Consider the following 72,089-nt stretch of genomic DNA (forward strand, 5'->3'; position numbering starts at 1 on the left):
AAAAAGTCAACCCACAGATTCGATAAACTCTCAATCATATCCATGCATGATTTTTTGGGAGAAATTGAAAAACTTACTCTAACATTAACATGAAAACTCATAGAATCTAGAATCTAGAAACAATTTCAACAATATTAAATTTGGAGTACTGATTTACAAACTTACAATAATAAAGGTAAAATAATCAAGTTAAGGTGATGTTAGTATAAAGATTAGCATATAAATCATTGAAAAAGAGGAGAGAATCTGGATATAGCTTTTCAAAACAGGAGCCAAGGTAATTAAATAAAGAAATAATAGTAAATTCAAAGAAAAAGGTACCTCAATGGTGCATGGAAGAATTGAATATCTTTATGAGCAAAGAAAATAAACCTTGACACTTACCTTAAACCACATGAAATAATTACCTTAAAGTAGACCATGGCTCTGAACATAAATGCTAAATCTATATAACTTTTAGAAGAAAACAGAGAATGTCTTGTGATCTTGAAAAAACAAAACAAAACAAATTTAAAAAGACGTTAACCAAAAGGAAAAAAATAGCCAAATAGGGCTTTCACAAAACTAAGAAGTTTCTGCTCTTTGAAAAATATTGTTTAAAATTTGAGAATTCAAGAAAAAGACTGTGGGAAAATATTTGCAGAAAACATCCGATAAATGACTTCTGTCCAGAATATATATAAAAATTTTAAATTATGTTACAAAAAAGATAAAAAAACCAATAATAAAATACAGAAAAGATTTGAAGCCCATAGAGCAAAAGTATAAATTATACCTAAATATTGAACAGAAGCAGAATTTGCCATGATATTAATTTTAATGTGGTTATTGAGAAACACAAGACTTAGGCCAAACCTTTAATCTTTGCTCTAACTTTCGAAAACGAATTTAAATAAAGGACCCACTCTAGGAATGGAAATATCATCACAGGTAACTGTAGTTTAATATAAACTAGTGTGTGATAGAGAGGAACCCAGCAAGGCTCATTCGTTCAAAGTTCTCTCTGTGTTCTATCTTTAAAGGTGGCCCAGCAAACATTTATTTATCAAATATTTGCTTTTTCATCTCTCTCTGAATTGCCTTTCTGCCCTTTGAAATCCCAAACCACAATCTCCCATTCTCCTTGGATCCAGAGTAGCTTATAAACCTCAACTCACTAATAGCACTTTGGGTATCATTCTCATGGCATTCCCAAATTGCATCTGTAAAATAAACATAGAGAATTTTTCTCCCACTAACTTATCTGTTACATTTGATTATTAGCCCAGCTATAAGAACTTAGAAGATGGGAGGAAGTTTATATATTTTTTGTCCTCCCATAGCATAAAATATATGCTCAACATCATCAAAATCTCAATTAGATATCACCAGAAAACCACTTGAGTGGTTAAAATAAAAATACTACTAAAGCAATACTAACTACTGGCAAAAATTTGGAGGAACTGAAACACTCACACATTGTAGAAAGTTAATTGTATATTCACCACATTAGGTATTTACCCAAGAGAAATAAAAACATATGTCTACACACAAAAAAATAGTATGCAATTATTATAGCATCTTTACACACAATAGTCAAACATTTGAAATAACCAGTGTTTATCAACTAATGAATGGAAAAATGAATTGTAGCGTATTCATACAATAGAATATGAATGAACACTTTAAAAAATGAACTACAGATAAACACAGCATGGATGAACCTCAGAAGTATTATGTAAAGCAAAGCAAGTCAGACATGGAAAAATATATACTGAATTAACCCATGCATATGATATTCTAGATGTGGCAAAAGCAGAGAGATAGAAAATTGATCAAATCTTGCCAGGGTTGATGATGGAAGCAGAAGATTGTTGACAAAGGGGCTCAAGGGAACTTTTCATGGTGAAGGATAAATTCAACATCTTGACATAGTGATATATTGAATTTATTAATCAGAACTCAGCAAAGTGTAAACTTAAATTGGAAGGTTTTAATTATATGTAAATTATGCCTTCATAAAGCTGATTAAAAAGTAAACGTTATATAGGTTTTTGAGCACACATATTTATGGTAAAATTATAAAGGATACAGGGTCTTAACACAAATGCAGAACAGTCATAACTGAGGCTGAGGAAGGGGCATATAGTGTCCTTCTAAAGTTTAGGTCATTTTCTATTTATGACTCTGGGTACTAGGTACATAGACACCCATTTATATATTTTTTGTGTATTCATTTGTATGTTTATTATTAACATTTTGCTGCAGGTATATGCTATATACATTTTTATGCATATATATTTAACCATAAGAAATAAAAAAATAATTAAAAATAGGAAACACTGCCCCCTCCAAAAAAGATAAAATCTATACCTTTTAGGTATAGATCATATTACCAAATAGCATTATTTAAAGAAAAAAAAATAAATTGTCAAGAAGAGAATAGAGCCTTAAAACTTGTTTTAATTGGAAGCATGGTATGGCAAATGCAGTGCTATTCTTAGAAAGCTGAAAGTTCTTCCTTGAATTCCAGCAGGATTATGGAAAAAGGAAGAAGAAACACAAATCTCATAGAAGTTGCTGTTTGAAAAAAAGGAGAAGTAAGTTACCAAAGGAAAATATCTGCCTAATACTTTTTGCTCCTTGAGAAAATCATAGATCTTAAAGAGCAAATATCATAGATTTATAATTCAACTTGATTATGTATATGCATATGTGTTTCAAAAACATATTCAGGTTACTATAATTTTGAACTTTCTATAATTAGTATACAGTGGCCTGCATTAGAGTTCTATTAGAGTTTCTTAATAGAATGTAAAGGTAAATAGAATAAATGGTTGGGAGTATGCATGTGTCTGGAACACATTGTTATTCATTCAATATGTTTCTGAGTACACTTCACTTACATTATTTAATGATATTATTAAAAATATCCAGATGTAAAACATCCAGGTCTTTGTGTCTACATTGCAGTTGAACATCTCACTAAAAATGAACAAAAACAAAAACAAAAGAAAATTTAAAAAAACAATTTAGTGATATCAAGTAGACTAAAAATGGCAAATAGTTTTCACAGACCTATTGAGAATGACTGCCTAGATTCTGTCTTGACACAGACTCTGTTTCACGTTTGAGTTTAGGAACAAAATTTCTTGCTAATTGATTTGTGGGTCTGTCCTCGGTGGAGAAAGAGAAAGAGACATTGTATTTTCCAGGCATTGCCATCTCTAATGTAGGCAATTATATGATGGAAATTAACCAGTTTAAATAATCATTTTAATTATTTAACATTAGACACACCTACATTCCTAGGTAACCCCTGCTTCTCTGTAGAACTGTATCTATTTTATTCTCACCCCATAATTTAATGTAAAATGTATGATTATTTTATTTTCTCATTTCCTCCCTTCCTTCCTTCTTTCCTTCCTTCCTTCCTCCTTCCTTCCTTCCTTCCTTCCCTCCTTCTCTTTATCCATCTCCCTGTCCCTCCCTCCCGTCATCTAGTCCTCCTTCCTTCTTTTTATTTGTTCATTCCTTTATTTACTTATTTATTGTACTGTGAGGGAGTTTGGATATGGGTATATTAACTAAACACACACTAGCCTAGCTGACAGGAAGGTTAGAGTGAATGAGATGAGACAATAACAGCTAAACAAACAAATGCAACAGAAAAATAATCACAAAGGATAATGAGTATTATAAGGAAAACATATCAAGAAATGGGATGCAGAATAATGGGGCAGAGTCCTCCAGATAGGACTTGAGAGTGAGCTGCACCCAGGAGGAGTATTCCAGTCAGAAGGAGCAGTCTTTGTGAATGTTTCATTAAGGGAAGGAATTGGGAGGCTTGAACAATATAAACTAGGATAGTGTGATGAAGAGATTTGTTCAAATTGCATATTTTTTTATTAAACAGTTTTATGATCTTGATTAGAATATTGGCTGTTTTATGAGCCTCAAATTTATCATGTACACATACTAGGTAATCTCAGGTTCTCTGAGATTAAAAAAATAAAATGTCTTCTATAAAATAGTATGTCATCTCTAACCTGGTAAATTTATCCACTAAAAATATGGTTATAACAGATGTGATCAGAAGGATTCAGTAAAATAATGGGAATTTGGTATTGACTTTTTTCCTTAAGTTTAGCTAAAGGGAGCTCGGTACACTTTAAAGAAATTTAGAATATGTAGAAAGAAATACAGTTTTTGTCTCACAGTGAGAATAACAACAGAATTGGAAAACATTCTTACATGTCAACCAAGCAAAGGTTAACAAGTGAGAAACAATGAATGAATAATTAAAATTAAAATTTATTTCATAATATATTCTTTTATAATCACAGCAAAAAGTAATGTTGCATATGTATTTGAGCAGAATATAAAAAACAGTCTTCAGAATTTTCTCAAGTGATCTTTTCTGCAACAGTGTATCAGTCAAGCAAATGGGTATGTACAAATACATATATATATATATATATTTTTTAGAAAATCATTTTGCAACTTTTTTTTCTTTATGATTTAGAGATTGAAATCTCCACTGGAGTTCAGGATAGAAGGGGTGGGTCATTAGGTTTGTGCCTCAAGGAAATAGGTCTCAGCATGCTACTAGCAGAGCTCAAATAGTTAGTGGTAATAAGGTCATCAATTATCTTGGTCTGGATATAGTTTGAAACCCTGGGAGGTGAAACTTACACCCAGAAAAAGATAAATTATTGTTCTGTGGGATTAAGCGACATCATCATGGAAGACAGGTGGTTTGAGTGTCTGTCCAGTATCATCCAGGAAAATGTCTCAGAAGAATTAAATAATAAAATCAACACCCTATTCTCTGTGAAATGGGATTGTTCAAATTTCCTTAAGATTTATTTATGTTGATATATATTTTTTAAAAACTAAAAAAATAAATAAATTTGCTTATTTAGTTTGCAATGATTGCTAAATAGGTATAATTTGCATTATAAATACACATATAAGCACAAGCTTAAGGAAAAACAAAACAGATAAACAAGCAGAATAAGTTTCAGAGACACCAATAAGAAACACTAACTTTATTAAAAAAACAAATTAAAATACCATCTCCTCAAGATCTGCTACCCCAAAACATAACCTCTTAGAGACAGACCAATTTAAGTTAATGGGCTGAACATACCGCCATCAAACCCTTCCAGGGCAAGGTGGTCAGAGTATTCCATAAGGGTCTTTTTGAGAAGGCCGGTTCCCTGGGGATTCACCTTGGCCAGTGGGATCTATCCTCAATTAGTTGTGAGGTAGAGATTTCCCAGCGGGGTCATTGTATCTACACAAACTCTCAATACTTAGCACCATACCACTTAACATTAACTTGACTGCTTGCACATGTAAATGATTTACTCATCTTTTGCTTCAGTGCACTCTTTCCTTGGGGACTGCTTGGCTTCAATTCTGTCTCGTATTGCTAACTTCAAGGACCCGGGACTTGGCGGTAAACATGCAGAGCTACCATGAAGTCGGCTGGTACTGGCTTATGAGAATAGAGTGAAATTTTCAGGAACTTTGTAAGTCAATTGTTAAACACCACAATTACTATAACTAAATTATATACACATTTAGTTAAATAAACTATGTTACACACAAAGGTAATAAGTACAACTCATCAACTCCTAATTGTCTGTACTGCATTTCACTATCATCTATGTTCTTGAGGTTATTTACCTTTCATCTGTATGGTATAAATACTGTAAAATAATGGGCTACTGTGCATCTCTTACACAAGCTCTGTGTTCAGTGTCATCACATTAACAGCTTGAAATTGACCTAGGTGGGTATAGACGTGACAAAAATCAGCTAACATTGCAAAACAGCATCCCCATCCCATCATCCTCTCCCCCACAGCTGGTAATTGAAGATTTATCTGGACACCATGGCAAACCTCTTTTGCACAGTAACTTTCCCAGAGACAGAAAATGAGACCATAAGCATCACCTATGATAACAGCACTGGCATCAACACTACCAGTTCACCTGAACCCTCTGTCAAGTGGAAACGGATGAAAAGTTGATGAGTAGAAAGTTCTAGCACGTACAGAGAGCTCGCTATGTGAAAGGCACTCTACTTCACCATCTCCATCGAAATTTACAATCAGAGGAGGTATATTCCCATTTTGCAAACCCACGGGTTAAAGTTCGTACAGGCTTACAACATTCTGAAAGTTTTCCAGATGAGACATGGCAGAGTCTGATTCGTCAACCAGAGAAGACTTTTTGAATAGGAACTCTTTCCCACATGCCACACAGGAGGTTAGGATATTTTGACTCTAATCAAAGTCCCCAAAACTAAGAAATCAGGAACCTAAAAATCCTCATTATGCCTCAGACAATTTAAACACACATGTATATGTGAATCTGAAAAATCAGGAGGGGTAGACATTATGTGGCCTTCTCAAAAAAAAAAATCAAATTAAGTAATGAACAAATACTAAAAGCCCCTGGAGAATGCAGAACAGAAGGTAAGAGAAATGCTAAAGAATTCATTTTCAAATATATGTACTCTGCTACACAGAGAATAAAACAACAGCATACAAGGTACAGAACTATTGTCATGCCAAAAGGTTTGATAAAAGCTTTGCATACATTTGTAATTTTTCATTTTCCTCCTATGGTTATATTATACCTGCTATAAACAAAAGAAGGCTGTTCATATTGAAATAATGCTCAAAATACCATTCCCCAGGGAGTTGCTATTAATGCCTATTCTTTACTCTTTACAGAATAAGTATGTAGCAAGCATTCATGCTAAATGCCAATGTACTTGGAAACTGACATGTTGATTATCATGTTTGGATATTATTCATTTTATTTATCTTTGAAAATACAAACAAGCAGTCCCATTCTATAAATATTATCTCCATTGGAAAGCTACTGCTAATAAAATATCTACATCCTTTTGGCTACCTAATCCACTAAAACTCATTGTAAACATACAGTGCTCATTATAATAACATTTTTTTCAGTACTCACAAAAGAGTATTAGGAAGAAGGGAGGGGCAGTGTAGGGAGGAGGGGTGGGTAGGGTAAACCAGTGGAAAGATGCAATTAGAGTTATGTTGGCTTGCCAAAGCCCCACTGAACAGCAAGCTGGGGTTTTATTTTGCCAAACCACTCCAGGCTCTTTGGGAGGTCTCATATCTATAAAGAGGGCTTCCTTCCAATAAGTATCTTCTACAATAGGAGGAAAATAAAGATGTAAAATGAATTACCAAACTAAAACCAATGAGCAAGTATACACATAGGCATACAGACACACACTCTAGGTGGGAAATATGCTCAGTGAGGAATATTTGGCTTTGCAGAAAAGAATATTAACTTGATTGTTTGTATCCAATTTATGGTAGGTACAAATTAAGATATTGTCAAAATATAGTAACCTGTGATAATGTGCCCTGGGTTTCAAAGTTGGAAGCATTCAATGGATATGTTTGTATTATGTTGTTACAGCTAGGAGTTCAAAGAGAAAGTTTTCATAATTGGATGTATAACAGTTTGAGCATGCTCATGGAAACTCACTAAATTGAATTTTGAAGAAGACATACCCAAACTGTAGCAGAAAGGTAAATTTTTGTCTCTAGGATGGCAATATCATCATCATCACCATCATCAACAATAAACATCATCACCATCATCATCATCACGGTCATCATCACTAACAATTACTGTATGTCAGTAAGCTAGACAAAAATGTTTTGGTGTGACAATATGCCTGACTCTTGTTTGTGTGTTTTCTTTTTAGAGAACCTGGAAGTTTTATTCAAGCTGAGAGGTGGAGTTGAGATGAATTGGAACAGAGGTTGATCCCTTTTCTGTATGCATAGTACACTTATTTGAGGGAGGTTACATGCAATATCTCTTCTTAAATTACAAAGCTAGCCTGTTTTGTAATAGCCACACTGGGGAAATACCAGAATAGTGAAGAAGAAGAAAAGTATTGGATTTTGGATATATTAGAGTATGTTATTATAATTAAACGCAAACCTACTGAGGTATTTCCCCCAGCTTCCCAAGAGTGGTATCCAGAGCTCCTTTGACTCTCTTGTTCAGGTAGGTGGTAGGTCTGCCTTCTCACTCTTGTTCTGCAATTTAACTTGAGTCGCATAAAGTAAAAGGTAATCACTCTGCTATGGATACCAAGGTAAGTGAGTATCAAGAGTAGGAATTCTAGTAATAAGATGATAATGAGGCTTTTTAGGCATTTTTGGTTAAAACATAGTAGGTATGATGAAGAAAATAATGTACCTTATATTTGTTCAAGCTTTATAAATAATGAAATTGTATTAATAATTGTGATGAAAATTATGTATTAGTCTTAAGAAATAGGATCTAACAAAAACAATTTAAACAATGAAATGTAAACTATGCATACATAGGAATGACAGTGAGATGGAGATGGTACTATTCAGAACTTTTGCTTTTATTTATTTTTTATTTTTATTTTTATTTTTCCCAACAAGAAAAAAAACACTGGTGTCAGGTAGAATTTTTGTGAACAAAGCTTGGATTCATCAATGTCCTTAACTGGCCTGTGAATGCTGTACTTGGACATTCTTGACATCTTGCCAAAGTGATATATTTTAAATGTAAATCCAAAGAAGTTAATTCACTGATGAGAATTTCCTTTCTGAAAGATCCTTGTAAACTCTCTGCTTACTTCTTTCTTGTCCATTACTGCTTCCTACCACCTCACCCCCGACCTCCTCCATGCACACATATGAACTCCATGCATTGCAGTGCTGAATGCTGAACCTGCTTGCCATCAGCACCTCCAAACAGCCCTTTCCCCTGCCTACATTAGCCAGTCTTGGTGTCTATTGTCTACATGGTTAACTCTAAGAAAGCATCATATCTTCTGTTTGACATATGGTTAAGAGAAAGTTAATTAATACATTCCCTGTTTAATGTTCCCAAAATTTTATTCATATATATATATACACACATATATAGATAGACAAAGATATAGATAGATTAGATATAGATATATAGATATAGATATGTGTGTGTGTGTGTGCGTGTGTGTGTAGTGTTTGTTTACAATTAAGACTTACCTACTAGAATAGAAATCCTCAGAAGGTAAAAATTTTGTATTATTTATGCAGTTTTCTCCAATGCTTATCACTTAGGCCTTAATAAATATTCACTGGAAGACTTAATAAACGGATGTAAAAGATATTCACAAACAATATTTTTAGCATATAAATTTATTTAATGTTAGTTTTATGTGACATGGGAGCTCTCATAAAGAAATAAACACCCAAAGTGGCAAAACCTTAGTGCCTATATATTAGGTTTTGAGAGGCAATTGTGGAAAATTAACTAAAATATATGGAGAGACTGAAGGAAGATAAGAGTTATTTTATTTCATTTATTTATTTTGCTTTCCTAAAGCTTATTTTGCTATTCTTTTCAGATATCTTAGCTAAAAGCTTAATTATTTTATATTCATACTTTCCTGATAACAATACAAATATTTAAGAACATGAAATTATCCCTGAGTATAACTGTGGTAACATCACATAGTTTCCCATAGGCTGTCTTTTCATAAATATTTTCAAAGAAATTTGAAAATAGATTTTCCCCTATCAGCACAAAAACTATTTATATATAATCTTGTCTTAATTTTATGAGGTTGTGTTTATTTTCTTTAAACTGGCATTAGTAATGTATAGGGTTTGCTTTTTTTTTTTTTACATATTGTTATCCATACAAAGATTAATTTACTAAATAAGTATGTGATCAATTTGTATTAATGTGTGATGGACATTTCAAAATAAAGGAGATTATATTTTTAGGACTCATATTAGATATATTTCTATTATGTTATTCACTTTAATACTTAAATTTAGTATAATCTAATTATCTGTGACTTCCTACAACCATTAAAAACCAAGAATGGCATATCAAAGTATACTATTATGTTTCTGTTCATTTCTTCTTGTATTTTTAATTCGTGTTCTTTATGTACTTTGATGTAATGTTTTTAGTTGTATGTACGAATTGTATTTTTATGAGGGAGTATGCCCATTGAAATACATTATGACAATATGACTGCCTTTTTTTGTTGTTGTATAAAGTAATACTGTCTTTCATTTTACTTCAATATAAATATTTTCACTTATCTTTCTCTGAGTGTCTGTTCATGGGTAAGTCTTTATAAATTTTACTTTCAGGTTTTCTGAGTAATTTCAGTTAAGATGCATTGTCTTTAAAGAAAAAGATCAAATAATAGAGTAAGCACATTGGAAGTTACATATATTCTATGAAGTAATTCTTATTAACTTCTGTGAAAGACACACTTGAGGGTGAGGTTCTCAATTAAAGTCAGAAGAAGTCTAAGGCATTAAAATCTACCTGGAGAAACAATATATAATCAGTGATTTTTATATTAAGAAACCATGTTGGATAAGATATTAAAGAAAAAACAAATAGCCCTGGCTGGTGTTGCTCAGGGGATTGAGCACCGGCCTGCGAACTGAAAGGCCACTGGTTTGAATCCCAATCTGAGCACATGCGTAGGTTGCAGGCTGAGAGGCAACCCATCAATGTTTCTCTCACACATTGATGTTTCTCTACCTCTCTTTCTTTCTTTCTTACACTCTCTCTAAAAAATAAATAAATAAAATCTTTTAAAAATATATATTAAAGAAAAATGTAAAATTACATCTCTCTCTTTTCTATGCTATATCCTCTTCCATTTTATTCTCCATGCATGTGTTTAGTTTTGTTCAATATCAATGGCCTCAATGTCAACTGTATAAGTATCAAAATAGAAAACTACTGATGAAATTAACATTTGACCAGTTCTCCAAGTGGCACCATTTCTATCCTTTACTTTATCATATAACAAGATCATGATGATGGATGATAACTCTCATTTTGAAAATAGATATCTTACAAATTATAGGTCAACAAACGTACTACTTGTTTCATTTTTTGTTCATAAAATTGTCTGAACTAATTATTCTTTTTATTTGAAAGAATGATATGTCATAGAATCATAGATACAATAGAATAATAAGATCTAACATTCATATTTTACCTTTGAAGGAACTGAGAACCAGCAAAGTGACAGGACTTGTACAAGTTGACACAATGTGTTGGAACAAAGGTAAGAACCTAAAGTTCTCAATTTCCAAGTGAATGTTCTTTAAAAATATTTAGAACATATTTAATAATAATGAATCCAACATAATATACACATTGCAGCAACCTAATCATCTCAAGTTCTTTCCTATACTATTTTGCTTCTGTCATTAAAATAAAACACTAACTAGTGAGTCCTCATCCCTGTTTTAATATCTCAAGTCAAATCTCATGTGTGTATGTATAAATAAATTAATATATAGAGAGATCTGACAGAAAACCCGTGATGGTGGAAAGGAAATCTCTTTCTCACAACCTACTTCTCAGGTTATATGTCCCTGTCTACATGGTCAAACAAATTAGTTATTTTAGTTTCAACAGATTTGACCACAAGTGGACACTTAAGGAAAAATAAGTTCTATTGACTAGGCAGAGCAAATTATATTTTTTCAGTTGATAATTTAAACTAAGATGACACTTGTTCCTATTCTGAATTTTAAGGTACTGTTGAGTTAAACAGAAAGATGACATCATTTGCTCATTTTCCAGTAAATATTCTCTGAGAGCTTGCTAGGTGCTAGACACTCTTCTAAGCAATTCAGACATATCAGCATATGAGAGAGTAAAGATCCAACCTTTGGGGGCTTATGATCTACTAGGAGAGACAGATAATAAATCATAAACTTAATAAATAAGACTTGAGACAATATATATGAAAATGATAAATTATATGAAAAAAAGAAGATACAAACAGGATAAGGAGAGTTATGATTGCTAGAGTGGGGATGAGGTGAGTCACAACTTTAATTTGGGAAGATGACATTTGAGTAGAGACTGAAGGACATAGGAAAACTTTACCTAAGTAAAAAATAATGGAAAGAACTCCAGAGAAGGAAAGCAGAAGAAAATCAGAATGATGAAACAGGGAGAAAATGAAGGACTTGAGCATATAAGGCATTATATGCAAAATCACCACAAAATATTTGTCATTTAAATTGTGGTTATTGGATTGCAGAGAAAAATATTTGGAAGAGAGGAGAATAAAACATACTCAGGGAGAGGCTGAGACCTTATTACCTCAATGTGAAGAAGTTGCTGTGAGTCTTCCATATTCGTCCTCAATTTGTACTTTCAGATTACCTGTTATTCTTCTATTAAACCCATTTATTCACCAGAGTTAGCTAGAGAAGATTTGTAAAAAGACAACCTGGAGAAGGTGCCATTAGTTTTAAATAACCATGATAAAAACAGCTACTATAAAAGTAGGTTTTCTCCATTCAGAATACATATATCAAAGCAGCATTTTACACAGGACAAAGCTCTAGAATAACATTAATGTGACTAATCTTTGTTCAAAATAAAGGGGTCTAATGTCTTACATTTTAAAAATTAAAATTTGAATGGTATTTTTCAAATTTAAATTCAAATATGCTATTAAAATGAGAAATATAAACGATTAATGCAACAGAAATTATGGGAACTGAAATAACAGTTTCTGTAATATATAAGGAGGGTATTGAAGCAGCTCTGATCCAGGATGGACTAACCTTTTGAAGCTAATGATGAGGAAGACAGAGTAAGACAAATAGCTTAAAACCTGTATTCAGGCTGAAACAATAAAAATAAATACTAGGAAAAACTATAACACGACCCCCCCCCAAAAAATAGGAGATCTAGAAATAGTTGTCTTCTGAGAAAAGAACAAGTTGAGCCAAAAAAGAAAGAGTAAAATAACTAAATTAACAAGTTAACTGAGCCTTTATTTATCTTTCTGCAAAATAAGATATTAGGACCAGGTGATCTTTAAGGTCATATCCCACACAGGTATCTATGTGACATCCAAGCACAGTTACCAACTGACTCACCAAAACCTGATAGGAAGGTTCTTCCCTTGAGCAATCATTAAGGACCAAACAAGTGAATACCCAAAGAACAGAAAACACAGAATCTGGGGGTCAGCAGATGATGTTTGAGTGGAAGAGCATTTGAAATGCTTGAAGAGCCTAAGTACCTGGTGAGGTCAGAAAGCCAGCATCTTAAAGGGTTTCTTGATGTGCCACTGAGAAATCTCAGATTTTCATGTTAAAGAAAAATACCTGGAAAATATGAACTTAATTTTTCAGTTCACAGATTTTTTTTAAGTTTTGAGGGAACTGCAACGTAATATAAAACAGAAGACAACCATAAAACTTCCCCATTGCAATAAGAAAACTGTAACTCAGAGAGGTTAGGCAGTCTCATTCAAGGTCGTAGCACTAGAGGCAGAGCTGGAACATGAACTCTTGTCTCTGTACACTCATTGTGGTTATTTTTCTTAAACTCACACAGCAATTCCTTAAACAGCTTGCAAGCACACACCTCAAACAAATGCTGATTACCTAGTGCAGCTGCCCCTTAGCTATGCTCCAGCTCCATTTGGTTGATACTGAAGGGTTTTCAATACAGAAGACAGAGAAAAGTACATGTCTTAAAACTGAAAAAAATGATAAAATTCTGAAATATAAAAATAAAAAGTCACAGAGATAGCAAAAGATGAACATTGGTTGGAACCTCAACCTGAGTGTTCAAACTAAATGAGTTCCCAGAGGATTGCTGAGAGACCACTCTGGGACTGAGTTTTGAAACCAGCCATCCTTTTTGGGCTGGGAAATTTGCATGTGCAATTACTACATTTGCATGCCTAATTACCCCACAGGAAGACAAATATGCCAACTGGCATTTGAAAATGTGTTAACTGAGCAGACAGAAGGGTGGTGCTTTAAAATGTTGGCCCTAAGAATCTAATCATTAAGAAGGGGTCATATGAGTCAGAGTTGGGGGAGAAAGATAGTCCAATTTGAAGTGATCCAAGCACAACTGGTTTGGAAGCACACAAGGAGGATTGATGGATGCACAAGCAGATGAAATACTGGGTTTTGAGAAAGTTCTTTGGAAAGCAGCAGAATCCACAGGGAAGGCATTTCAGGCATTAGCTAATTGGATTAGTTGTGATGTTTTCTGTGAATCCTAAGGAATTCATAAGCTATAGATTAAAATCATCAAACAACTCTGGTCACAGAGGTGAGGAGGCTCTTTTCTTGTGCTAGTAAACACTTAGTCCTGTGGACTATAAGAATATTCAGCCTTCATCTTCTAAAGCAGATTAAATATTAAATAAAAATGAGTTTGAAGTGTGCCTTTTCTTTCTTCGTTTTGCTAACAAAAATCCTGGAAAGAAAAGATCATAACTTTGAATCCTTTGCCATAGTAATACAAAGATTGCCGGTTCTCCCAGAATTGTGTAATTTCCTCTCTGCAAGGAACAATGAGGTATAATTGGTTTCCTTGCTTCTCAAACCATTTCCTCAGCTCCGGGTAACCCCGTTTAACAGTCTTCTTTCTACGCTATACAAAAATAAAAATTTGAAGATTCCTGCAGGGCCAAGATGCAACCCTTGGAAAAATAATTGTTATTTACTAGATCCCTTAGGATATAGGAATAAAACAGGCTGGGGGCATAAACTCTAAAAATGATGTGGGCTAGTGTCCAATTCCTGATTTTAAACACTGGCAAGCTCCACAGTTGAGTTTATCTTGGACTCTTCAGATATCACTCTGAAGCTTATCTGGTTGTCTCTGGACTTTCCTAAGCAGGCCATGGACACACTCTCTCACTGAATTTATTGACTATAAAAAGGGAGAAAGTGAGTTGTATTTGAATATTTCTTATCTTTGAGATACTCTATGTGTCATGTAAATACCTTTTTGTAGTGACTTTATGCAAATGTCTTCTGTAATCTATCCTTCCAGAGACCAAAGTTATGTCTTCAAATGAGGGCTCAAAAGTACTTTACTTCTTACATCATCAAATCTTATCTGATTACAGTAATTAAACATAGTGAATTTACAGGTCATCAAAATGTTGTTTCTCTGACTTCAAGTACTATCTGATTTATCTCAAAGAATAAGAAATCTGAAACAGTATTGAATACATAAACACTTTATTTAGTACTTTATTATAGGAAAATAATGGAATGATGGACAACACTGTTCTGGGGATTTATAGATTTAAAACCTGTAAAAATACTAATGGCTACCGTGACTCACTCCTTCTTCCAATTCATGATCAACTCAAATTCAATTAATACTTTTTTACTATTCACATTCTGTGATGACTCTCCATCTGAGAGACACCTTCTTGACCATTATACAGAGGGCAGTCTTCCTTTCCCTATACTCTACCACTATATTAGTTCCAGGTCTACCAAATACTTTTCTGGCTTTAAAATTATCTTTCTTTTATTATTGTTTTGTCTGCTTCCCAAACCACAAAAGTAAGTTCCATAACAGTATAAACAAAGTTAATATATGATTTCTCTGCGATACCCTCATTACCTAGACCAAAGACTGATACATTTTACTTCATGAATATCTGTTGAATGACTCCACTGACCATTGCATTATGTAATTTGTAAAACACCGTCTCGCTGAGCCCTAAACACAGCCGTATGAGAAAATATTATAAAAGGAGGCTGAGATTCTGAGGAGGTAAATATGGTGTCCAAACGTATAGCTAATAAATAAGGGATTTGGGTTTAGCTCCTAGACCTCTTCTACTATAAATTGTTTCTTTCCACTACATGTTTGTTGTTGATTCTTATCTGACCTGTATCATAGCTATAAAGGCGGCCTTGGATAAGTAATTTATCATTGACAAATAATAGTTATTTGCCCAAAAAAGTAAGGGTTTGGTCTAGATATTCTTTGAAGCTCTCTGTTAACTGCAGGTAATGACTTTATTACTCCTATTTTCTCTAAGATAACTAACATTAATATTTTATATTTCTAAGGGATAAAGATTCCTATTCAAGGCAAAAGTATACACTTTGATTGTTTTCCAAATTAATTACATTTAAAGAGTTTTAATATAAAAAATTGTCTTACTATATTAAATTTCATCAATTCAGAATGACTTTTCCAAACATGATTAAAATAAAAATAAATTTTGTCAAAACTAGCAAACCAAGAAGGGTAGTGAGTCTGAGATGCTCCCCATCAAACGTTTAAGATAAACTCTTACTGAAATTATATGAACATAAGAGTCTCTCTCTCTCAGAGGACTTTTAGCTAAAATCAAATGTAATCCTTTAAGAGCTATATTCTTTTCTTCATTTTTCAAGTATGTTTTGCCAATGCTATTTGATCTTTAAGCGATTACAGTTTTTAAAGGATAATGAGACTTAATATATCAAAATCTTGATTCTCTTGAGAATTTTAGTTGTTAAAAAGAACTACCAAAGCACAAACCAGATTGTCCTTTGGCTTTAGTTAAACTATTGTGTAAAGGAAATATACAAATTGCAGTACAATTTATGATACTTTATGAAGTCTGGAACAAGTTTTTAAAAGTAAATTTGAAGCAATTATTGATTTTTAAAAAGCTCACTTTATCCAAAAGTTTTCTGTCTCTCTTGCTCATTTCCTTATGTAAAAGAATTTAACCAAAGAAAGCCAGCATTCTAATTCAATTTCTCCTCCAAAGTATATAATTTTATTTCATCATAATGGCTGCTTTTATTTCCAGGGTCAGATTTTATTTAAATTTCAGTCCATTAGGAACAAAAACTTGCCATTTTCTGATAAACAAAATCAGCAGGGGAGCCTCTTCAAAGGAGAAATGTATTTCCATCGACCTTTGTTTTATTTGATCTAAATGACAGGTATACACCACTTTTCCTGTGTTTACTTTTAAAGAATCTGAAAAAACTGGGGTGACATTTTTAACAACAAAACTAGCAATCACCCTAGTAGTCCTGTGACAGGCAGATGGAAGAAATGATAAAAAGATGTAATCCATTTCTTTAGACCACCAAAGAGGCTTAATATGAGTCATTAGCAGAGAACCGTTAATTTTCTTTTTTCCCTATTCTGACTGTTGTTTGTAGAAGTGCTCAACCTCTTAGAAACTGGAACATTGGATTGTTTTTCCTTTCCTTTTCTTTTTTTTCCTCTTTTTTTGTGGCTATTCTGCAAGTAGGAGGTAAAGCATTAACAGAAGGGAATTAAGGAATATATCATTATATAGTTTAAGAATCTGAGTGATCTAGGAAACATTTTAGAGGCTATTAGGATAGGCTTGATAGTAGTTAATGAGAAGAATTAACACTAGTGAAACACTTCAAAGATTATAAAGGACTTTCTCTCTCTCTCCCTTTTTTTTTTTTTTTTTTTTGGTGATTTCCAGCATCAAAAATTTATTGCCCAATGGCATTAACAGGAATCTCTATCTTTCTTTTTTAAAAAATTGTTTTTCTTATTTTTTTATTCTTCAAATATATTTGTCTCCATTTTTCTGCCACAACTTTCTTCTGCTCCTCCCACCCCACCTCCCACCCCCAATCCTTCCCCATTTTAGCTTTGTCCATGGGTCCTTTATACATGTTTCCTGGCTTTACTTTTCTACTTCTTTTCCTTCTTACCCCCCTCCCCTCTTGTTACTGTTTGTCTGTTTTTTTCTTTCAATGTTGCTGGTTATATTTTTCTTGCTTGTTTGTTTTATTGATTAGGTTCCACTGATAGGTGAGATTATATGGTATTTATCTTTCACCCTCTGTCTTACTTTGCTTAGCATAATGCTCTCCAGTTCCATCCATGCTATTGGGAAGGGTAGTAGCTCTTTCTTTCCTTCTGCTGCGTAGTACTCTATTGTGTAAATGTACCATAGTTTTTTGATCCACTCATCTACCGATGGGCACTTAGCTTGCTTCCAGCACTTGATTATTTTAAGTTGTGCTGCTATGAACATTGGGGTGCATAGGTTCTTTTTGAATTGCTGTTTTAGGATTCTTAGGGTATAATCCCAGCAGTGGAATTGCTGGGTTCAAAGGCAGTTGCATTTTTAGCTTTTTGAGGAAATTCCAAACTGTTGTCCACGGTGGCTGCACCAGTCTGCATTCCCACCAAAGTGTACTGGGGTTTCCTTTTTTCCACAACCTCACCTGCACTTGTTTGTTGATTTGTTTATGATGGCCATTCTGACTAGAGTGAAGTGATATCTTATTGTGGTTTTAATTTGCATCTCTATGATGGCTAGTGATGCTGAGCACCCTTTCATATGTCTCTGGGCCCTGTGTATGTTCTTCTTGGAGAAGTGTCTGTTCAGGTCCTTTGCCCATTTTTTAAATGGATTGTTTGTCTTCCTGGAGTGGAGTCATGTGTGTTCTTTATATATTTTGGAGATCAAACCCCTGTCCAAGGTATCATTGGCAAATATATTTTCCCGTATGGTTGGTTCCTTTTTCATTTTGCTGATGTTTTCTTTAGCCATGCAGAAGCTTCTTATTTTGATGAAGTCTTATTTGTGTATTCCTTCTTTTAAGTCCCTTGCTCTAGGGGACACATCGGTCAAAATACTGTTGTGTGGAATATCGGAGTTTCCTGCCTATGTTCTCCTTTAGGACTTTTATAGTGTTGCAATGTATACTTAAGTCAATATTCATAAATTGAAGGCAATTTTTATACCAACAATGAAATATAGAATCAGAATTCAGAAAAAAAAAACCTATGTGCTATAGCAACCAGAAAAATTAAAGTGCCTAGAAATAAACTTAACCAAGAAAGTAAAAGACCTGTACTCAGAAAACTATACAACACTGAAGAAAGAAATTAAGGAAGACACAAATAAATGGAAGCATATATTGTGTTCATGGACTGAAAGAATTAACATCATCAAAATGTCCATAATACTGCCCTGGCTGGTGTGGCTCAGTGGATTGAACACCAGCCTGTGAACCAAAGGATCACTGGTTTGATTCCCAGTCAGGGCACATGCCTGTGTTGCAGGCCCCATCCCCAGTAGGGGGTGCCCAAAGGCAACCACACATTGATGTTTCTCTCTCTCTCTTTCCCCCTCCCTTCCTCTCTGTCTAAAAATAAATAAATAAAATATTTTTTTTAAAAAATGTCCATAATACCCAAAGCACTTTATAGATGCAACACAGTCCCCATTAAAATACCACTAAAATATCAATGACATATTTGATATAAATGTGATATCAAACAAACATTTATATAGAACACAAACACAGATATAGAACAAACATTTCAAAAGTTTATATGGAACTTAAAGAACGCTGAATAGCTAAGGCAGTTCTGAGAAAGAAGAACACAGTAGGAGGGATCACAATACCTCACATTAAACTATACTACAAGGTCATTGTAATCAAAACAGTCTGGTACTGGCATAAGAACAGACACATAGATCAATGGAAAAGAATAGACAGCCCAGAAATAATAAACCCATGTCTCCATGATCAACTAATATTCAACAAAGGGGGCAGAAGCATAAAATGGAGTAAAAGTAGTCCCTTCAACAAATGGTGTTGGGAGATCTGGACAGCTACATACAAAAAAATAAAATTTGACCACCAACTTTTGCCATACACAAAAATAAACTCAAGATGGATAAAAGACTTACAAAGGGCTTTCTCAAACAGCATCTAATTTCTTGGACATATGCACAAAACTTTTGAATCCCAGAAAGTCAATCATGTTGAAAATGAGGAACTAAAGCCTAAAGCCTGTGACTTTTGATTCCAAATTCAAGAGCATTTTAATTCATACACACTAATAGAAAAATATGTTAATATTCCACTCCAATAAGGATGAAATCATATTCATTTCCCCCAAGTTTGTTCTGTGAAACATCAATTCTCTAGGATGCTAAGAGCTGTCAATTAGGAAAAACAAAGATTTATTTCTATATAGATGAATAGATAGATTATAGATCAATAGATGATAGATAGATATGCGTTGCTTCTTAAAGTTATAAAGATCAAGGAAACTTTTACTCTGAAAGACCCTAAGGATTAATGTTAAAGAAAACTCTTGATGAATGAATGCTATACCAGAATCCTCTATTGTTTTGGACCAGTTTTGCCTAATGCCTACTTTAACTCTATCAATATAGATGATGTAAATACATAGATAAAGATGTGAAATGGATACAGAAAAATAAATATACAGATATATAATATATATATTAGATGTATATACACCTGTATATACACAATGCATATACTATAGGGCTATATAATTAGATATATATATATAGTGTATATATACATTATATATTGATATGTTTATACATATGTGTGTATATGTATTTTTTCTCATTAAAAATTCATAGATTTATTGTGGGCTGGCTTTTTTGCAACTAAACATGGATATGAAAATATTTCTCAGTCACTGATGTAACAGGCAATTAGCAATATACTTGAAAGCACTGTAAACCTTCGTTAGTGCTTTTTCAGTCAATAAAAGTGGTCAGAGTTAATGTTTGACATGTTTATTTTAAGAATCTATAGGGTGATTTACCTATTTTTTTGTAATTATGAGAATTTTACTTAAAGCATGGTTTTTAATGTGAATATGTGCTGACTTCTGTAATATATAACAAATTATTGGTTAAATTATTTGAATCAAGTTACAGAATAGATGGAAATTGAGTAAACCTCACTCTGTATGTTACATTACTAGAGGTCTCAAAAGACCAGATCTAGCCTCACTATATCTTTAAAAAAAAGGGGGGGGGCAGGTCAAATAATTTAATCCCATACTTGAGATCACTTCCTTATATATAGACTTTTCTTGTTTTATTTATACTCATAGATGATGTAGAGATGGTAGATGACTTGTTTCTTGAGAACAGAATAGGGAAAAATGGAGCCTTTGTAAAAGATTGTAAAGACTTCACCTGATTTGCAACTCTCTTCTTCAGAGCTATCTTGTCATCCAAGAGATTATGAAGACATTATACTAAGCATCTAATATTTGATTTCTATTACATTATGTTTTCTACCATACATACAGATGGTACTTTAAATGTGAAGAAATGTGACATTAAATGTTTAAAGGAAGATCTGGATGAAACTAGCATCTTTACTTTCAGTTCTGTAATGCTCATATTATTTTAAAAATCAGTTCAATGTTACGTAGCAAGTCAGGCCATTAAAACTTTTGAGCAGTAAAATTCATGTTTTGAAACAGACTGTGAAAAGCAACTGGATAGAAAAATATACTTTCTCTTAAAAGTTTATAATGTGTTGCAAACAGGAAAAATGGCACCCTGAAAATATAAGCTAAAAATTATTTAAAATATATTACCAAGTATCTATACAAATTCATTAATGATCATATCACAACCATAGATTTGTGGGGAATCTACACAGGTTTGTCTTTAATAGCATGAAATATATTCCTGCTAGAAAGGCTGTCATAGTTAGGGTAAATAATAAACAAAAACTCTCCTATATTCCACCCCATCTTATTAACTTGTTTTATCAGCTGGTGCATAAAAACTAGATCAAGACCAATAATCAAAATTGTCTGAAGACAATTTCTAACATAGGTACATAATTTGAAAAGATAGTGTGATTGTATTTTGACCTTTCTTTACAATAGCTTGCCACAGGAAACTGTTATAATTTTAAATATAGAGAAAATTAAACCTAACAGAATCTAACATTTATTCCCAATAATATGAAATGTCAAGTAATATAATCCAGTGATGTTGAACCAGGTATATAATTCTACCCCATCCTCTCCACGCAAGGATATATGGCAATGTCTGGAGACTTCTGGTGTCACAATTGTAGAGTGTTACCAAGATCTAGTGGCTAGAGATCAGAGATGTTACTAAACTGCCAACAGTGCAAAGGGTAGCCCTCCACAACCAAGAATTATCTGACCCAAAATGTCACTAGTCACTGAGTATGTTGAGAAACTCTGTCCTAAACAAACATTATTGGTGATGTAAATACTTGCTTTTCCACAAGGAAAAGGTGTCTTGAGGAAAAGTGCATCGATGGAGTAGAACATATGTACACATATATCACCTCTCATACAAAATACCAATGAAACTTGCTTATCAAACCTAGGAAGAAAGTGAGAATGAAGTTCAGTAGAGTATGGCCTAAAACTGGAAAACAATGGTGAGCCCTTGCTTACCACATGTAACTATCACAGTGCCTTATTCTACTAGAAAAAAATAAGTCTCAACTTCAACAAACAAAATTTCCCCTGCTTAATCTTCGGAAGTTCACATATGTCATGCTTATTAGTTTCCCTCTCTAAAGTGGGAAATGCCTTCCAGTCTTGCTGTACTTAGTTTACTGCCATTCACACTTTAGGGTTTTTAATGCAATATGATAGATTTATTTTTAAATGCTTTGAGTTTGCTTTTTAATTTAATGATTTGTTACATTATTTACAGGCTAATTTACTGAACCTACTTAAGATTAATTGCATGGTCTTTTAGGACACGTGACAAATCATTAAAAAGTGATAAAACCAGGCAACTGAAAAACAAATGGCTTGTGACATATGAATGGAATCCCCAGTACCATTCATTAATGCATGTCTTGGTAAGATTGTGTAAGATCTAAAGCAATACTAGATCAAAATCGAACATATAGTTATGTAATATTTGAAAGAAAGATATCTAGATAATTCAGTCGACCAGAACAGAGGAATGAATTTATGTTTGTAAGTAGAGACAAAAAATAATTTAAAAAAAACTACAGTCTTTATTGTCATATTTCTTAGAAAAGTAATTGACAAAACTGTCTTAGGGGAGCTTATTTATTTTCAATTTAAAAATAATAAAATTTTAACAAGTGAGCTTTTTATCCAGCTTGTGTTTCAGCATCTAGATAAGGTCCATGTTAATAAAAATGAAAGGTGTTCGAATAAAGTTAGAGTCTACAAGAAATGTTTTGGGTAAAAGAAGGAGTATTAATTGCATATGGTTATATTACCTTGTCTTCTAATTAAATATGGAAAATATTCTGTGGGTAGTTAATGGGACAGAGAGGTCTATTTGCCTGTATGCATTAAAATCCAATAAGATACAAACAGGAGTTTAGAGCCAAGAAAGTAAGGGTTTAACAAGCAAATGGTGCTATTTTCAGGGTCACGAGTAGCTCATACTCAAAGACCTGGCTTTCTGAAGGCTTCCAGGAGATTGATTATACAAGGAAAAATTATTTATCATGGTTATTAATAAAGTTAGAGTTGTAGTCTCTGCCAATTGGTTGGTTCGAGGGTAGGGGATAATTGGCTTTTGCATTTGGTCCTGATGTCAGCCATGGGGTTCTGTTCAATTTCACAGGATTTATTCTGTGGGATCATTCTGCTTTTTGGGGTTTGAAGCTAAAACACAACTGAGGCCAACATATTAAGCTTAGTTTTATTGAAAACTCTGTCTCAATAGTCAATAGACCCAGGACTTTGGTTCTAAGATTACTGGATGCTGACCGCATTTTCATTGTTGTAAGGGCCTAATGATTAAACAAGGGAGAGGGAGGGTGAGTGAGTTAGGGCCTTAGGTGAGGCCAGCTGAAATCAAAGGAAAATAAATCAAAATAAAAGGCCATATTAATAAGTTTCTGTGTAGTTATAGTAGTCTTCTGGCATCATTCAAGTAATTATTTGGATTACTGTACTAGGACAGAAAGAAGAATAAAATATATTAACTTGTATGTTTGAATACTGTTGCTTTATTACCAATTTTATGTTCAAACATGTTTGAGGAAATATCTTTTTTTTAAAGATTTTATTTATTTATTTTTAGAGAGGGGAAGGGAGGGAGAAAGAGAGAGAAAGAAATGTCAATGTGTGGTGCATCTCATGCACCCTCTACTGAGGACATGTCCTGCAACCCAGGCATGTGTCTTGCACTGGGAAATAAACTGGTGACCCTTTGGTTCACAGGCCAGCACTCAATCCACTGAGCCACACCAGTCAGAGCAAAGCAATACTTTTAATACACATTTCTGAAACCTCTTCTAAGAATCTAATGGATGTAAAGTAGGGTAGCTAACCATCTCAGTATGCCCACAGCTGAGGGACTTAAATGGGACACCAGAATTTTAGTAGTATTCTAAAACTAGGATACTAAACTAGGATAGTATTTGGCAGCATTAACGGTTGGTTACCCTAGTTAGAGGTTTCTTAGTATTAAGTGTTATAGAAGATTCCTATCATTGAGGTAACTAAAACTCATATTGGAATATGAGGTCAGTCCAGAAAGTATCCATCCATGTACTATGAAAAATAGAGACATATAAAGAAGAAGATACAAGATACAAGAAACATTGTACATAGGACAATGATGCCTCAGTCCCCTTCAAAGTAGGCACCTTTGGACCTCACACAGCTTTCCCAAATGCCATCAGCTGCCCCATAATATTTTCCTGAATCTCACTGGTGGTCTGAAATCTCTTCCTTTTCAAAGGAAATTTTAGCTTTGGAAAAAGCCAGAAGTTGCAGGGCACCAAATCTGGGCTGTAGTATGTCTGAGACACCTGGGTGATTTGATGTTTTGCAAAAAAACTCTGCATGAGATATGATGCATGAACAGGCCCATTGTTGTGCTGAAGCTGCCAATCACCAATTGCCCAAAACAGCTGCCTTCTCAATCATCTGAATAGTTTCCACAGAGGAATGTTCAAGTTTAATGAAAAATATGATATCAGATTCATTGCTCTACTGTCTCAGTCATTTTTAATGTGACAGCCACAGACTACACAAGCACATACAACAGTACCTACCGCCCCCACTGACTAGTACAGTGGAGTTGTCATTGTTCACACATATGCATTCTAGTCCACTCTCCTTGGTTGCTAGTTTACATCATGTCATGCAAACATTCTTGTTATATTAATAATGGCTGGATTTTTTTATTGACAGACCTCATAAGACATGAAACCAGGAGGGAGTTGGGTAAGTGCTCTAAGAGAGTGTTTTAGTCAAGGTTATCCTAATAAACAGAACCTATAGGAGACAGATATATAAATAGGTATAGGTATATAGATAGATATAGATGATAGATATAGACATAGATAGATTAGATGATAAAGATATAGATAAGAGATTCATAATAGCAGTGGTTAACGTGATTATGAAAGTCCCACAGTCTGCAAGCTGAGGAACTAGGAAAATGAGTGGCATAATTCAGATTGAGTCTGAAGAACTGAGAATTGGGGGCTGATGGTGTAAGCCTCAGTCCGAGTCCTGAAACAGGAGAATCAAAAGCACTGATGGCTGATGTCCAAGGGCAAGAGGAGATGGATGCCTCGGCTCAAGCAGAGAGCCAATTTGCACTTTCTCCACCCTTTTGTTTTATACAGGCCCTCCACTGACTGGATACTGCCCTGCATTGGCAAAGGTGATCTTCTTTACTCAGTCCACTGAATCTGATCTAATGTCCTCCAGGAACACCCTCACTAACACACATTTAAGCTGTTCTTAATCTTTAAATAAAGACAAGTTTGTCCTTCCACATAACAAGATACAAATATTTTACATACAACTAAAAAACACCTAATTTCTTCCCTTTGAGTAATGTCTTTTCTTCTCCTGATATCCCATCATTTAAATACTATGAGGTAAAATTAATAACACTTAAATATTGACATAAAGTCAATACATCTTGTGTTATATGATAAGAGGATAAAAGAGGACATAAAACAAAAACATTTGCTAAAGATACATATGTATACACAGAAACATACTTGTAACAAAATAAAGAAGAAATTCTTATGGCAATTACAGGTGTTATTTCCATAACTGGTCACATAGTCATAGCAGATATTTATAACTATCTTCTTCTACTACCCAGTCTTTATTTCCTTTGCCTTCAGCAGTCACCTTAGCAAGTCATGGTTCTTTACTCAGTGGAGTGACCCAAATCTTCATTTCTGGGCCATTACCAGTTCTGACTAGATTGAGTTATTGTAGTTTGCCTTTACTGTTAATCTCAGGACATGGTAATATTAAGAGATACCCCAAGAAATATCCTGTATTCCAGAAACACTATTCCTAACCTTTATTATGGAGTAGTAGTTCAGTTTCTAATTGGTAGTCAAGATCAATTAAATATTAATTATTAAGCATTTACAACTACCTGGCATAGTAAGAGGTATAGTAGTCCACTCAGGAAATAGAGGCTGATATTGTAATAACTATTTAATAAAACTCTGTCTTGTGAATCTATATAATAAATACTGCTGCCTGCTATGTGCCAACACTACTCAAGAGCCTGAATACACAACTGTAAAGAGAGACAAACCATCTTTCTTTTTAGATTTCACATTGACTCAATAAGAGAGCTACTGTATAAGTGGCCTTAAAAGACTCATTAAAAGATTGGATATTGACATTGATAGAAAGTGAAAGACAGAAGATAAGTGCAAGTGCTGAAAATAAAAGATTTTTGAGCAAGGACATAGTATAGTGGTCCCCCCTTATCCAAGGGGGAGACTTTCAAAGTTCCCAGGGGATGCCTGAGACATCAGATAGTACTACTAAACCATATATACATATATATTTATATATACACACACAAATATATACATATAAACAAACTTCTCACTTAATGTCATTGATTGGTTCTTGAAAACTGTAACTTTAAGAAAACAACACACAGTGAAACCAGTTTTACCAGTTATTTGATAGAAACAAGATTAGGATCTATGGCATACTTCTAGTCACAGAAATATCATCAAACTTCTAAATAAAGACCCAAAACACTTGTAATATGAAGCACTGAAATAAATGTGAGCTATATAGACATTTAAGTCTGTAGACATTTAAGAAAGATGAATAAAAGCAATCAAGAGAATTATTGTCTAACCTGCTTATTCAAGTTCAGGGTCAGAGGTGGCTAGAGTTTCTTCTAGAGGCTCAGGGTGCCAGGTGGGAACCCACCCTGGACAGGACGCCCTTTTGTCAGAGGGCTCCTCACACCCACACTTATTCACTGAGACTGGGGCAATATAGGCACATCAGTCGCCTCTGTGCACATCTTGGGTATGTGAGAGGAAACTGCGGAGTACCTGGAAAAAACCCACACAGACATGGGGAGAATACAGAGATTAGCAAAAGTAGGTTTATCATTGTGAGTACGCAAAATGTAGAGTTTATTCTTGTATCATTACTTATTGGCATTACAACTGTAAACTCACTTTTGCCCACCCCTGTGGGCAAAACTGCACACAGAGAGCGGCCCCAGCTGGGGACCAAATCTTTTTTTTCTTCTCATCAATGTTAAAGTGAAACAACATTGGAAGGAACAACATTATTTGAGAACTTGCTGTACTATGTTTATCCTATACATAAATACTTGTGATAAAGTTTAATTTTTAAATCAGGTACAGTAATAGGTAAAACAATAACTGTTAATAAAATAGAGCAATTGTAACATTACAAAAAAAGAGAGACGTGCAAGATGAAGGGCATATGGAACCAGGGTTTTTCATTGTATTGAGGAGAACCAACACTTTGGGGGTTATTTCCTCTTCAGATTGTTGAATCAAACGGATAGATAATAATGTTGGTCTAACTCTGTTAGACCCTCTATCATCATGGTCTGGTCGAATATGGTTTTGCCAATGATTCTTAGTAGTTTAACTTTATTTCTCACTCTGTTTCATGTGCAACCTAAGTCAGCCCGTCATATTTTTCAGAGGCTCAGAAGAATGGCATATCTCACTCAATACATGCTTATATGCTTCTCACTGTGATGGGAAGGGAACTTGATGAATCATACAAGTTAGGTATAAAATCTAATGATACATATCACTTTTACCAAAGCAAGTTATATAACCTCACGAAATTCAGAGAAATTAGGAATCATTTTTTTATATACCCAGAGAGAAGGTAATCAGAATACTTATAAATAACATTGATTAACACTATACCCTTTTACTCTCAATTACTTCATGTGTGGGAGCCTGTCTCCTGGAGCTATCCTTCTATCTCCAGGTGTATGTGTGTATACACACACACACACACATACACACATATATGAGTATATGTGTATATATGTATATACATATGTATATATGTATTTATTTAGTATATTATATAAATCACAACAATCTTTTACTCCATAATTACCTTCCTTTTATATTTATCTTCATATTCAGATAATTTTAATCTTTCCAGTTACTCTGAGCTCCATCGTACTAATTAATGATACCTTTAAAAAGTTTTAGATATTTCTGATGATGAAAACAATAGTCAAAACATGATAGGAGGTTGGACAAAGAAAATGAATAATAGGATGTTTAGGAAAAAGTGAGGACAAAATCAAGAACAGCAAAAAGATTTCAGAAGATAAAGTGTAATTAAAAGATTACCTCCCTTGTTTTAATATTTACTTCATCATCCACCTCATTCCTATAAAATCTTTTCTTATTTCTTAAAAAATTAATTTGTATTTGATATTAAAGTAATGCCAAAGACTTATTCTATCACCCTTGTTCTCTGTACTTCATAATTTTTCAAAACATTGAAGGGTTTATTTAAAATTGCCTGCTCCATTCAGCTCTTTATCTTGCCTGAAACAGTTGGCTGGCTTTCTTTATTCAGAATTCATCTCAGTTTAGAAATGTTTTTATTTAGTAATTTTTGACAGTCTATTCCCAAATTTTTCATTATGGAAAATGAGAAGGAAAACTAATACTTAAGAAATAAGTCTAAGATTGAAGAAAATACTTTATAACTAAAATTTTAATGAGAATTATGGGAAAATAACATGACTGAGGGTGTCAATTAGAGTAAAAATCAAGGGAAGTAACACCTTGAGGACTAGACTGACTATATTTTTCATAAGAAATAAAATGTCAGATACAAGAGTAAAGCAACCAGGAGTCTAAAAAAAGTGCCTTTTCATTCCTCACAGGTAAGCCAGCATCTTACTTTGATTTTAAAAACTAAACAAAACAAAAACCTTGAGGTAAATTCTTAAAGATTCTCAACTTAGTTTTACATTTCTTTTTGCAATTAAATAATTGTGGTAAAGCCAAGAATTTAAAAATACTGTATTGCTTTATCAAGCCAAGAATTGGAGACTGGATGTTCTTGGGTGTGTGTGTGTGTGTGTGTCTTTGTGGAGATTACAATGTGCTTTGAAGAGTTCCTTAAAAAGTCTTTAAAAAAATCTCTGTCTCTCTCTCTCTTTTTCTCTCTTTCCTTCTCTCTTCTATTTAAATTCTGTTCTTAAAATTTAGCACAGAGGGAAGAAAATTCACTTGTAAATCAATGTTGCTTTTTCCAAGAAAAAAACAAAAAATATATTTACTCTAAATAAACTTAATCTTAGTTTCTTAATCTTAGGTCAGTTATTTGAGATCCAATTATTCATTTATGTGACAATCATTTCTATAGGTAAAATATGGTTCTAACAATATTCTAATTTAAATATTTGTAGAAAAATTAAATTAAAATGTTGTGTGATTGCTAGATACAATACTAACAATATCAGCATAGCCTTGGGGATTCCTGGACTCAAAATATATGGCAAAAACTAATATACAAAAATGTATAAACATATATACATAGGAAAATATATACATAAATGTATAATATAAAGACATATGTCTTTAATATCAAAAGAAATGAATATACCTTTTATCAAAAATAGGTCAGCTAAAATGACAAATGGATATGGAAATCAATTAAAGTTATTGCTAAGGATTTTCTAACCTGAACTGCTAAATAAGTCACTACTGCAAAATCATAAAACTTTTACCTTTTCATAGTTCTATGATATATAAAAACATATGCATAAGAAAAAGGGGAAAGGTAAAAAGTAACCTGTAAAGAATGTCACAACCAGGAAAAGAAATCTATACCAAATTGCAAACACGACTGAGACACTGCCAACTGATTTATTGCCTTGAGAAAGACAAAATAAATTCATTGGGTCATATAATGGTTGTGTCTGATTTCATTTTAAAGCATATATACACAAAGATCTATACATAGGTGAGAGATTGCTTAGCGTACCTTGCCTCACACCTGATGATACTTGAATCTCACATACAGATCCATATCCTGAACTTCAGTTTGGGCAAAGGCGAGAAACGTTTAAGTGGTTTGCTTTAAACTTGCTATTGGGGTGGATCATTTTCACATTCTAACCTTGTCTGTTTCCCTGCATTCCCAAATTTGGGTGACTGTGTCCTTGGTCAAAACACATGCCAATTCTCCAGTACTTCTGGAACAGGCTTCCTGTCTTTCTTTCACCTGGTGATTCAGTCAGGGCACCAGCCAGAGACACTCAAATTGGGTCATTTGAAGAATGTTTAATAAATATTCTATTAACAAATGTATGTTTAGAGTGTGGAAGAACCATAAAGAATGATACAGGGGGATCACCAGGAACCAAACTCCAACCTTTAGCCCAGAAGGAAGAAGGAAAGGGAACTGTTAGTAGAAAGCCAAGGAAGGAGGAATCTTCCACAAAAGGATGTAGTCAGCTTGTGGCAAGCCTTCAGGAAGAGAACTAGAAAGTATCCTTCACCTCATTCTTTTCTTACAATTTCCTGTTTGTGCTTCCCATTGGTAAAACACAACTCAAAGACATGGATCAAGGGAGTCTATTGATATAGCTTATTCAGAGAAGCCTCCAGTGATCAATGAAGGTATAAAAGCAAGAATGGCTATTATCATTACACCTAATAGTTTTGGTTTACAAAGCCACACAATTGAGCTCTTTGGTTTAGATATTAGTACATAAGAGGAAAATGATGGAATTTGTTTGAAATGCTACAGTGGTCTATTTTTTTTTTCTGCCGATACAGTTTTCGGAACTACCTGTAAACCAGACTCAATTTTATTGTTCTTAATTAACTGGTTCTCTAAACTCAGGGATGCAGGTTGAGGGAGAGAAAGTACTGGAATAACATAAGTATCGGGAAATAATTAATCTATTCAAGTAACCTACTTGTAGCTTTAGAATAAATAACAATCTAACATATCACCTACACCAAGACTCATTTAATGCTAAAATGGTAAACTGGATGAAATTTTTGCACAATAAGCATAAATGGAGACTATCTTGAGCAAATCAAAATGTGCACTCTACTTAGGAAACATTTTCATTTGGTGATTGATTTCTGGTTCACATGCCTCACTTTATGGATTAGTGAAATATAATTCCTATTCATGATGGATAACTCAGGTCACATGGTTATTTAATATCTATGGCCAAGTGTTAACTCCCCACCAGAACTGAATAGCAACCATGAACTATTTATTAATATAAGAGTAGTTATTTTATAAAGAAGACAAATTTTACTGAAAATTTTATGGGTTTAAAACTATGTTCTCTTATCTAGGCTTGTTATAGGCTCAGTGTAGCATTCCAATATGCTATAAAAACTTCACATAACACTGACTGATAGATCATAGGGGCTAAATGGTAGAGCTACTTGAACTGCAGCCTAGGTCAGATAGATAACCTTCCTTAGCCTGTGCTTTACTGAAAGGCAGCAGCTTTGAAGCTCAGAAAACATCTCCCCAAATCCACCAAGCACTGCACTTCTTTCTAAGAGGTAGAGCATATGAGAATCAGCCACTTATTTTTTATCTTTTTAGCACCTATTCCAATATAACCTATCCCGTTAAATGACGCAAACCTCACAAAAGTGGAATGGTCCTTAAGTTTCATAGTGTTTATCTATCTCCCACCCTATGGCATAAAAATGTCTTAACAAGGTATCAAGGATATGTGTGACTTCCTGCTCACCAGGTCCTATCAACATGATACTATGTAGTGCATGTGGTGGATTGACATGATACCCTTCATGGTAAGATATTCAAGGTCTCTCAGAATTAATCATGGTCTAGAGGGATAGTGGGAAAGATAATGAAGGGACATTGCCATCTCTACCAAAAGGAATCAGACTTTCTGCTACTCTATTTTTATTGGATTAAATAAATAAAATATATCTGTCTGATCAAAAGCTAGATACTTAGTACCAGAAACTGTGTTTATTTGCTCTAACAATGAAATTTCATCTGAAACCATTGACTTATTTGAGTTCACGTCTTGTTAAATGAATGATAATCTATTTTTGCTAAGATCCACTTGTCTTCTGGGAGGGATAAACAGTTCAGTTATAGGGAGATAAGATAAAGGTCACACAACTGTGTCTTTCAAAGGTGAGTTGGTACCACTGATTTTGGGATTCCCGTGGAACATGAGACTTTGATAAGGAAGTTGAACTTCAGGACTTCAGGTTCATTATTCCTATGATGATAGTCCTTGTTCTATTGGTGGAAGCCTATGTTGTGAATCTGACAGTTGCTAAGGCTTTTTAAATAATATTATGCAAGAATTAGAATAATAACCATGGGTTGGTTTGGGGACTCGATAGACTCACTATGAGATAATTAGGGACAAATACCCCTTTTTTATTCTCAATTTTTCCTATATCTCCCTATTCTGACTGTTAGACTGTGGTAATGTTAAGGATCTCCAAAAATTAACATCACTTCAGAGTCTGTGCACAAGAATGAATGAACGGTAGTGGTACTTTTCTGTTATTAGTTTATAATAATACTGGTAAGTAACTCTAAACTACTTATTTTGGGGTCATTTCTCACAGAAAACTGGTATCTCCTTAACATAAAGGGCTCTGTCTGTATAAAGTCACTTAGATCTAAGAACTGGGACTTGGATATGGTTTGCCATTGTGATTTAAGTCATATGTCTGGTCACCAGATTTAAGGTTATTTCTTTATACTGACCAAGTGATGCCTTAGGTGGCTGTCACTTTTCCTTCATTAAGGACTTTATGATCAGTTAGCCGTGGCTGAAGATACATTTGAGTCAAGCAATTCTGTTGCTACTTTGTCTCTGCTATTTTTGGGCAATCTTGCCCTCCTGGATTCTGACACTTAAGTCTTGTTATTAGCTTCTGTCACCCTTGGGTTCCATCATTTTCATTGAAATCACGGATTTTCTATCAGTATCCACAGTTCCTAGTTTCGTCTTTATCCTAAAAAGGTCAAGCATTTTTCTAAATGTTGGTGCTCTACTCACTGAATGCCTTAGTGAAAGGCATGTCCTCTCAGTCCCCTAAGGGCACATGGTCAGGGAGCAGTTAGATGAACACATGCAATAAATCTGCTGAAAGTTATTTCCATAATTCTGTCTACATTATACCATTGAATTTCAGGTCTGTAAACTTCATTCATCACAGGACACCTTTGAGAATCAGTTTTCATATGAGCTAGCATACTGAATCCACAGCAATTCAGCCCAATCTAAAAAAGCATTCTTCCCTCTCTGGCAATTTCCTTCTGCACATATTCATTTGTTTTGTTATGATATCAGTGAGCACAGTTTTTATAATTCTTTTGGTAAATAAGCCTTCTCTTCCAAAGTTTGATTTAGTATTTGGACCCTATAACATATAGAAAACTAACTATAATTATAATGTAGAGACAAATAGGAGTGCTAAGAGTATGGTGTGAGGTGAATTGGTACTTTGTTATAAGATACTGCTCCAGCAAAATCAGAATTAGGTACTCATGTCCAGCGGGGCTAGTTTCATTAGACAGAAAATGACATGATAGGTGTGCTGGCACAGAAACCCCAAGTAAGTTTTGGATTCAGGGTACTAAGGAGAAGACATTGTTCCATGACATGACCACTGTCTTACCTGAGAGCTAGACCCAGGCCAGGAGACAGAGAATGATTTCTGCAAGAACTCCTAAAGACTATCTGATCAAAATCCATTCTTCTGACATGTCATTACCCCTCCCCTACATCCCTGCATGTGCTGGCTCCTGGAGAACACTGTTGTCTTGACCTGTTCAAGTACATAAAGTAACTTCCCTTACCTGAAAGCATTCACATAGTAGTACCCTTGACTATCTCCCTTCTTACCTTATGTAATTCTTTGGCACCTGCCAAGCAGCATGAAGGATATATACTTTGTCTTAAAGCTGTCCAAGACATACTTCTTAAGTATCTCTTAATGAACTCTGTTGATTGCCAGGCTGGAGTAGGGTGCTTCTTTCTTTGGTCTTTACGTGCCCTCTGCTTACAGAGGTAGATTTTCAACCTCAGGGTATTTCCCTGGATCTAACAATTAATATTACCTTAATTCTCCTGCTTAAAACCACTCAACTACTTCTTCTTGACCTCAAAATAAAATATAAATGGCTTTACAAGATCCTACTTCATAAGTCATCAAACTAAAGGTCCCTGAGCAAATCTAGCTTGTTGCTTCATTTTATAAGTAAAGTGGTGTTGGAATACATCGCTGCTAATTTATTTATGTGTTTTCTAGGACTGTTTAGGCACTATATAGGCAGAGTTTTGAAAAATGCTTGACCTTTTCAGGATAAAGATGAAAGTAAGAACTGTGGATATTGATAGAAAATCCATGATTTCAATAAAAATTATGGGACCCAAGGATGACAGAAACTACTGTTGCAAGTGTCTGTCTTCACTAAGCCTGAAACAGTTACTATGTTTATAGAAAAAGTTTGTTGATACCTGTCCTATATTATCAGGCACATGCATATCTTTCCATTCTATTTTTCATTAACTAAGTTTCAACGATGTTTGCATCTCTGTCATTTTGGAAACCATTAATTCTTCCCTCCATTGAATGTCCCCAAAACATGCTGTGCTCTTGCCTTACTAGCCTTATCTTTACCTTAAAGTCACTTAAAATAAGTTTTCATTGAATATCTTACCTTAAATTCCTTCACTGTATTAATCTCTGTTTTTGTTTCCTTCACTTCTAACTTGCAGCCATCTTACAGTTGTTAATATTTTGATATATTTTCCCATCAAGTAACTACCCATCAGTTCATCAATCAATCTACCTTATTTTTAATTTTTTTAATTGTGAAATAACTATAGATCCACAGGAAGTTGCAAGGAGAGTGCATAGTAGTCCCATGTGTCTTTTATACACTTTCTCTCAATGGGTGTATCTTAAATAACAATACTATAATGTCAAAACCATAACACTAGTACAATTTATGTATAGTTCTATGCCATTTTATTACATATGTAGATTCATGTAACCACTGCTATTTCATCACTATAAAGATTTCACTCAAGATACCCCTTTACTATACAACTAATACCACTCCACCCCCATACCATCCCTCACCTTTAACAATCACTAATCTCTTCTTCATCTCTATAATTTTTAACATATATATTACTTTCTAACATTTTAATGCAGCTCAGTGTGTCTGGTTCATTTCAGCTCCTTCACTGCCAAATGTGGGGACAGGGACTGCTTCCGTTTCTTGCCCTTTTTTGTCTGTGGTGACCATGATATAAAGGTATCTGCTGCATAGGGTTTTAAATTTCACATTGTCCTTATTTTTCTTGATCTTGGCAGATTTGTCATCCTTTCATCTATGAGCAGAAAGTCCTTAATTTCCTCAATTTTGCAGGGCATGGCTACCAGGCGCAGAGATGGCTTGACAGATATCCCAGATTATTCCTCTTGTTTCCCATATATGACCTAAGAGGCATTTATAGCAAGGGGTAAGAAATGAAAAGCTTAATCTATATTTTTAAATGCATTTTTATCTAATTTTGGCCTGTGTTCTTTACCAGAAATTAAGCTCCAAAAAGACAGGGGCATGCCTGTCTCATTCCCTATTTTCTTTACCTTCTGTATTCTGTAGAATCCAAAATTGATCTCTTTTGATATTATCTTATAGATCTTCCCAACCCAATTCCAATGCCTTATTTAAAAGCAGTATTTTTTTCCCTTTTTTTATTAAAGAGTAACTCTCAATCAATTCAGTGTTCTGCCAAAATTTTAATAACATTTCATTTTATTAATAAACACTCTATTATTCACTAGCAATAGGCAGTGAACATTATGTGATAATGTTGATCAATGTACTGAAAAATGCATCATAAATGAAACATAAAAGTTAAGGGGGCAACTATTTCAATATGCATAGAATCATAATGCTTTATAAGAAACCTATCAGGTTACAGTGTTTTTTAAGTATTATTTATTGTAAAACTTGAACATTTTGTGAATAGCTATGTAAAATTAACAGCTGGATGGAGTTTCAGAATCGTTTACCAACCGGTCATGTTTCATGAACAATTGCTCCAAATGCATTGACTTGATTTTTAAAAGAGATGCTGACAACTTTGTGAAAACCTTGAAAAGCATTTTATTCAAAAATGATTCTCCTAGGACTGCATATGTTTTCTGTGTTTATTTTATCTCCCTTTTATTGACAGTGTATTTTTGTTTCAATTGTTAACTTCAGAAATATTTACCATCCCTTGGAAAAATGATTTGCATCACAGCAGCCTCTTTAGCTGTTAAGTCTTCATCTTCCCTGCTACTTATTTGTCTCCTGACATCATCTTTTGTGTTTCAAATCAGGGCCATTTGAAACTGGAGTAATTCTAACATCATACACAGTGAAGAATTAGAGCAAGGTGCCAATTGTGTCTCACAACCATTAATTCTATTCCTAGATTTTCTGTATTTATGAAGCATGCATTGCTTTTTCCCAAGGATCATTACAAATTGTATAGCATCTTTATTTTCCTTAATAAGTCCTAACAAGCACCTGGGTTATGAGCAAGTTCCTCTATTTTTTTAGCACAACAGCATATAAAAGTCCCAAAATAAATATTCTTGACAAAAATTATTATATTTAGGTAAATAATAAAAGAATCAAACTATAAAACATTTTGCATGCAAATATATATTTGTCCAAGAAAAATTGATTACACTTCCCTTTACATATAGCTCCATTTAGAGAATTTTGACAAATATTGACAGTAAACAAAAATTTGGAAATATTAAGAACTACGGTAAGAGTGTCAGCAAATCAAACCCATCATAACTTTTTGAAAAGTACAAAGTTAGACTCTGTAAATTATACCTGAAGGAACATTGTAAGTCATATTTCATTGTCAACTATTACTCATTTATAATAAAAGTGAAAGAATTATAAATTATGTATTAAATACCATTACGTAATATTGTTATTACCATTTCTTCAGAATATACAATTAAATCTTAGGAAGATTTGCAAGCCTTATTGCCATATTTCCCAATGTGTTTCTAGAAAAAAAAAATCTCAAATCTATTCTGAGGATGTGTCTTGAGGAAAATGTCTGGAAGTTTCCAAAGCTAAAAAGGGAAGAGTGAGAAAAACACCAACTGAAAAAATAAGCGATATATCTAAAAATGTTTCTGAATGAATGCCTGACTCAAATATTTTGACCAACTTTTGTATTAATAGCTAGAAAAAAAATATGTTGTTTAGCCCTGACCGTTGTGGCTCATTGGATTGAGTGCCAGCCTGCAAACCAAAACGTTGCCAATTTGATTGCTGGTCAGGGCACATGCTTGGGTTGCTGGCCAGGTCCCCATTGTGGGGCACGTGAGGGGCAACCACATATTGAGGTACCTCTCCCTCTCTTTCTCTTTCTCTCCCCCTCTCTCTAAAAATAAGTAAATAAAACCTTTAAAAATATATGTTTTTTAATTGTTCAAAAAGCTTTTCAACATTGTTTTGTTTTATTTCATAATGTAGAGGTAAAATAAAATTCTGGCAGCAGGAATAAATGATATAAACTTTTATATTTTACACTTATGTTAGCTTATTGACTGTCAAACTGATTTTAGGTCATCAAGATACAGGTTTAAATATCAGATCTAAAACTTCCTGTATAAGTAATATTGGCTAAATTACTGATCTACTCAGAGTGATATTTTCTTATGAATAAAATAGCAATATTAAACTTTGTAGGATGATCAATGTTTAGATTAAATGAGAATATGCATATCCACATGTACTAGGTGCTCAATAAAATTCCCTATATTCTTCATATATCCTTTAGCATTTTAATATTTTTCTCTGAATTTGTTCCCATCCTCATTTCTTTAATGTTGATATTCCTTAGATTTTCTATGTATTTCATTCTGTATTTTTCCAGAAAATATTATTTATTTCCATAATTTCCACTACCAGTAAAGACCAAAGTTGCCCCAATATACATACGTCATCTCTGACATTACCACTTTTCTGATCTCTTCTGATCTTCAGCTACTTATTGCCAGTTACCAGCCCTGCATGTCAGAAGAGACTTCCAAACAAATGCACAATAATATCCTAAAGCACAATAATGATCAAATTATCACTCCCCAAATCCATTCTTCTTTCCATAGTGTATATCTCAGGTACCATTTTCTCAACTCATGAAACATTTTAGGATCACCCTAGATTTGGTTGATTACCAGTTTGTCTCAATCCTTCCACTTGGTTGGGAGTTTGTCTCAATTTTTCAATCACCACAGGTTAGGCCCTCCCTGCACCCTTTATATATTCCTTCTGAACAATTCATCATAAACATGTTTACCAGATTGTTATTCTTTTAACAATGTCTCTCCATAATCTGCAGAATAAAACTGAAATATAGGAGATCCAATGTAGTTTATGTCCAATCTTTGCCTTAAGAATATCCTTTATGCTGATACAACTCTTTGCTCTTCCATTTTACTGAACATATTGTTTCCTTTTCTTTGTAGGTTATAAACCCTACTTACCTTTCCAAGGTTAGCTGAAGCATAAAAGGCTTTATATTTTGCAAAGCCTCATCTCACAAGCAAAACTAGTTTCAATTTCCTTTGTTCTCTAACTGCAGTTGTTGTTGTTGTTTTTTAATACTTACCTAGGATATGTTTTCTTGATTTTAGAGAGAGGATGCAGAGAGAGACAGACCCAGAGAGAGAGAAAGAGGGACGGGGGAAGAGAGAAACATTAATGTGAGAGCAAAACATCAATCAGTTGCCTCCCTTACATGCCCCAGCCAGGGATCCAAACCACAACCTTTGTACAAGCCCTGACTGGGGTATCGAACCCACAAATTTTTGTTGTATGAGACAACATGTCAACCAAAAAAGCAACCAGCCAGGTCTCTAAACAGCAGTTTTGACAACTTACTGTCCTTTTCCCACTGTACTGTATCTATTTGTTTATAGGTTTATATAAACAATATGTGCTACATTTTCCCATTACCTGGGCAGCTGCTAGGACACAGAGCTTTGGGTTTTATTCACTTTTGAGTAACTTTTGTAACTATACTCTAAAAATATGAGTCACTCAATAAATTACTTTATTGAATTAATAAATGAATCATGTGGCACCCTCTCAGACTGAAACACAGAAGTACTAAATACATGTCTGTTGACTTTGATTAAAGTGAGATAGAATTGGGAGTGTCAATTGCTTCTTACTGTGCACAGAATTTTAAGTCCTAGGTGTGAATTACCACTTATATTTCAATGTATATTTAAAAACTTGTAGGTTATAAATTTGAATTTTGTTGATGAATAATTTATTATCCCTAGACAACCTGATATATTTCTCAGAATTATAATGCATTTTACAAAATATTTACAAAATAAGTAACATATGTTAAACATTTATAGACCTGAAGACATCCCTCCAAACTCTGCAGGAATATTTGTCTTGAAGTTTTTACACACCAGTGTTTTTCAACTCAATTTGCAAGGACAGCCTAACTTTTCAATCTTAAAAAGTAAAACAGAAATACTCCAAGGAGCTACAGAACTCCAAGTGCATAACTCCGCTTCCTCAGCCCATGCTTCTACCCATGTGCTAGGTTTTCAAAAGGAGCTCCAAAGATCAGCACTCCCAAAACAGGATGGATAGGTTCACAGTTCTCTGTTCTGAAGCACAATCATTTATAGGAGATGTTCAGTGATTTCAGGAGCAAGAAATGGGAATGAGAAGGGTAGGCATTTTAAGTGGATTAACTGATTTGGTTATCAGATAAATGTGCATCACTACTATTTTTTTTTATGCTAAGCCTTTCCCTGTGCTACTGTATCTTCAACTTCTATTCCTTTTTGTGCCAAGTGGCTGTCCAAAGCCTTCAACTGTAATCTATATTAATCCAGTTTGTTTATGAGAAGATAAGTGGCCTGCAGGCATTTATAAATGCATTTGAATGGATGTGTCCTGGAAAACTTTATTTCCATTATTTCAAAAGGTTGACTTGGTTTTTGTTCATAACCTTGACTTCATCTCTTATGTGTACAGATTCTATGCAGGTGTGAAAAAACAGGTAGTATAACTCGTGCAGTATGAAGTAGGGTATAGGAGCATTGAAAATATTCAAGGAAGTGTAATTTATTACAAATTCCCTGAAGCTCTGACACTTTTACACAATGTACTTATACTTCATGATGATTTTTTTTCTTTCTTATAAATATTTCAGGAATCTCTTCATTTTTGTAAATAAATAGTGTTTACTCTGATCTAGGTACTCATCTGATACCAAAGGATGCAGAGCCAACAAATAAAAGTCTCCAGCCACACTGAGCTTTTATTATAGTGGTGATTATAAATAATAAAGATAAATAGGTACAATATAGAAATTTTTGTTAGTAATAAATGTTACCTATAAACTAGTATCAATGTAGCTATATAAAGATTTTCCTGTGTTTACCATTTTAACTTAAAACTTTTAATACTTTCACTGAATTTTTAGTAATTTTCTAAACATTTTAGGCTTTTCTCTATATTCCTTACTTTTCACTGTGATCTTTCAACCACTGCACCCTATCTTTCTCTAACAATTTCTCTCTCTAAATGATTTGTGTTCCACTGGCAGCCCTGTGCTAAAGAAAGTGATATATCCTGATGAAGCCATTAAGCACAATACCACAGACATTAAGAGGATGATATGGGCATGATTTCAATCATGCAAAAGGAAACTACCCTAGTTCTGAAAAAGAAAAGCACCAGAGAGCTTAACCCACTCTAGTCTACATTTTCATTTCATTAGATTCAAATCTGGGGATGTCAGAACAAATTAACACTTTTTCTCCCACAAGGCAATTACTGTATCATCATCAGATGCATACTGAGCATCCGCAGGGAGAAGGGTTGGAGCTTATAATGTACAACACACTAAAAGAACCAAAGTACAAATTGAGGAAAAATGGGTTGATAATATAGAAAACATATTAAAAGAAAGTTGGACTTTTTCACTCTGTGCTGTCATGAAAATTTTCTTGAAAAATTGCTGTTATGTTAAAGTCACATTTCCAAGCTCTGTTATAACCCCAAATTCCATTTAAATATGTATTTAATTATCCCCACACTAAATGTATTCCAATATTCATTTTATTTGAAATTTAGATGTACCTTGCTTTATGAAATAGAACCTTAAATAAAATATTAAAATTATGTATTGTTGGCAAACCAATTTTTACATCAAGAACAGTAAAAGGCAAAAGTTTATGAAGAAATGTGCTTGTCAAGAGCAGATTCGTTTTGCTTTAATTTGATATTAATATAAGAATGGATATGAAATAATAGAGGGTTATGGCACTTCACATATATTGTCTGTTATGTTAAGGTTTGATTTTTTTTAATTTAAATACTTCTATATTATTCAAGGGTTATGAGTAATAGGTTTACAATTGTGAGTATTGAAAGAGTTTATTCTTGTATTATTTATTAATTATTTTATTATTTTTCATATGAAAAACTGTAAACCTATTCTGTCCACCCCTGTGTTGTAAATATGTAGTATACAGTATATATGATCTTAGGTTAACTTCTGTAAAGCATATGATACTTTGTTAAATGATTAATAAATCCTGTTTAACAAGTCAGAAATGTTTGCCCTGAAGGAAGGCCAGTTCAAAATGAAAAAAAATTTCATACTGCCTAATTTCTTTAGCAAATACTTATTAGTATTTCATGAAAATATATGCTTTCATGATGAAAAATTTTAGATAATGGAATGTATATTTTCAGCATAAAAGCAAAAATAAGCATTTGAAATTAAAATTATACCAAAATATAAAACTCACTTATCTTCTCAATGGTAATTTAAACTAGTTAAACACTAAGCTGGGGATTTGCAGCACAAATCTCCTACATTCACTGAAAAATATTGAATATATTTCAACCTGTTATTGGTGCCTTAGGTTCATATTAATAACCAATTATTCAACTGATCTATATTAACATGAAGACCCCAGGGTCTATGGAACTATAAAGGGCCATTTGCCTCTCCATAAAATCACAATGAACTGTTCAGATTCAAAGATCTGAGGTTTTGCTTTTCTTAGCTTATTTTTTTCATCTCTTCCTTCCATCATATAGAAACCTTTTAGTTTTCATTGTCAATCTGCAGCAAATAAAAGTATCTCCTCTCTTTAATGTGACCTTAAATAGCAGGAATCAATCTTGTAAGAATTATATGTAAACTAAGAGTATATAGTCCTTGAGTAAGGAATCTAGAGCCTTCTCTTTAAAATATACACAGACAGCCCTGGCCAGTGTGGCTTAGTTAACTGGAGTATTATCTCATAACAGAAAAGATGAGGGTTCGATTCCCAGGTGGGGTGTGTATGGGAAGCAACCAATCAATGCTTCTCTCATGCATTGATGTTTCTCTCTCTCCCTCCCTCTTTCTTCCTTCCTCTCTCTCTACTGTTGTCTCTAAAAGCAATAAAAAATGTCCTAGAGTGAGGAATACAATTAAGAAATAAAATAAAATATATACAAACAGTAAAATTGCTTTCAGCAATCATTTTATATGTGTGCGTGTGTGTGTGTGTGTGTGTGTGTGATGTATTACTAACTTGTTTTATCTTAATAAAAAAGAGAGGTCATTATTTGGAACTCATGAATTAAAACACATGAACATTTCAAATTAACTAGAAACTAAAATAGCACTAAGGTGTCATAACTGGTCTATCTGTTAAATGTGTTTTCATATTTACTCTTTTGAAATAACTATTTTATCTATTGATGATGTTTCTTATATAGGTGATATATTTTTACATATGCTTAACACTAAATTAAGTGGTTATATTTTTGAAAGGAGAGGACTAATACAAGGAATGGGCTCTCTCATAAAAGAACTTAAACACTAATAAGTGAACAGGGAACTGTGTAAGGGAAAGGTTGAATAGAAAAAACAGGATAACACTATAAGAATTTGATGTTTTGAATGATAAGTGTGGGACTTTTCTATTTGAAGTGTGATCTGTGGCCCAGCACCATCTGGTTCTTCTGGCAGTTTGTTAGGGATGCAGAGCTGTAGGCCCCATCCTACACCTACTTTCAGAATTTGCATTTTTATAAGATCTCTACGCAGTTCAGATGCTCATTAACATTTGAGAAAAGTTTTCCTAGTAGGTCATTATAGACTTACTCTGATAGTGAATATTTTCTGACTACATGGAACATGCATGCGCGCCAGAGCAGAAGCATGTGCAGGGGTGTCTGACCCATGGTCTACGATGACTATGCATGCGGCCCAACACAAAATCATAAATTTACTTAAAACCTTTTTTTGGCTCATCAGTTTTGGTGAGTGTTTGTGTATTTAATGTGTGCCCCAAGACAACTCTTCTTCCAGTGTGGCCCAGAGACGCCAGAGGCTTGGACACCCTGACAGGAATAAACACCATAGAGGCTATGAATCTCAGGATCCAGAGAAGGGCAACTGTATACTCAGGCATAGGAAATACACACTTAGGGAAATTACTGCGAGGCAGGAAAGGCTGAGTGGTCTCCAAATAATCCCCGGTATCAAATTGTTAATATCTGACTAAATTTGAACACTTTTCTTTTAGTATACAATCTTTATTAAAATTAAAGTGCACCCTAAATAAATCCCACCCTCTCTCTCTCATTCCTACCAATCTTTGAATGTTCCCATTTCTGGCCCTTCTCCAATTTGAGATCTTTCTCAGGCATCTCAGCTGGAAGGGAATTCTTATTCCTAGAATCCCAAAAGCAAAATACTATCTGGACTACCTCATGATACTGATCTTCTTTATCACTTTCTAGGTAAGGCAGTTTACGTGTGTGTAACTGACTAAATATCCTTATGTGTATCTAATCTTAAAGGGTATACCAGATTCTAAGATTCTTCCTGGGAGCAGCCACAGTATATGATCCATTGCATCTCTGTCAGCATACACAGTGCTTCTCCCATCAAGGCTTGAATGAAAGAGCTGAGCAGAACTCATAATAAGGGCTAACATGAAATACCCCACAGCTGGGACTGGGAGGCTACAGTGAAGAAGGTGGGCTTTAACAGTTGTCTATTTTTTCGAGGCATGCTCAAATACTGAAAATCCTCTTCATACAGTTTCTTGGGGGAGCTACAAGAATGTTGTGAAGGTGTATCATAGCTGTTGATTTTGTTAGAAATTGTAGAAACATTCAGGACTAAATGTAATTGTTGCACGCCAGTAATTGACCTGCTATTCTTCTTCTTCATCCCCAAGGGAACTCTGACTTGCATCCTTGACAATCCCTGTATGTTTTGGCATCCAATTGCCTTAGGCCTCACTGTTGTTTCAGGAAGTATTAGGCTGGCCAAAAAGTTTGTTTAGTTTTTTCCCATATGCAGGTTCTAGTAGTGCTTAGCTGTCTTTAACTCCATTGGAAACAATTTTGTAAGATTGTATTGTGACAGTTGTCGTATCAGTGTGCATTTAAAAAAACATTAAAATTGGTGAGTTTTTGTGCAGCCATTTTAACATTGAAGATGGAAGAAAATACACAACATTTTCAGCATATCATGCTTGATTATTTCAAGAAAGGTAAAAACACAACTGAAATGCAGAAAAGTTTTGTGTAGTATGTGGAGAAGGTGCCGTGTCTGATTGAATGTGCCAAAAGTGGTTTACAAAGTTACTTGGTATTATTGACATTTTGGCCAAATAATTCTTTGCTATGGGGCTGCCTTAAGCACTGGAAGATGTTTAACTGCACCCCTGGCCTCTACCCACAAGAAGCTAATAGTGGGAGATAGCTGACATATTCAAAATACCCAAATCAATAAAGTCATTAGTGAAAATGTAAAATGTGTCTTTTATTTTATGGAAAAATATTAAACAGACTTTTTGGCCAGACCAATAACATCCTTCTCAAAATCAGATGGCGATGCCTGGGCAATTTGCCTTGAATTCAAGGAGATGTTATGGTTTTCTAAGCGGAGAGCAGGCAGGTAGATTTTGATTTGGCTAGACCAGCTCAAGGGTCAGATGCAGGTAGGGAGAAAGAATGATTAGGATGAAGGTAAACCTTCCTGGTAACAAGACCTCAATTAACCCTTTACATTTGGTGGGAGTAAGAAAGTGTGCAAGTTTACTAATGTCAGAAACAAAACTTTAGTTTGTGTAAAAACTTTACATTAAATATAGTTGGATTTTTATTGTTCATATCTAGGTACACTATAGTAAAAGTAGTAAAAATTTTAACTTGGTTGCCTATGTGATGTAAGGAGTCAGATTCTGATTTCAGACACCTTCTAAGTTAGACAAATCCATCTTCCACAAGCCAGCACTTGTGGTGTAATCACCAGGAGAAAGTGTTAAAAATGCAGGTTCCTTGGACCCAAGTCTCAGTCACTCTGATTTTCTAGATCTAAAACAAAGTATAGACTTTAACTTTCAGTGGAGTCCCCTTGTTCTGATGTAGAAAAAGAGCCAAGTTCAAAAATATGGCATTAGCTGTGAGCCAATTCTTTAGAAATCAGGTTGATTGGATTTTTTAATTTTATTTTTAAATTACAGTTGACATCTAATATTATTTTATATTAGTTTCAGGTATACAGCATAGTGATTAGACTATCATATAATTTATAATGTGTTCCCCTGCTATTTCAAGTATCCGCCTGGCACTGTACTTAGTTATTACAATATTATTGACTATATTCCCTGTGTTGTACTTTACTTCCCCATGACTATTTTGTAATGACCAAGTTGTACTTCTTAATCCCTTCATCCTTTTCATCTAGGTCCCCAACCCCCGCTTTGGCAACCACAAAATAAACAAATAAACAAAACAGAAACAGACTTATAGATACAAAACACAAATGAAATCTTGGCTGCTTCTGAAAGGCTCCTGTCTCTCTACAACTTTCTTTTGTCCTACTTGTGGAGTGAACAGAGAAAACACTTAAGTATTCAGTCTGTTGAGCATTTGAAAACAATCATCTAAAGGGATTCTCATATGACCCAGGTGCCCAAGACAATCCCAGTTTATGTCATGTGTCCCAGCAAGGCATTTTGTATCTTTCTCAAAGTGTCTAAGTTTCAACATTGTGTTACATATCACTTTAATCCTGTATTAACAGCTACAAGTGAAAGGTGTATCTAAATAATTATATTTTCTGCTTTTCAGAGTGTTTCTTAAATGACAAGCATAAATGTCATTCAAAACGTGATTTTTTTCCAGAATGAAGTGATTATATGATTATATGACTTTTAAAAGGTTAGCCTCTCCAAAATGTATCCTTAATAATAAAATTTCCCTCTTATCCTTTGCAGGGGGTGGGGACTAGGAACACTGTCTAATGTCAACAACTAAGATAAAATTCTAATGCCAATAAAATGTCAAAACATAAATCTAAAAATAATTTAATTTAAAATAAATGAAACCATCATTTATATAATTCCATTAGGTTTTTCTGTCAGACCCTAATTCGAAATGTGTAAATTATTAACCACATTACATTGTATTCAGTTCTTCATTTTTCACTAATAGGTGGCTGCCTAAATTTCTACAGTTGCTATAATTTTTCTTGAGAATTTATAGAATTTTAATATTATATTACATGAAAAAATACTTACTAGGTTTTTTTTTAACCTTACGTTTTTTACTCACCCTATCCAACTACTAAAAATCCATTTATTAAACATGCATATGTAGCTAAAGGAAGCAGGTACTCTGATGCAAACCCAAATTTCTGAAAGTTGGAAACCTGTTGTAAGATATTTAGCTTCCCCACCTCAAAATAAACAGAGAAGCAGTTTTGTATTACAAATGTGTACACTTTTCTTAGAAATTCAGGGACCTGCCATTTTATGATTGCTATGATTCTAATTTCACTAATTTCTAACAAGCCTTATACCAGCCTGTAGGACTTTCCTATCTTTTTTTTTTCCTGTCTGTCTGTACCTGCCTACCTATTTATTTACAATCCACCACCCAAAGTCACTTATCAGGGATCTTAAATATGTCTACCATCTGTAATGCAATCCCTCCTGCTTTGTTTCCAACCATTTGAACTGATTTAACTCCTCCAGCTCTTAGCATAATGTCTCATCTTAATCAAATGCCTAAATCTGACCATTATTCTCCCATTCTCAGGAAATAGCACAAGAGAGTAGAACATTATCTCAGGTGCAAATAGATATGCTGCAAACAGTTTGCCAAGGTCTGGGACAGAGACATCATTATGTGGGAGAAGGTGGCACTGAAAGGCAATTGCCCAAGTCTAGTAGGTACAGATGTGGTTTCAGAATCAGAGTTGAGTGACTCCAACCACAGCGACATCAATGGATTGAGGTCAAAACGAAGTGAGATTCCCTGAAAAGATGATTTTTTTTCTGGAAATGAAAATGAATTTGGAGGATAGAGGGACAGTCTAGTGCACTAGCCTGCTCTAGCAGCACTTCAATCTCAGTCATTTTCAACATCACAAAATCAGAACTTAACTGATGCCTATCTTCTCACATTCTACTTTCAGATCTCTCATCACCCTCCTCTTGTTATTGACTCATACAGAGATATCCTGTGACCTATGTTCAGTCTCAAATTATATTCAAGGATTTCTGAGCTCTGTCTCTTATTTGGGGAAGACAGTCAAACTTGCTTGATTTGAATACATCACCAGCTTTTTAAATCAAGGTCTTCACTTAGTTCTGTGGAAACAAATGCAGTCATCACCTTCAAGTTTGGATTTTAATTAATTCCCTTGATTGTCTGGATTAAAATGATCAATCCACTTTCTGGAAACCTAACTTCAATGGTGACTGTTAGGAATATAAAGATTAGGTATACTTGTAGAAGTTTCAGATATTGTAAAAACCTATACAAGCTTCTTTGTGGATAAATTTTAAATATATAGTACTGGACATTTCATGTTTCACAAAGTGTTGGTTAAAAAAATAAGATAGGATTCTGCTCCAACTCATATGCCAACTGAAGCTCCAGAGAAACGCAGATAGAAAACTAAGGGCTCAATGTAAAGACCCAATGCTCAACCAAATACCACAAAAACACATCAAAACTGGGAGAGGAGGAATGGTTATAATATTCTTAAGCAGAATTTTTCTAAGATTTTAGCTAAAACTTGTTTGAATTTGGAAAATGAATAATGCCTAAAACTCATTCATGGCTCATGAAAAACTTTTAGTTGTCACTAAAAGAAATTTTCAGGAAAGTATGAATTATGCAATTGACCGTTCTACATGAACTACTTGATTCTGATAATAATGTTTGTGAGGAACTGCCAGCGAGACAGTAAGTGCGTGCTTATATAAATGGTGGATCTCAAAACTGTGATCTTTTATACCATATGCAACCTTGAAATCTACTTTTAAATGAGTTTTTTCTGTAATTTTAAATAGAATATATTTATAAACAAAATTTAGAGCAACTGAGTACTTAGCTACAAAGCACATACATATTCAGCCAGAGGTGTTTTAACTTGAAACTTTACAAGTTGCCTGTGGAAGGAGAGAATGAAAAAAGAGAGAAACAAAAGGGCACTGGTGTGATATAACTTTTTCTTGAAAAAAACTAGCAGAAAAAAATGACATTGGTCTCACGATATTATACTCATGAATGTATAAACTGAGAGCATTGTTTATACTTCCAAGAGTACGACTGCATATGTATATAAAATTTTCTGCCTGTATTTGGCATATATAACTAATTATATCAAAATGTTTCTAGCATTAGAAAGAGCTTTTGAGTGAGAATTCGAATCTTAAGGTTGATGCCCAGTTTCATTTTTTTCAAGTGGTCTATTCAGTTTTATGTCATTACACCTCTAGGTCTAGTGATAATATTCTTTCCAGTGAACTTTAGATTTTAACCTTATTATACTGCTCATAAAATATTTCAGCATCACCACTATAAAGGATCATAAAAATTATTAATTAATAATCATGTATATGCACGGTGATGATGCAGTATTAGACAGATATCTATATTCATTATTTAATTTAATCTTTGCGATTCATCCATCCACCACAGATAAAGAAACTGACCTTTGGAGAGGCTCTGAGATTTACTAAAACTCACAGAACTCAAATGAGCGAGGCATAACCTGGCTTTACGCTTAGTATCTAGATACCTCATTAATTAAGCATGGTATGAATTTGCACTTGTTTATTTATTCGGGGATCTCTTGATGCTTGGGAAATTATATACAGTAATGTTGTATGTTTGCTATGTACATAAATATATAAGTATGTTTACCAGCATCTAACAGAAAAAAACAAAACAACAATAATAAAATGAGTAAGTAGTACAAAAGATAAATCAGAATTATTAGAGTTTTTCCTATGATGTATTAATTATGTACATAAATAAATTATATTTAAATATGCTAGTTGAATTTAGCGCAACAATTAGTCACTTTCAAAATATTTATTCTAATACAAATAAACCCCAGTGTTCATGGTTACTAAACATGTTTTCAATGTAAAGTGCTATACACGAACACCGTGATATCCTGTATTGTATTTAACCTTTACTCCACTTTTATAGGAGTTTTTCCAATCTTAAAATCCAAATAATTTTGCATGTTTTTTGTGAACAAAGTTATGGAAATGTTCTGTATTTGCACTGTCTATAATGGGTTACCCAGCAATTGAAATGTGCCTAGTGGAACTGATGAATTGATTTTTAAATCTTATTTAATGCAACCAGTTTAAGTCAAAATGGCCACAGATGTCCAGTGGATACCATATTAGAGAGTACAGGTCTAGAGATTTGCCACTCTGAGCACTCAGAGGCCTCTGCAGCACCGCCATTGTGAGAACTTGTTATAAACACAGAATCAGGGCACTTGGAATCAGAACATGTAGGAACAGATTCTCCTGTTGATTCAAATGCCCTTTTTAAAGTTTGAGAAGGAGTTATCTAATGGCATTGTCTATGCTACACAGTTTCAAAATTTAATAGAGAAAACATAAACATAAATCTCGATATTGCTTTTATGGGTAAAGAGTCTGTGACTGTATCTACTGAAAACAAACTATTTCTACAAACATTACAAAGCTAGGCAATGAGTTGATTTCCAAATATCCAGATGTTTGGCATTATGTTTCCAAAATATACAGCTCTACTCCCCCTTCATATGAAAATTTGCCTCCAGATGTCTGGCATCATGTAGGTGCCAGTATGTCCTTCAGAGCTGCTCATGGCTAATTTACTCACTTTACACTTGCGAATTTCCATGATGATCTGTAAAGAAAAACAAGTGTTGTTTTTCCAAAATGTTTTCTGTCATAAGAGGCAATTAAACTCATTAAGGGAGGGTGGCCACCGAAGTGTACTGTTGTGCCCCTCTGCTGTAGTTTCCTACACACAGACCAGAAACCTCAACTCCCCAGAGAATGAGAATTAACACTGCCTGAAATAAAAAACAGATTATCTCCAACTCAACTGCCACATCTGCCCCTTAATGTTTTAGTGTGGGGGTGTTTTAAATATAGACCACTTTAAAGTAGACTTGTAATATACATGTTATCTCCAGCAGTCCATTGGAGAGCAAATAACACTTTTATCCCTCTTTCTTTAACCTGCTAACACAGATTGTTTATTCCGTTAGTTCATTTTGACTTTGGGAGGCGTGGAAAACCGAATCTGCTTCTAACAGGGTAGAAATGAGCTAAGAAGTTTCAGGCAGAGGAAGTTGGAATGACAGTGGCATATACATGATACAGAAGCCTCCTGTGCACGTCAGGGATGGATGAAGGCGGGTTAGCTCAAGGCAAGACGTCACAGCATGGAGACTGGTTCACTGCATGGGTGTCGCCTCAGACTCAATTGGCCAGAAGAATTCCTGCAAATCTTCCTGTTTTTCTTGGTCAGTGGCTCCCATTCTCCACTGGTGTAAACTCACTGTTTTAGCTCTTTTCAAGCTCCCTACCTCAGGACCAGTGCGACCCTACCATATAATTTAGAAGCAATTAGAGAATTTTTTTACATTCCTGCCCTCCAACTACATATGTCTTTGCTTAAAATCCCATCTTACTCCCCTTTTCTCTCATTTCAGTGGGCAGGCATTTCATTTTCTGTCCCAGAGAAATCTTCCCATCTATGTTCCGGATAATATACTCTCTACTTCCTCCAATAATTTGATGTATGAACTAATCTTCCTTGCATCCAACATTTGAATGTGTTCTTTAGTAACCTATTCCCTTTAATAATAAAGAAATGCATATATTTAATGTTAAAAGCATCTATGAAAAAACAAAACCTCCTTTGACATTATGCAACAATAGTCACATTTTATCTTCTGTTTTGTAGAACCAAACAAATGATTATGAATTTTTATAGCGTTTTCAAACACACTGAAATTTTATTTTCTCTAACCATTGTCTTGAAAACTTTTTCAACATATTTTCCTTTCCATATGTGTTCTTTTTTTCCTTTCTATCTTAGCTTAACCTATCTGTAATATTTCATCCAGAATGACTGCACATTCCTTCTGGATACTTTCTCCATGTGGTTCCTAGGGCTACATTGTCTTTTGCTTTTCTTTCTGTTTCTCTATTTTCTACTAAATTTTTGTGTAGCTTTCTTGTTCTCAATATTTTACACATTGGTGCTCCATTCTCAGCCCTCTTCTTTTTCTCTCTTGATGTACCTTCTCTAGGTGGCCTTATCTTTGCCCATAATTTTACTCATAGTAGTAGTTATACTGATGACTAATCTCTCTTTAAGTTCTTTTCTAAGATCAGCCCACTGTATTCAATAAACTATAGGGTATTTCTAATTTTTTCCACAAACATTACCTTTTTGAATCAAAATAGTTGCCCTAGCCAGTGTGACTCAGTAGGTTGGACATCGTCCCACAAATCTAAAAGTCACTGGTTCAATTTCTGGTCAGGGAACATGTGTTGGTTTCTGGTTCTGTCTTCGGTTAAGATTCATATAAGGTAACTAATCGATCAATGTTTCTCTCTTATATATCAATGTTTCTCTCCCTGTTTTTCTCTTCGTCCCCTCTCTCTAAAATCAAAAATAAAAATAAAATAAAATCAATGTATTCAAAGTAGGGTCCCCCCCCTAAAACTTCTGGAAGCTCATTCAGTGGATTCTCAGTGTTAATAAACAGGAAGAGTTATCTCATTCCGACAATGAGGAGGACTTTTCAACATCTGCATCTCCTTTACCTCTCATACTGAGGGATTGTTATACTTTGTAGACTATCTCCTAAATGTCTTATGGATTTATCTCTGATTCTACACTTGCTTGGCTACTGACCTTGGTCAAGCCTAAATAATCTCTTATCACTGCTTACTGCAAAAGCTTGTTAACTGTCTTTAAAGCCCTTACACATTTACTTTTCCTGTCAGGGTAATTGTTTTTAAGTGTAAAAAAAGACTTTCCACATTACTACTGAAAAAAAAAATTCTTCAGTGTCTCCATTTCCTGATGAAAGCCAGCCTCCTTATCATGATACACATGTCCTTAGTCTAATTTATATACTCCTACAACTAACTCTAGCTTGCCCATCCTGTATAATCTACATGTAGTTCTACTGCACCTGTCATACTGACACCTGAGGCTATGCAATCCTCTTCTCTCAGTCCAATAAGAAAAATATGGTAGTTAGGATATCAATTTCCATCAAATTCTTTTTTATCCTGTAGTTTTATAAAAAGTATCATCTCAACCAAGTAGCTTTTTCTTATTCAAATTCACCTACACACGCCACATCACCAGTATTCTCAAAGTTCAAGTATTCTCATAATGCAGCACATCCTGTGATTAGCCCTCACGTCTTCATACTGTCATGTAATTCTCTTTATTGTGGGTGGAAATCACAAGCAGCTTGCAAATTCCTTAAGCATAAGCTCTGTGGTTAATTTGACTTTGCATCTTTAGTACTTGTGGGTTCTCTGTGATATGGCTAATCTTAGAGGATAGATAGTAATTATATATATTAATACTTCAATTCCAAATTTTGACATTATCAATTGTGAGTTCTTATAGATTGTATATTCTTGGTATAATTCTGACTGAGTTATGGAGAAAGAAATGAGGCATTTGTGGTATGTGAGGTGGAACAAGAGAGATGTAGAAATTAATACAGGTACTTAATTTCCTCTGGGTGTGGGGACCTATCCTTTTACTATTGACAGCTAAAAAGGGCCATGTGTCCTAATAGTCAATGTTTTGGTAGTAAGGTTCCTGTGTTATTTTTTAAGTTAGGTTAGTACATGTTGGATATGTACATATTAGAGGAAAAGGGTTGTGTCTTATTCATTTTTGTATTCGTAAACTCTACACACAGTCAATAATTACCACATATTTTAAAATTCACATTTATGTAAATAATCAGATGATGAGGCCTTTGTAAACTTTAGTGAATTGATCTGTGCTCCTTGCTATCCTGGAAATCACAGAGGTGCTAGAGAAAGGTTGACTCAAAATTTAATGCTAAGATCAATTTACCTTGCTATTTTCCTCAGGTCAGTGAGTATTTTCCTTTGGCCAGATCCTGTTATTACTGGACCTCTCTATGGAATTCTCTCTCTGTCTGACTTCCATATATTTTCCACTTACAAATACTTCTCCTTATCTTTCTTTTTTCCTTCACTGAAACCATTGTAATCTAGGTTACCATTATCTCTTTTCCAACTTTCAGAAATAACCCTGACTCCATTGTCTTTTTAAACCAATCTCCATATAATAATTAGAGATATTTTTCAAAACAGAAATCTGTGATATTTTTCTGTTTTGGTTTCTATTTTTTATAGAATAAAATGCCAACTCCACACCATAGCCTGCAAAGTCCAACATGGCTGGCCTATCTTTACTTTCCACCCTTGGCTTATATCCATCTTTCTCTCTTCCTATAAGAGTCACTGTAGTCCCCTGAAAAATTCTCCCTAACAATCTGTAGCAGACACTATTGGGGCTCTATACAGATCCCTTGGATCCCTTTATCATTCCTGTACACCCTTCCTCTGGGTTCTGTGTGCAGTTTCTTATGAATTCACACAGTTCCTTTTGGAGAACTTTTTTTTTTTTGAGGGGGGGCTACCTACTGGAGATTCTTTTCTTGAACATGTGAAGACCTAGAAATTCCTCGGAGTTTGGACAGGTTCTTAACAAATGACTTTAGCACAGGGGACCAAAAGCCAGCTCTGTGGCCCAGTGTAAGACTCACTCTGAGAAGTAGTTTATACTGCAGGGCTTTGCAGCAGGAGCAGATTGAGACTGGGGCTGAGGCTTAAATCTCAACTATTGGTCTTCTTTTGTTTCCTTTTCTTGCCCTAATCATTCCAATATTGAGTGATCCTAGGAGCATTTCCTTAATAGATCACTTGAATATGAGCCTCTTCTCAAGTTCAGCTCCAAGGAACCACAAATTAGCACACAAACCAAATTATTTTCACCTTAGGACTTCACAAATGGTATTTCCTCTGCTAGAACACTCTTCCTCCAGGTTTTGCCCTTTAAGTAATTGCATGTCTTTCAAGTACCATTTAATGTTACCTCATTGTCAGACCTTCCCTGACCACCTTATTATCAAACACTCTACTTTTTTATTTTTTGATTTTTTTTATTGTTGTTGTTCAATACAGTTGTCCCTATTCCCTCCCACCCCATTACTTTACTTGGTCCTACCATCGCCTACCTCCCACATTCACTCCTCCTCCTCTCCCTGACTGTCTTTGTCCATGTGTCCTTTATACCTGTTCCTTGAGGACCTTTCTCCTTCATTTCCCCATTATTCCCCTACCCCCCCCCCTTCTGGTCACTGTCAGTTTGCTCTTTATTTCATTGTCACTGGTTCTGTTGTACTAGCTTGTTTGTTTTGTTGATTAGGTTCTACTTATAGGTGAGATCAGATGGTGTTTGTCTTTCATTGTCTGATTTACTTCACTTAGCATAATGCTCTCCAGTTCCATCCATGCTGTTGCAAAGCGTAGGAGTTCCTTCTGTCTTTCTGCTGTGTTGTATTCTACTGTGTAAATGTACTCAATTACTGCAGGGCACTTAGGCTGTTTGTGGCACTTGGCTATTGTAATTGGTGCTGCTATGAATATTGGGGTGCATAGGCTCTTTTGTATTGGTGTTTCAGGATTCTAAGGGTATAATCCCAGCAGTGGAATTGCTGGGGCAAAGGAAGCTCCATTTTTAGTTTTTTGAGAAAATTCTAAACTGTCCACAGTGGCTGCACCAGTCTGCATTCCCTCCAGCCATGTACTAGAGTTGCCTTTCCTCCTCAACCTCACCAGCACTTGTTGTTTGTTAATGTGTTTATCATGGCCATTCTGACTGCTGTGAAGTGGTATCTCATTGTGGTTTTAATTTACATCTCTCTGATGGCTAGTGATACTCGCCATCCTTTCATATGTCTAGGGACCCACTGTATATTCTCCTTGGAGAAGTGTCTGTTCAGGTCCTTTGCCCATTTTTTAAATTGGATTGTTTGTCTTCCTGGAGTGGAGTCATGTGAGTACTTTACATATTTTGAAGATCAAATCCCTATCAGAGGTGTCATTGGCAACTATATTTTTCCATACAGTTGGTTCCCTTTTCATCATGCTGATGTTTTCTCTAGCCACACAGAAGCTTTTTAATTTGTTGAAGTCCCATTTGTTTATTCTTGCCTTTATGTCCTTGCTCTAGGGGATGTATCAGTGAAAATATTGCTGCATGGAATATGAATTTTTTCTGCCTATGTTCTCCTCTAGGACTTTTATGGTGTCAAAACTTATATTTAAGTCATTTATCTATCTTGAGTTTATTTTTTGTGTATGGTGTAAGTTGGTGGTTGAGTTTCATTTTTTTGCATGCAGCTGTACAGATCTCCCAACACCATTTGTTAAAGAGGCTATTTTTACTCCATTTTATTCTCCTGCCCTATTTGTCAAATGTTAACTGACCATAGAGACATGGGTTTATTTCTGGGATCTCTATTCTGTTCCATTGATCTATGTGTCTGTTCTTATGACAATACCAGACTGTGCTTATTACAGCGGCCTTGTAATATTGTTTGATATCAGGTATTGTGATCCCTCCTACTTTGTTCTTATTCTCAAAATGGCTGTGTCTATTCAGGGTAGTTTATTTTTCCATATAAGTTTTTGAAATATTTGTTCTATATCTGTGAAATGTGTCACTGGTATTTTAATAGAGGTTGCATTGAATCTCTAAATTAATTTGGATAGTCAATGAGCAAAAACTAAAAGCTTTCCCCCGTAAGATCAGGAACAATACAAGGGACACAAAGGCGTCCACATTCACTACTTCTATTCAGCATAGTTGGAAGTTCTAGCCACAGTAATCAGACAAGAAAAAGAAATAAAAGGCATCCAAATTGGAAAGGAGGAAGTAAAACTATCATTGTTTGCAGATGACATGATAGTATACATAGAAAACCCTATAGATGCCACCTAAAAACTTTTTGACCTAATAAGTGAATTTGACAAAACAGAAGGATACAAAGTCAATATTGAGAAATCAAAGGCATTTTTGTACACCAGCAATGAAATATCAGAAACAGAAAACAGGAGAACAATCCCATTTGCTATAGCAACAAGAAAAATAAAGTATCTAGAAATAAACCTAACCAAGGAGGTAAAGGACCTGCACTCAGTGAGCTATCCAACACTGAAGAAAGAAATTAAGGAAGACACAAATAAGTGGAAACACCCTATTTTTTTAACTTATGCAAATATTTTATTCCAATAAGAACAGTTAACATAAGATCAGTTAAGTATACAATTCAATGTTGTTATCTTTGGGTGCAATTTTGTACAGATCTCTAGAACTTATTCATCTGGCATAATGGAAGCATTATGCCCAACACTACTCTCTGGCCTCTGGCAACCAAAATTCTACTCTTTCTATGTGTTTGACTATTTCAGATAACTCATATAAGTGGAATAATTCAGTATTGGTCTTGTGACTGCTTATTTCACTTAGAGTGAAGTCCTCAGTTTCATCAATGTTGTTACATATGACAGGATTTCCTTATTTTTTCAAAAGTATGGAAGTATCTCAAAAAAATTAAAAATTGGACTACTGTATATTCCAGCAATTCCACTTCTAGTATTTAACCAAAATATTTAAAATCGGTATCCCAAATCACACATTCATTGTCGCATTATTTGCAATAGCCAAGATGTGAAAACAACCTAAAGATCTGCTGATGGATGAATAAAGAAAATATGATACATACATATATTATCAGTCTTATTTGTTTTTATCATAGTCCTTTCATTGATCATAATTATTTTTTGTCTGTTCATATTTTTAGTGTCAGTATCTCTCATTAAATTAAATTTGCATGAGGGGAGGCATAATAATGTTTTGTTCACAAAGGAATAGCTAGCATCTCACACATAGTAGGCACTCAAATATTTGTTGACTGGATAAACTAAAGACTTCTAGTGGAAAACAAATATGCATGTAGTTCACAATCATTAAAGAAAAACATGGCATGAATCATAAAACTTTGTGATGCTTAATCATCCCCCTATAGTTTATATCTCAATTCTCTGACAGGCATAAAAAATATTTTTTAATAAAGGTGACCATTTCAACATATCTTATACTCACACAAACTTGCATTTTTCTATAATGAATATGCTGGAGTAATGAAACTTTCTCAATTATTTTTCCATGCCAAACTTTTCTGGTAGCTGATTTGACTTTGGGAGAGAGGGATGGGCAGGGTAGAGGGGGACAAAAGGGAAAAAACTGGGGCAACTGTAATAGAATAAACAATAAAAAGGTAGAAAAAATCTTCATATTTTCCATGTATTTTTATTTTTAATAGTAAAAATCTACATATCTGTTATGATGGATTGCTTTCTCACATTGTAATTTCAGGGAAAAGGAGCAATTAATTATTGGCCCTGAAGAAAGGACAAAAAAAAGTTCTTTTCTAGATTCTTTAATAAAGGAGAAAAAACTAAATCAGTTTTAAAATTTAGTGTCATATAATGGCATATGTCATCCTGCGAGTGCCTAAGAAAGCACCTTAGCTAGGAACTGTAAGAAGTAAATAACTAAACAGGCAGCAGAAAATCGAAGGGTAACATATTCACCACATAAACAATTTTTGGTAGCTTTCTAACTAATATACAATTTATATTCATATGTATTTCTTGTGCCTTACACAGAAGATGTATTGAATATGTTTCTACTAAATAAGTTATTTTTCATTTCTAGCGAAGCCTGGTATTTTCTTGTCTTTGACTTGCCTCTCTCTCTCCCCTCCCTTCTCTCTCTGTATATATATGTGTGTGTGTGTGAACATTCCAGGCACCTAAGATTCTTAAACCAGTACACAGAACTCCTACATTTATTCCTTAATATTATTTTTTATATTTATCATGAAAATCTCATTGCTTATTTCCATTTCTACATCAGATTCATGTTATACAATAGATAGATTGATTCTGAGTATTAAATATGGTTTTAAATGTATTCTTTCAAACTAAGTTTATACAACAAAGTCATGTTGTTTCAAAGTACTGTTAGATTCTTATTGTTTCTAATTGATCTGTTTTGCAATTCTTACCTATTAACTAATTAAGAAGCTTATGGAAATTGATGCTGAGATTATACGTAAATATACTATATCAGGTGTCCACAACCCCTGGGGCCACGGACAGATACTGGTCTGTGTTCTGTTAGGAATTAACCACACAGCAAGATGTGAGCAGGGGGTGAGTGAAAAAAACTTCATCTGTATTTACAACTGCTCCCCATTGCTTGAATTACCACCTGAGCTCCTCCTGTCAGATCATTGGTGGCATTAGATTCTCATGGGAGCACCAACCCTATTGTGAACTGTGCATGCAAGGGATCTAGATTGCACTCTCCTTCTAAGAATCTAATGCCTGGTGGTCTGAGGACAAGCTGAGGCAGTGATGCTAGCACTAGGGAGAAGCTTCAAATATAGACTATCATTAGCAGAGATTTAACCGCACAGAGACCATAATAAATCAAGTGCTTGCAGACTCATGTCAAAACCCTACTGGTGAGTGGCAAGTAACAATTAAGCTGCATTTGGTGGTGGGCTTTATAGTAGCAAGTGAGTTGGTGTACTTCAATTGTACAGATGCATCTAGTGGCAGGCTTTAAGTCAGAATCCGACATTTATTGTAGTCCATGCATGGCCCACCCATTATTTTATTTACCACTTCTGTCTGTGCCCCTTTCCTGCATTGTGCACTTGTCTCAGTCACAGTTTTGGTAAGCCCACATGCTACCCTAGCCAAAGAGAGTAAAAAACAAATGTTGCTGGAGATTTTTGAAAAGGGGGGAAAGACCCAATGATGAGACAGCAGAAGACTCTAAGAATGCCAACAAAAAGAAAGTTGCATTTAAAAGAAAATACCAAGAGTCCTACTTAAATTATGGGTTTTAGAAAAGGCTGTAGTTCAAAAGGTAGTACATGTTCCTCTTTTGGTTAACACCATAGTGAGATGAACTGATGGAATAGCAGAGGCTTTTGAGAGATTATTGTTAGAGAGGAATAAGGAGTCACGATGGTACACAATCCAGGTTGACAAATCTACCGATGTTAACAACAAGGCAATGATTGTTTTTGTGTGATATATTTTTCAGGAGGATGTGCATGAGGAAATGTTATATGCAATTTTCTTGCCAACCAATATCACAGCTGCGTAATTATTCAAGTCTTTGAACGATTATATATGAGGAAAACTGAACTGGTCGTTTTGTGTCAGTATATGCAAGGACAGAGGGGCTGCCATGACTGGATGGCTTTCTGGTACCACTACTCAGGTCAAAGAGGTCACTCCTGAATATGAGTCTATGCACTGTGTCATCCATAGAGAAAGGCTGCCTGGCCGAAACATGTCACCCAAACTTAACATTTTGCAGGATGTCATTAAAATTTTCAACCACGTTAAAGTACAGGCATTCAAAGCCAAAATGGAATTATGGGGGTGACAAGTGAACATTGGGATTTTTAACATGTTTCAAACATTAGCAGAGATTTTAAAAGTGACTGAGCCAGGACCTTCTTTCTCCCAAGTGGTGCATGATCACCTATTTCAGCTTTCAAGGGTTTGAGCATTACTTCCCAACCACAAAAGACCCCCAAATTGGGAAGAAATGGATCTGTGACCCATTTGTGAATAAGCCAGGTGAATCAACTTTGCCTGTGCTTCAAGAGGATCAACTGCTTGAGATCACAAATGATGGTGGCCTTAAAAGTATGTTTGGGACAACTTCAGAGCTCCATATATTCTGGATTAAAGTCAAGGCAGAACATCTTGAGATTGCCACAAAACTACTGAAAAGCCTGCTTCCATTTCCAACATCTTATCTTTGTGAAGCAGGGTTTTCTGCAATGACAACAATCAGAATGAAATTATATAGTAGACTGGACATAAGTAACACATTTTGGGTGTCACTGTCTCTCATCACCCCCAGATGGGACGATCTAGTTGCAGGAAAACAAGCTCAAGGCTCCTACTGATTCTGCACTATGGTGAGTTGTATAATTATTTCATTAAATATTACAATATAATAATAATAATAGAAATAAAGTGCATGATAAATGCAACATGTCTGAATTATCATGAAACTATCCCCCATCCATGGAAAAATTGTCTACCATGAAATTGGTCCCTGGTGCCAAAAAAGGTTGGGCATCACTGCCCTATATTATATATGCACACACATATACAGATATACATATCAAGCTAATGTTATCAATAATAAACAATATAATAACAGATGGTAAATTTAAACAGTGTTGATGTTTATATCTCAATGTAAGAGTTCATTTCCTTTGCTGATGCTAATCTATGATAAAACAATATGTTCATTTTTAATTCAATTAAGTATATTAAAAATCATCCCCAGTATTAATATGTAATATTAAGGTATAACTTATTTGCTTTCCTAATTAATTTATAACAATCAATTTTAGAAAATAAAGCTCATTAAAAGCCTAATATAATACAATTGAACACAATGGATCAACTCAAATGATTCCTCTTTGATATTGTAACAAATGCTAATTAGCATCACAGCATCTGACTTATGATATATACTCCAATGCTATTAATTAAAATAATAAAACTGCATCGAACACTGGTAGCAAACATTGTCTTTTGCAAGACATATATACATTATTTGGGTTGCAAGTAAACTAAAATGTACTGACTAAAATATACGTGAGAAATGCAGCAGTTTATTAGATCACATAATCTAGTCAAGTAAAGTTGGGTTAAATGAAATCACCAGGTTATATGTTCCTTTCATCTTTTACCTCTGTTTTCTTCCAGGTAGTGTCATTTTCAAATTCAGTGAGGCAGCAAGATAGAAAATAGTACCTCTAAGCCTATATTATCCCAGATTCAAATCAAGCTAGGAAAGGAAAAAGGAAGGAAGGAAGGAAGGAAGGAAGAAAGGGAGGGAGGAAGGAAGGGAGGGAGCAAGGAAGGAAGGCATGTCTTTATCGAACAGTTAAATCAAAGCCATTAACATTGATTTGATTTTCTACTGTCAGCTGTGAAGGAATAGCCTTCCTGCCATAAACTATATAATTGGACAAAACACATGAAATAATTATTTACAAGAGTTTTATTAGGTGCAGTGCAGGATTATGATTTCTTTAAGAAGGGTAATAAGGTGAGCTCCACAATTGCATTGGCTTTTTGCGAGGGGAGACTTTCTGGCCCATGGCACAGAGGATAGGAGAACAAACAGAGCATACCAGTATCAATGAGATGAGAAGACAGAGAAACAAAAACTATAACAAAGAGTAAATGGAAATTCTAAAACTTCACGTACCCTAACATCTATATTAAAATTATCACTGGATCAGCTTGACATTGTTTGACTGCAGAATAAATAGTGGTTACATTTAAATACAAGAAAAAAAGAGACTATTTAAACTTAAGAGGGGAAAATAACATGTATGAAAAATTAGCAATGTAAACTAGCTTAAAATTTATGTAATTGAAGTACCAAAAGAAAAGGAGAAAAAGAGATAATAATAGAAAATATTTAAAGTAATAATGGTTGAAAATGTTTCAATTTTGATAAAACCTACAAACACACATACAGCAAAACCTTAATGAAAGCAATGAGAGAAAACCACAAAGAATAATACACCAATGGTTTGCATAATAAAATTTTTGAAAATTAATGAAAAAGAAAAATTCTTAAAAATGAAAAGGGAATAACGGACACATCACTTACAGGGGAACAACAGTAAGAAAACCAAAGACGGGAAGAGAAGATGGCGGAGGAGTGAATGGGAGTCACGCTGACCTCCTCCTCCCAAGACCAAACTGGAATTGTGACTAAATAGTGAAGTAATCACCTGGAAAACAATGGAACGATAGTGGGAGAGGAGCCTTGGTGCCGCGGACAGTGGATTCTACTCTCACACATACCAATGGGTGAGAAGTGCAGAGGAGGCTCAAGAGAGTGGGCTGGGTGCCCACGGGCAGTAGCACCAGAGGGACTTTGAAACGGCCAGTTAGCTTCCCCCGAGAAGAACGGGGTCTGAATCATAAACAGGAACCCCTAAACTACAGCAGCTAAAACCAAGAAAATACAGACAAAACACAACCCCTAAAAGCTTGGGGGCGCTCTCTGCCAGAGACAGGTGGCTGGGGATGCAAAGAGACATTTAAAAAGCCAACGCAAAAATTGCAGTGGCAGCCACCCTCCTTGATCTCTCTGCAGAGGCAGCAGCAGGGTGGGCTGGTGCCTGGGAAAAGACTGGTGAGGAAAACTTTGTGAAGAGAACTGACACGGTGGCTGGTGCAGCCCGGATGATAACGCACCTCCCGCTCTGCAGCTACCATCTCGCTCAGGCATAAGGGAATCAATTAAGCTCTCCGCACACAGCTTGTACACGTGTGAGTTGCGGGGCTGAGTGCAGACTGGCTGGGAGAGCCTTGAGGAGAGACTGGAGATGGAGGTGTTGGGGAAAGAACGGCCGGAGGAACCAGGGAGCCCCGACTCCCTCCCCATTCTGTAGTCTCCATTGTGGGCTGGAAAGGCGCGCCCCCAAAGAGGAAGAAGCAGGGTGCGCATGAACCAGACTGCCAGCGATTGAAATGCAGGCCGCACAGGTAGTGGATCCTTGGCCGAAGGGGTCACAGAACTGCCCAGAAACCCCTGAGAAGAGACTAGAAACGGAGGCATTGGGGAAAGAATGGGAGGAGGAACCGGGGAGTCCCGACTCCTTCTCCTTGCCGTAGTCTCCATTGTGCGGGAAGAGGCCACACCCCCAAAGAGCCAAAAGCCGAAAAGCACACCTAGTCACCCCAAAAACACCCAGTACAGGCGCGCACACTTGCGCCCAGTGACCAGCGAGGGTTGGCGAACATGTGTGTGACCCACGCGGGCTGGCGAATGCTTGCACCTGCCAGAAAGGCCTCCCACAGATTGGCACCCATATGGCCTGCGAAAGAGTGCACAGAGGAGCAAGGGCAGGCATAAATTGACCTGCCCACCCGGGATTGCAGAGCGGCCCACAAAATTAGTAGAGCTGCCCAGAATCCCTGGAGGAGAGACCTGAGACAGGATAAACCAGAGAGTCCTGGAGCTGACTTTCTCCCATTTCCGTAGTCTCCATTTGGCGAGGGCAAGCAATGCACCCAAAGAGCCAAAAGCGGGGAAAACACACAATAGAAGTCCTTAAACTGACCAGTGCCGTGGAGCTCACCGGCCAGGGGGGCCAGATGAATAAGTGAGGTCGCGAATAAGCCCCCTGGTCTGGGGCAAGCACATGCGAGCCTAAGCAGGCCAGGGATCCTGCTGTGCCGCGAACTCGCTCAATGAGCCAGTGTGAGAGTGCAGAGAGATCCCAAAAAATAGCCCAGCCCTGACCGAAGGGGTCACAGAGCTGCCCCAAGCAGGAGTCAGACAGTAGACTCCTGGAAGGTTCAAACAAACAACCCAAGGTCCTATAGGGTCAACAACTGACACCATCAGAGGCAGGTCCAGAAAGAAAAGTAAAGGACAAAAATACTTAACAGACTCTTACAAAAATGGGAAGAAAAAGAAGTTACACCCAAGTGAGTGGAAAAGGGGACTCCCCACAGAGAGAGCTCAATGAAATAGAGGCAAGGGAACTATCAGATACTGAATTCAAAACAATGGTTCTAAGGAAGCTCAATGAGCTCAGCCAGCTCAAAGAGAACTATGAGAAACTGCAGAGAAACGATCAGGATCTTAAAACAAACTATATCAGCCTGGAAAAGGACATAGAAACTATCAAGAAGACACAAGAGGATATGAAGAATACCATTTCTGAATTGAAGAACACAGTCGAAGGAATCCAAAGCAGGCTGGATGAAGCCGAGGATTGAATCAGTGAGATGGAGGATAAGGTAGAAAGAAGCTCCCAGAAAGAACAAGAAATGGAAAAACGATTCAAAAAGAATGAAGAGGCATTTATGGAAATGCAGGACAACCTGAAATGCAATAATATCCAAATAATAGGGATACCAGAAGGAGAAGAAGAGGAGCAAGGGATAGAGAACCTCCTTGAAAAAGTAATGATAGAAAAATTTCCCTAATTTGAGGAGAGAAAGACTCTCATGGATCCAGGAGGCACAGAGGACCCCACTCAAGAGGGACCCAAGGAGGTCCACTCCAAGACACATCATCATTAAAATGGCAAATGTCAAAGACAAAGAGAGAATCCTCAAGGCAGCAAGGGAGAAGGAGAAAGTAACATACAAGGGGGCCCCGATACGCCTAGGAGCTGACTTCTCAACAGAAACACTACAAGCCAGAAGGGAATGGCGACAAATATTCCAAGCCATGAAAAGCAAGGGCCTACAGCCAAGGCTGCTCTACCCAGCTAGGCTCTCCATTAAAATAGAAGGGGAATAAGGAGTTTACCAGACAAGAGAAGACTAAAAGAATACATCTCTACCAAACCAGCACTCCAAGATATGCTAAGGGGACTGGTTTAAGCAGATGAAGAAAAAAAATGAGACAGAGAGGAAGACAGGTACAAAGAGAAAAGATGAGTAAGTTTCTATCAGTAATATCTCTCAATGTGAATGGATTAAATGCCCCAATCAAAAGACACAGGGTAGCGGAATGGATAAGAAAACATGACCCACACATATGCTGCCTACAAGAGACCCACCTCAGATCAAGAGACCTACACAGACTGAAAGTTAAGGGATGGAAAAAAATATTCCAAGAAAATGGGCATGAGAAAAAGGCTGGGGTTGCCATACTTGTATCAGACAAAGTAGATTTCAAAACAAAGGCCATAAAGAGAGACCAAGAGGGGCACTTTATAATACTTAAAGGAAGAATCTATCAAGAAGACATCAACATTGTAAACTTATATGCTCCCAATATAGGAGCCCCCAAGTTTATAAGGAAATTGTTGGATGACTTCAAAAAAGATATAGACAGCAACACACTGATAGTAGGGGATTTCAACACCCCACTGTCAAAAATGGACAGATCTTCCAAACAAAACATTAATAATCATATTGTGGCACTGAATGACACACTGAATTAAAGAAACTTAACTGACATATATAGAACCTTACATCCCAAAGAAGAAAAATACACATTCTTTTCAAATGCTCATGGCAGTTTTTCAAAGATAGACCACATGATAGGACACAAAGCAAACCTCACTAAATTCAGAAAAATTGAAATAATACCAAACTTTTTCTCAGACCACAAGGCCTTGAAACTGGAAATCAACCTCAAAGAGAAACTTCAAAAACTTGCAAACTCATGGAGACTCAACAGTAGACTATTAAACAATGAATGGGTCAATAATGAGATAAGAGAAGAAATCAAAAAAATTCTGGAAACAAATGAAAATGAACAGACAACAGTCCAAAACCTATGGGACACAGCAAAGGCGGTCCTGAGAGGGAAGTTCATAGCAATACAGGCTTACCTAAAAAAGATAGAAACATTTCAAATAAAATACCTAACACTACAACTTGAAGAACTGGAGAAACAACAACAAATAAATCTTAGAGCAAGGAAAAGGAAGGAAATAGTCAAGATTAGAGCATAACTGAATGACATAGAGGCAAAAAGAACAATTCAGAGGATTAACCAATCCAGAAGCTGGTTCTTTGAAAAGATAAATAAAATTGACAAGCCTTTAAGCAGACTCATCAAGAAAAAAAGGGAGAGGACCCAAATTAATAATATCAGAAATGAAAGAGTAGAAATAACAACTGACACCGCAGAAATACAAAGGATGGTCAGAAACTACTATGAACAATTATATGCCAAGAAATTTGAAAATCTTGATGAAATGGACAAGTTTTTAGAAAAGTATAATCTTCCAACACTGAAGGAGGAAGAAACAGAAAGCTTGAACAGACCAATAACAGCTGGGGAAATTGAAGCAGTAATCAAGAAACTCCTGGCACACAAAAGCCCAGGGCCAGACGGTTTCCCAGGAGAAATTTACAAAACATTTAAGGAAGAGCTAACCCCTGTCCTTCTCAGACTATTCCAAAAAATCCAAGAGGAGGGAAGACTCCCAGAATCTTTCTATGAGGCCAGCATCACCCTGATCCCAAAACCAGATAAAGACCCCACAAAGAAAGAAAACTATAGACCAATTTCGCTGATGAACATAGATGCTAAAATCCTCAACAAAATATTGGCAAACTGCATCCAGCAATAAATTAAAACGATTGTCCACCACGATCAAGTGGGATTCATCCCAGGCATGCAGGGATGGTTCAATATATATAAATCAGTAAGCGTGATACATCACATAAATAAAAGAAAAGACAAAAACCTCATGATCATCTCGATAGATGCAGAAAAAGCATTCAATAACGTACAGCACCCATTTATGATCAAAACACTCAGCAAAATGGGAATAAATGGGGCATTCCTCAACGTAATACAGGCCATATATGAAAAACCTACAGCCAATATCATACTCAATGGGCAAAAACTGAAAGCTTTCCCACTAAGATCGGGAACACGACAAGGATGTCTGCTCTCATTGCTTCTTTTCAACATCGTATTGGAAGTCCTAGCCACAGGGGTCAGACAAAAGAAAGAGATAAAAGGCATCCAAATAGGAAAGGAGGAAGTAAAGCTATCATTGTTTGCAGATGACATGATAGTGTCCATAGAGAACCCTGTACACTCTACCAAAAAACTCCTTAACCTAATAAGTGAATTTGGCAAAACAGCAGGATACAAAGTCAACATTTAGAAATCAGAGGCATTTTATTACACCAGCAATGCAATAGAAGAAGAAATCAGGAAAAAAATACCATTCGATATAGCAAGAAGAAAAATAAAGTACCTAGGAATAAATTTAACCAAAGACGTAAAAGATCTGTACGCAGAAAACTATACAACATTGAAAAAGAAATTAAGGAAGACACAAATAAATGGAAGCATATACCGTGCTCATGGATTGGAAGAATTAATATCATAAAAATATCCATACTACCCAAAGCAATGTATAGATTCAACACAATCCCTATTAAGATACCAATGACATATTTCACAGAAATAGAACAGACTTTTAAAAAATTTATATGGAACCAAATCGACCCCGAATAGCCTCAGCAATTTTGAGAAAGAAAAACAAAGTAGGAGGGATTACAATACCGGACATCAAACTCTACTACAAAGTCACTATACTCAAAACAATCTGGTACTGGCACAAGAACAGACCCATAGACCAATGGAACAGAATAGAAAGCCCAGAAGTAAGCCCAGGTCTATATGGGCAACTAATATTTGACAAAGGGGGCAGAAGCATAAAATGGAGCAATAATAGCCTCTTCAACAAATGGTGTTGGGAGAGCTGGACGGCTACATGCAAAAAATTGAAATTGGATCATCAGCTGACACCATACACAAAAATAAACTCAAGATGGATAAAAGACTTAAATATGTCACAACACCATCAAAGTCCTAGAGGAGAACATTGGCAGGAAACTCTCAGATATCCCACGCAGCAATTTTTTCACTGATATGTCTCCTAAAGCAAGGGACATAAAGGAAAGAATAAACAAGTGGGATCTCATCAAAATAAGAAGCTTCTGCATGGCTAAAGAAAACATCAGCAAAATGAAAAGGGAGCCAACCACATGGGAAAATATATTCGCTAATGATACGTCAGATAGAGGTTTGATCTCCAAGATATATAAAGAACTCACTCGACTCCACTCCAAGAAGACAAACGATCCCATCAAAAAATGGGCAAAGGACCTGGGCAGACGCTTTTCCAAGGAGGAGATACAGAGGGCCCAGAGGCATTTGAAAGCATGCTCAGCATCGCTAGCCATCAGAGAAATGCAGATCAAAACCACCATGAGGTACCACCTCACACTGGTCAGAATGGCCATCATAAACAGATCTACAAACAACAGGTGCTGGCGAGGCTGTGGAGAAAAAGGAACCCTAGTCCGCTGTTGGTGGGAATGCAGACTGGTGCAGCCACTCTGGAAAGCAGTGTGGAATTTCCTCAAAAAGCTGAAAATGGAACTGCCTTATGATCCAGTGATTCCCCAGCTGGGACTATACCCTAAGAACACCAAAACGCCAATACAAAAGAACCTATGCACCCCAATGTTCATAGCAGCACAATTTACAATAGCCAAGTTTTGGAAGCAAGCTAAATGCCCATCAGTAGATGTTTGGATCAAAAAGTGATGGTACATATACACAATGGAATACTACTCAGCAGAAAGAAAAAAAAAGAACTACTAAACTTCGCGACAGCATGGATGGAACTGGAGAGCATTATGCTAAGCGAAATAAGCCAGGGGGCGAAAGACAAATACCATATGATCTCACCTATAAGTGGAACCTAACCAACAAAACAAAGATGCAAGGAAAATAAGACCAGCAACACTGAAAGGAAAAGAAATCAACAGAGACAAGAGGGAAGGAGGGAGGGGGAGTGGGGACAAGGAAGGGAAGGGGAAAGTCAAGGAACATATAGCAAGGACTCATGGACAAAACCAAAGGGGAAGAGCTGAGGGAGGGAAGGAAGGAGGGGGTAAGGGAAAGTGGTGGGTGGTTGGCAGAGACAAATGCATTTGAAAAAAATAAATTAAAATAAAGTTTAAAAAAAATAAAAAGAAAATAAAACCAAAGACTTTTCATCAGACACAATGCAAGCTAGATGATCATAGAATGGCAACTTTATAGTGCTAAAAGAAAAAAAAATATTATTCTAAATATCTGAAATTAACAAAAGAAAAATGCATCAAATAAGAGTACTTATCTAGATAAACACAAGCTGAAATAATGTATCACCAGCAGATGAGCACAACAAGAAATGCTAAAAGTAGAAATTCAGACAAATGGAAATAATACCAGATGGAAGCCTGGGACAACACAAAGAAGTGAAAAGCACAACTATATGACTAAGTTGAAAAATAAATATTATTTCCTCTAGTTCTTACATTCCTTTAAAAGTATTGACTATTAAGAACAAAAATTATGCCCTATGAGGTTTATACCAAATCAAGAAAGAAAATGTATAATGACAGAAAAAAAAAAGATGGGAGGAAACAAAAGGAAGACTATAGTTTAAAAGGTAAAACTTAGAACAAACACTTCACAAAAGAATATATATATATACAACAAGGTCTGTCTGGAAAAAGTGCAGCCATTGTTAATATAATGAGAATGGTTTGCATGACATCGATGTAACTTGGCAGCCAGGGAAGGCGGGCTGGAATGTGCATGTGTCAACAATGAAAACTTTGCTATGCTAGTCAGTGGGGGTGGTAAATGCCACTGAGAGTGCATGTGCACTGTGTGGCCATCACGTACAAAAAAAGATTGAGCCAGTAGAGCAAAGAATCTGCATCAAATATTGCATTAAGCTTGAACATTTCTCCACAGAAACTATTCAGATGATTCAGAAGGCTTCTGGGGACAATGCAACAAGTTCAGAAGAAATAAAAGTATGGCAACAGGTGATTGGCAGCTTCATTATGACAAGGGGCCTGCTCATGCATCATATCCCATGCAGAGTTCTTTTGCAAAACATCAAGTCACCCAGGTGACCCAGTCCCCTTCCAGCCCAGATTGGGCACCCTGCGACTTCTGACTTTTCCCAAAACTAAAGTCACCTTTGGAAAGGAAAAGAATTTCAGATCATCGGTGAGATTCAAGAAAATATGATGGAGCAGCTGATGGTGATTGGGAGAACTGTGTGAGGTCCCAAGGTGTCTACTATGAAGGGGGACTGAGGTGTCCTTGTCCTGTGTAAAATGTTTCTAGTATCTTGTATATTCTTCAATATATGTCCTTATTTTTCATAGCATATGGCTGGACACATTCTGGACATACCTCATACAATTAATCAGTAGTAAATGAAATAGTGCTGAATATCATTAGTCAAGAGGAATATGAAAATTAAAACCACGAAAATTTTATTACACTTACACTAAAATGGCTAAAATTAAAAAGAGAACATCTAATGTTGATGATAATGGGGAGTATCATGACACAAGCTCTTTGGAAATTTTTCAGGATTTTTGTTTTAAAGTAAATTGTACATTTACCCTACCAATTCCACTATCACGTATGTGTCTGCCCAAGATAAAGAAAAATATATGTCCTCAGAAAGACTGGGACAAATGCTCACACTAGTAGCTTTATTTATAAAAGTCTTTAAAAACAAAAAATAATACAAAAGTTCCTCAGCAGAGGAAATAAACAATGTGTGATACATCCTCAGCAAGAAAAAGAATGACTTGGTAAAATATGCAGCACCATAGATAAAAGTCAAAAAGACTTTTTTACAAAAAAGACTTTTGACTTTTTGTAAAAAAAGTAAAAGAAGCCAAAGGCAAGAGTATGTACATGTAGTATTGTTTCGTTTATGTAATGATGTAGAAATAGCAGAACTATTATGTGATCTAGATTATTTAGAAACTTGTCAGAACTAATTTAGAAAAGGCAAAAAAAACTTTTGATAGTGAAAAAAATGAGAAAAAAGGTTGCCTCTTTTGGGGGCTTAGAATGGACTGACTGGAAAACACAAAAGGCATTTTCCTGGATGATAAAAAAATAATCTATATTTTGATAAGGGCATGAATTAAATGGTATATGCAAATGTTAAAAGTCATCAGTCTTAACAAACTTAAAATCTGTGCTTTCCTCCATATGCACACTATATGTAAATCTAAAAAAATTCTGGAAGCATTAAATTGAATTTGTCTTTGTCTAGTACCATCCGTGTCCATACTAATTCTCTTGGCTGAGGAACTGCTTGTTTTGCTTGACATGGCCTGGATCAAATGACCCAAGTGGACCCTTTCCAGAGCACAGAAGATGAGTGGGAGAATACTGTGCATTAGATTAAATAACAGCATTAACAAGCAGTTTGAATGAATTACAATGAAAGTGATAATGAATTGGGACTGGAAAGATTTAATAACCTTTGAATTATAGGAAAAAAAGTGTTAGGTGAACTATAGAAGTAAAATATAGAAATTTGAACTTCATATATCAATAGGGATAAAACAGGTAAATGTCATTATATAATCCTTTTAGAATGTTAGTTTGGAGTAATATATAAATTGCAATAATAGCAATGAGATTCTAGAATCACATAAAAGAAAATTATAAATTACACACATTATATATCATAATTATATAATATTCTAGACTGTAATGTCTATAATTAATAAAAATTAAACCCACATATTAAAGATCTCCATTTATTTATGTAATAGTATATTGGTCCAGGGAGTCCTTAATATTTGGAATTTTGTCTCATACATCCATTTTCTATAAAAAGAGAGGGCACATGTTTTAACAGATTCTCAGGGAGACTGTTACCACAGAACATTAAGAAATATCTGTATAATTTAAACAAAGCTTTAAGACAAAAGAAGAAGATACGCCAGTGTGTACAATGCCAACTAGAATTCCACTTCTTCCACTATTAAATTTGCTTTTCTCCACTATAGGCAGAATTAAGCACTTTTGCTATATATTTGGATCACTAGTTGATCATACTTTTATTATAAAAGCTAGTACGATTTATTTTTTAGTTAGTTGTTATACTTGCCATCTGCTAACCTCTCCTATTAGACTAGACACTTGAAAAATAGGAAGTTTGAGTAATTATCTAGGCCCAGTATCTAGCAT

The 72,089-nt window shown here is 35.1% G+C and overlaps 1 pseudogene; it reads right to left on the reverse strand.

Annotated features, from left to right (window-relative positions):
- Positions 1-35,146: 35,146 nt before the first annotated feature.
- LOC129061687 (60S ribosomal protein L38-like) lies at positions 35,147-35,353 on the reverse strand (annotated as a pseudogene).
- Positions 35,354-72,089: the final 36,736 nt, after the last annotated feature.

Source organism: Pteronotus mesoamericanus, unplaced genomic scaffold (genome assembly GCF_021234165.1).
Source record: "Pteronotus mesoamericanus isolate MK-2021 breed Mesoamerican mustached bat unplaced genomic scaffold, CSHL_Meso_final scaffold_651, whole genome shotgun sequence".
NCBI classification, from domain to species: domain Eukaryota; kingdom Metazoa; phylum Chordata; class Mammalia; order Chiroptera; family Mormoopidae; genus Pteronotus; species Pteronotus mesoamericanus.